General features: G+C 58.0%; 3 protein-coding genes, 1 long non-coding RNA gene and 1 other non-coding gene across 17 annotated transcripts; 3 read left to right on the top strand and 2 right to left on the bottom strand.

Moving 5' to 3' along the window:
- The first annotated feature begins 2,351 nt into the window (after positions 1-2,351).
- Positions 2,352-5,995, top strand: LOC138846108 (uncharacterized). 2 transcript variants are annotated; one of them, XR_016224179.1, is made up of 3 exons: positions 2,352-2,534; positions 3,249-3,576; positions 4,560-5,995. It is a non-coding gene; the product is annotated as an uncharacterized LOC138846108 (long non-coding RNA). The 2 variants fall into 2 exon arrangements; XR_016224180.1 differs by lacking the exon at positions 4,560-5,995 and adding an exon at positions 3,652-4,257.
- TRNAQ-UUG (transfer RNA glutamine (anticodon UUG)) lies at positions 4,260-4,331 on the top strand. The gene has a single exon. It is a non-coding gene; the product is annotated as a tRNA-Gln (tRNA).
- An 11,048-nt stretch (positions 5,996-17,043) lies between the features above and the next one.
- Positions 17,044-21,932, bottom strand: GNGT2 (G protein subunit gamma transducin 2). Of its 3 annotated transcripts, XM_070060828.2 has the most exons (4): positions 21,286-21,932; positions 20,087-20,175; positions 17,830-17,929; positions 17,044-17,518 (listed from the first exon to the last, which is right to left on the bottom strand). In XM_070060828.2, exons 3-4 carry the CDS (start codon positions 17,911-17,913, stop codon positions 17,393-17,395), a joined length of 210 nt encoding a protein of 69 aa, XP_069916929.1. In that variant the 5' UTR covers positions 17,914-17,929; positions 20,087-20,175; positions 21,286-21,932; the 3' UTR covers positions 17,044-17,392. The 3 variants fall into 3 exon arrangements, with proteins under 3 accessions (XP_069916929.1, XP_017204649.1, XP_089174247.1); XM_017349160.4 differs by lacking the exon at positions 20,087-20,175 and having other exon boundaries at positions 21,286-21,915; XM_089318121.1 differs by lacking the exon at positions 21,286-21,932 and having other exon boundaries at positions 20,087-20,210.
- Positions 21,933-22,048: 116 nt separating this feature from the next.
- ABI3 (ABI family member 3) lies at positions 22,049-30,708 on the top strand. Of its 3 annotated transcripts, none has more exons than XM_089318117.1 (8): positions 22,049-22,182; positions 26,306-26,473; positions 27,406-27,595; positions 28,578-28,663; positions 28,819-28,914; positions 29,095-29,255; positions 29,739-29,876; positions 30,233-30,708. In XM_089318117.1, exons 3-8 carry the CDS (start codon positions 27,419-27,421, stop codon positions 30,394-30,396), a joined length of 822 nt encoding a protein of 273 aa, XP_089174243.1. In that variant the 5' UTR covers positions 22,049-22,182; positions 26,306-26,473; positions 27,406-27,418; the 3' UTR covers positions 30,397-30,708. The 3 variants fall into 3 exon arrangements, with proteins under 3 accessions (XP_089174243.1, XP_002719352.3, XP_089174242.1); XM_002719306.6 differs by having other exon boundaries at positions 27,419-27,595; XM_089318116.1 differs by having other exon boundaries at positions 27,419-27,595; positions 30,172-30,676.
- Positions 30,709-30,950: 242 nt separating this feature from the next.
- PHOSPHO1 (phosphoethanolamine/phosphocholine phosphatase 1) lies at positions 30,951-37,293 on the bottom strand. 8 transcript variants are annotated; one of them, XM_051824885.3, is made up of 4 exons: positions 36,941-37,293; positions 35,891-35,987; positions 34,642-34,735; positions 30,951-32,658 (listed from the first exon to the last, which is right to left on the bottom strand). In XM_051824885.3, exon 4 carries the CDS (start codon positions 32,529-32,531, stop codon positions 31,782-31,784), a length of 750 nt encoding a protein of 249 aa, XP_051680845.1. In that variant the 5' UTR covers positions 32,532-32,658; positions 34,642-34,735; positions 35,891-35,987; positions 36,941-37,293; the 3' UTR covers positions 30,951-31,781. The 8 variants fall into 8 exon arrangements, with proteins under 8 accessions (XP_051680845.1, XP_008269552.1, XP_008269551.1 ...); XM_008271330.5 differs by having other exon boundaries at positions 34,642-34,701; positions 36,941-37,282; XM_008271329.5 differs by having other exon boundaries at positions 30,951-32,540; positions 36,941-37,251.
- Positions 37,294-61,075: the final 23,782 nt, after the last annotated feature.

Below are 61,075 nucleotides of genomic sequence, written 5' to 3' on the forward strand. Positions count from 1 at the left end.
ACTGGGCAGAAAGTTCAATAGGAATTCATGAGCTGGGAGAATGCACCTCTGTCTCTCGCAGCTCTGCACTGTGACCCCACCCCCTTGCGTGTCAATCCGCTACGGCCACTTTCCCGGGGTGCATTGCGGCTTACAGGACACCAGGAAGGAGGAGACGCATGATGAACACGTGGAAGCTAAGCTCCACTTGGAGGCGCCATGGAACTCCCAGAAAACCTCTCTCTCTCACACACTCAAAAAGAAACCTCGCCCAAACTCCACCCTGTCTGCATATTCAATCAGGGGACCACCCCTGCCACATATAGGGGACTGTCGCACGCGGCAGTGGTCCTTGTTGGTTTCTGGCCCTTCCTTTCAGTCCCACCCTTGTCTTCTCCCATGTGCTGTCCCCTTGAAGCAGCGCTGTGGTCCTTTCGTGGCAGGCGACTGCAGGCCGGGCTGCCCACACTCACGTGTATTCTCACTCTGTCTTTCAATAGGTCCTGCTCTCGGTTGTGCACCTTACTTACAAATTTACTTTTTCATTTTTCTATGAGCTGGTTGAAGTACCTGGTACCGCACAGAATCTCTCCTGTACATTGTCAAAGGACATAACCATGACCCTTTGGGATTTCCACAGTAGCTTTTGAGAAGGTAATTCAACGTACTCTCCCAGCATTCATTGAGTCCCTGTAAGAAACAGGAAGCCGAGGTGAGGAGACACAGAAGTCATTCAACCCTCAACCGCCTGCAGGTGCTTAACGGGAGACCAGTGTGTTCCTCAAGATGGAAATGTTTCTTTTTCTTTTGAAGCAACTGGGTTTGTCTCTCTCTTTGTCTCTCTTACTTTCTTTCAGATTTCTTTCTTTATTTGAAGGGCAGAGTTGGGGAGAGAGAGAGGGAGATTAAGATCTTCTGGGGCCAGTGCTGTGGTGCAGGTTAATCCTCGGCCTGCAGCGCCAGCATCCCATATGGGTGCCAGTTCAAGTTCTGGCTGCTCCATTTCCGATCCAGCTCCCTGCTGTGGCCTGGGAAAGCAGTGAAAGACAGCCCAAGTCCTTGGGGCCCTGTGCCCACGTGGGAGACCTGGAGGAAGCACCTGGCTCCTGGCTTCAGATCAGCCCAGCTCCGGCCACTGTGGCCATTTGGGGAGTGAACCAGCAGATGGAAGACCTTTCTATCTGTCTCTCCCTCTTACTGTCTGTGGCTCTACCTCTGAAATAAATCAGTAAGATCGAAAGAAAGAAAAGGAAGGAAGGAAGGAAGGAAGGAAGGAAGGAAGGAAGGAAGGAAGGAAGGAAGGAAGGGTTAGGTAGGAAGTTAGATCTGAGCTTATGTGTGTGTGACATAAAGGCCTAAAAGAAAAGACATCTATGTCCAGCATCTGCATCTGCATCTCAAAGTCATCCCAATAATGTTTCAGGGGCAGCCCAGTGTTCGCATCCTGCCCTGCCCCCTTCTACCGGATAACCTGCCAGGTGGGGGTCCCCGCCCCTTCTGCCTGGCAATCTTCCACAATCTCCCAGGTACAGCCCAGTATCTGCATTTCAGATACCCTGCTCCGGATCCCGATTCTCCAGGGGGTCTTGCTCACCCTTCCTCTAAACTGAGGATGGCACCAGCTAGCCTCCCTCCTGTCTGATGCCTTCAGGGGAAAACTCAGATAGAAGCTTCTTCATATTTACATCCATAAAATCCTTTGTTTCAGGAGGAGATGTGTGAAGACAAAGACCCATCTCCTTAAAACCCCCTGGCCTCAACCGGACTGTGTGCTCAGCCCTCTGCCTCTATGCTGAGCTGCCCTTCTGCCCGCCCAGGTGTAATCTCTCCACTCAACCATGTGACCTTGCTCCTCCCCCCAATCCAAGCGACTGAGCACTCTCTCAGGTCCTGTCTGGAGAGGTGCCCATCCGTTCTACAGATGTCCTTTTCCCTAATAAACTTTGTTACTTTACTTTCACTACTCTGTCTCATGCCTGAATTCTTTCTTGCGCGAAGACAAGAACCCTGCCATTCACCGGGAATAGAAGGAAGGAAGGGAGGGAGGAAGGGAGGAAGGGAGGAAGGGAAGAAAAGAAAAAGAAAGATCTTCCATCCACTGGTTCACTCCCTAAACAGCCACAAAGGCCAGGGCTGGACCAGGCTGAAGCCAGGTGTGGGGAGCAACTGAGACTAGACTGAGTTACTGGAATTAAGACTTATTCTATGCATCTGCTCTCCCACAATATGGCGCTGAGAGAGAGAGACCAAACAACCTCTACGCAGCTGCCTCATCAGTTTGACAAGCTGCAGGAGCTGATCCTGCTCCTGATTGGAGGAGAGCAGCGTGCTCAGCGTGTGGGTAGCAGAGTTGGGATTGGTGGAAGAGGACTATAAAGGAGGAGAGAGCCAACATGCACCAGGAACATCTGAAGGAACACCTGTGCAGCCCCCGAGAGAGCCGGCCGGCGGTGTGCCGCTCCCCCGCAGAAGTGGGGAAAGTGGCAGGGGGAACCGCCCCTCCACGGAGGTAGAGGGACGGCAGCCAACCCAGGAAGGACCAGCAGCAAACCCGGGTAGGGCCGAGCAGACAAAAGAACAGCGCAGGGTCCTGTGTCGTTCCTCCGCGAATGGGGGAGCGACAGCCAGGAACTTCATGGGGTTTTCCACATGGGTGGCAGGGAACCAGGGCCTTGGGCCATCTTCCTCTGCTTTGCCAGCACATTAGCAGGAGGCCGGATAGGAAGTGGAGCAGCTGGGATGCCCATGTCCCAGGCTGCAGCTTAACCTGCTTTGCCACAACTTGTCACCACCATCTTGAATATTAATTTTTTTCTGTCAATGTACAAGAGTTATAAAAATGCTTTTGAGTAATAGGGGAAACAGGCCCTTATGAAGGTGCTTCCTTGAAACAGCTGTCACCAATAGAGGTTTTCAGATCGGGTTAATGAGATTCTGGCCTGCACGCCACAGAAAAGGCCTTGGGGCCAGAGGCAGAAAGGGGACCTGTTGGCTCAGGACACGGGGGCTGAAGGCACAAACTTAGGGAAATGGGCAAGATGGGGGCTGGGGAGGGGCGGGGCTTTGGCACCCGATTGGGACGGCTGATTGAGATGCCTGACTCCCACCTCCGAGTGCCTGGGGTGGAGTGCCCCCTCTGCTTCCAGTCCCAGCTTCCTGTTCTGCCCCAGCCCGGATGTTGTAGGCATTTGGGAACAGATTCAGTGGACAGAACATCCATCTCTCTCTCTCTTCTCTCTCTGTCTCTCTCTGCGTGTCTCTGGCCTTAGGGAAGGATGCAGCCAGGAACCCAGCCAAAGTCAAGGTCCAGGGCGACTGGTTAGGGTGGTGGCCCTTCTGCTATGGGAGGATATGGCTTGGCTGTCCTTACTGTCCCCGGGGATGCGCAGCAAGTTCTGAACACCCCTACTTCTGGGCACGAGTCTCTCTGGATTTTAAGTCCAATGGTCAAGCGAGGGACACGCACGTTCGCCCTGGCTGCCGGACAATGCTGCATCGCTCCAGAATGGAGGGAGACGTCCTGTGACTCACGTCCATCAGCCCTGTGCAGAGCAGTTCTGTTTCATAGAGGTGGGATGCCACTGTGTACACCGATTGGTGAGTAGGTCTTGCTTCTGTTTAGGCCTGCAGAAGTTCCCAAGTCCACACCAACACTGATTCCTTATACACTAGCCCGGCATTGATTGCACGAACGGTTTCAGGATTTAAGCAGTCTTCACTCGCCAGCCTACGTGAGCACCACCCCTCGTACAGGCGAGGGCAAAGTAGCAGAAGTGGAATCGCCGGGACGAACGGCAAGCAAAACTTTGGCGAGGGTGCGCGCGGAGGCGGCGTTAACCCCAGGTGGTGGCTGGCGCTGGCGGGAGCGGCCCGGCGTGTGCGTGTGCGTGAGGCGCCGGAACTCGCGCCCCCCAGTTTGACCCGCCACACTCCCCGCGTGCGGGGCCCGCTTCCCTCCCGGCTTGGCCGGGACCTGCCGTTCGCGGGACCCTTTGTGGAGATGAACGCCCCGGCCGCGTGCCCCGAGCGGCTTGCTCCGGATCAGCAGCTGGCCTCGCATCGCCTGCCCGCCGCTCGCCCGACCTCCCGGGGCGCTATCCTAACCCGGAGGGCAGACGTCCCCCGGAACCCCGGAACGTCTGGAACGGCCGCTAGGCTTCTGCCGCCTGGCCGGCCCCGCAGGCCCCGGAGCGCGGGCTGCACACCCTGCGGCGGTGTCGGAGGCTGCCCAGCCCCGCACGTGGCTTGAGGAAGCTCCCGGCCGTTCGTAGCAGCCAGCAGGTCCCATGGTGTAATGGTTAGCACTCTGGACTTTGAATCCAGCGATCCGAGTTCAAATCTCGGTGGGACCTCTCTAAACCTTTTGGCCTTACAATTCCTGTTTTGGGGACCGCGGACAGTCGCCGCCACCGCGAGCTGAGCTGTGGCCCGCTGACCTCTCCAATCGCGGTTTGGGATCCCTCCGCCTCTCTCAAGAGGCTTTCGTTTCGGGGCACCCTGGGGCTTCAAGTGCGCACGCGCAAGGGTCGGGCGGGAAAGGAAACGTTGTGATGGGAGACTGAACCTGACTTTCTCCCTAGAGGAAAACGGCCGACAGCACCCGAGAGTTCCCGAGGCGGCTGCTGCTCCGGGCGCAACGCCACTTCACTCCGCGAGTCTCGGCGGTCCATCCTCCCCGAGAGTTGCCGGCACCCCTTCTCCTATTGGCTACAGAGTGGAGCGCGCTTTGTGACTGCTCTGTGAGCCGCGAATGAAGTGGCCCGGCGGGGCCGAGGGGGCGGGAAAACGGCGTCCGCGGGGCCCCTATTGGTCACAAACAATATCCGGCTGGGGTTCCACAGGGGAGGGTGCCGCCTTGCTGGGCCAGTGCCGGCCGGTGCGGTTGTCGGTGTTTTTCAGCCTGGGGCCGGGGCCGGGTGTCTCGGGCCTTTCTCCCGAGCGGAGGGGCGTCGGGCGGGCGGCTCGGTGCGGGCTCCGTGTTTAGGGTGCTGGCCCCGCGGCGTGTTGGAGACGTGGGTGCGGGCTTGTCTTCCCGGAACGGGGTCTGGGCTTTGGGACGCGTCTGTCCCTCCGGGCCGAGTGCCGGGGGAGCCCGCTGACGCATTTGCGACCTCCCCGCAGGGTGACCGGCCCTGGGGAGGACGCCCGGGAAACCCCAGGGGTCCGCGCTGTCCCTGGACGCCTGCATGGGCGCGTGGGTGGGAGCGACCCCGGCCTCCGAAGCACCCGGCGCGGCAGGTGGGAGGACTTGGCCCTGCTGCAGCCGCAAAGCGCGGGAGGCTGTGCTGTCCGTGTCAACCCAAAATCCTGCACTGATTTGGAAAAACCAGAGATCCTGCACCGATTGCGGCGGCGAAGGCCTCGGGCTCTGGAGACCTCAGTGCAAAGGGAAAGCGAAGATGAGCTTTTGGGAGACGACGCGGGGAGTATTTCTGTGTCCTCCGGGTAACGAAAGCTGCCCTAAAGGGGCTACAGAGGTTCTTAAAGCTGTGCATGCTTGGCCGTGTTAATCACTTACCCCGTGTTCTTAGGAAAGGATTCTGCTAAGTGGAGAGGGAAGCCGCAGCTTGTAGTCCAGCTCACAAAGAACTTGAATCCAGGTGATAATGCGCCTTTAGCAAGGAAAACGACGGACAACCTAACCGAAAAATCGACAGGGACCTGGACAGGGGCGGACGTTGTGGCTCGGTTGAGCCTGCCCTCTGGGGGACCCACGTCCCCTGTTGGAGTCCCTGGTTCCCTTCCAGCTGCCCTGTCTGCTCCACTTCCTGGCCTGCAGCTTCTTGCTAATACATCCTGGGAGGCGGCAGGTCGTGGCTCAAGTGCTTGGATCTCTGCCAGCCACATGGGAGGCACAGGTGGAACTGCTGGCTCCTGGCTTCAGCCTGGCCTGGCCCTGGCTCTGGCCAGCATTTGGGGAGTGAACTAATGGATGGACAATCTCTGTTTCTCCATGTTGCTTTACCTTTTGAGTAAAATGAAACATTTAAAAAATAAAAATATGTTCTATATAGTATATACACATGCGCAGAAAATTTGGAAAATGTGGCTTAAAACAGGCCTTCACTAAAAAAAGGAAACCCCAACTAAGCAATGTGTGTTTGAAAAATGCAAACCGTCATCAGTCCTGGTGACAATGCAAATTAAAAGCTCAGTGAGCACTCATCCGGTTGGCGATGCTCACTGAACAAGAGTATGCAATAAGCTCTCTGCTGTGGCCCGGGAGTGCAGTGGAGGATGGCTCAAGTCCTTGGGCCCTGCACCCGCACGGGAGACCAGGAGAAGCACCTGGCTCCTGGTTTCAGATCAGCACAGCGCGCCGGCCGCAGCGGCCATTGGGGGCTGAACCAACGGAAAAGGAAGACCTTTCTCTCTGTCTCTCTCTCTCACTGTCCACTCTGCCTGTCAAAAAAATAAAAATAAAAAAGATTATTTATTTATTTGAAAGTCAGAGTTACACACAGAGAGGAGAGGCAGAGAGAGAGAGAGAGGTCTTCCACCCGCTGGTTTACTCCCCAATTAGCCGCATGGCTGGAGCTGCGCTGATTCGAAGCCAGGAGCCAGGGGCTTCCTCCAGGCCTTCCATGCAGGTGCAGGGGCCCAAGGACTTGGTCTGTCTTTCACTGCTTTCCCAGGCCATAGCAGAGCTGGATAGGAAGTGGAGCAGCCAGGTCCTGAACCAATGCCCATATGGGATGCTGGCACTGCAGGCAGTGGCTTTAGCTGCTACGCCACAGCGCTGGCCCCCCAGAACATGATTTGAGACCTGGTTTCTGACCTACTTTTGCCCTTAAGGGATCCCTTAGGGACCAGGGAGCAAATTTGGACTTTATTTTATATATATATATATATATATATATATATATATATAATAAATTTATTTGAAAGGCAGAGAGAGCAAGGAAAAGATCTTCCTGGACCAAACTATAGCCAGGAGCCTGGAATTCTACCCAGGTCTCCCCCATGGGTGGCAGGGGTCCAGGTATCTGGGCCATCCTCTGCTGCTTTTCCCAGGGACACTAGCAGGCAGCTGGATCAGAAGCAGAGCACCTAAGGTCCAAATAGGAGCCCTGATGTGGGATGCCAGCATCACTTAACCCACTGTGCCACAGTGCCAGCCCCAAACTTGGGACTTTGAAACAATAAAAACATCAGGCCAACGCTGAGGTGCAGCAGGTTAGCGGCAGCACCAGCATCCCATGTGAGCACCAGTTCGAGTCCTGGATGTTCCACTTCCAATCCAGTTCCCTGCTAATGCACCTGGGAAGGCAGCAGAAGATGCCTCAAGTCCTTAAGCCCCTGCCACCACCCATGTGGGAGACCTGGGTGAATTCCAGGCTCCTGGCTTCAGCCTAGCCTAGCCCCTAGCTGTTGTGGCCATTTGGGGAGTGAACCAGCAGATCGAAGATCTCTCTGTCTCTCTCTCTTTCTCTGCCTCTTTCTCTCTGTAACCCTGCCTTTAAAATAATAAGTGAATCTTTAATTAAAGAAGCAATTAAGCTATCATTTGTTACTATAACACCTGCCAGATGGTTCCATGCCATTGTTTAGTGAATTGGGTAGTGCGTTGTACAGCCAGCAGCAGTGCCTTGAACAGAACTAATTGTCAGCCTAGGAATAGGCCTCGCTCCATTATTTGAAGAATTGGTAAAAATCGTGGAAGTTTTTTAATCTGACAATGGTTTCGATCTTTATCTTGTCTTCATTATAACAGCGTAATAATCAGTCCAACAGTTTTGAACATAATGATGCTTTTGCCCATGTACTCAATAAAGGGCCTTTTTTCTACCCAAAGAAAGAGCTTATAGATGAATTTATAGACAGATCAATTGTTATGGCCTTGTCTTATTTTGTGAGATCTGGGGACACCGGAGGAATGGTTTAGTCCCTCACAGCTCCCGTGGAGTTAGTCCAGTCACCAAATACAGTTGAGATTCTATTCAGGGGATCTGAATCAAAATGGTTCGTTGATTCACTTGTGCCCTGAAGTGCTCCCCGTTGTGCCATAAGGCCGGGCCTGCAGAATGGAGTCCACTCTTTTATTGTGAATAATAATGAGGACATATTTTTTTCATATGATGTTTTATTTCTTGGCGTCAAGTGTGAGGATGATAAAATGGCTCGGTAAAAGTAATAAAATCAGTACAGTCACACACAAAATAGTGTTGAGCAGAAGGAAACACACAAAAGAATAAATAATGTATGATTTCATTTCTGTAAAGTTCCTAAATAGGTGAAGTGAACTATTGTGTGTTATTTGGAGCTTCAGCTTACTTGGTAAAACTTTGAAGCGAAGCGAGGAAATAATTACTGTTATTAAAGAAAAGGTCGTTCTGTGCTGAAGTGCCATAAGGAAGGCTTGATTCAGGACCATGGAGAAGGTATAGGGACCTTGCTCAAGTGAGAGAGATCGGGCCCATCTCTGAATACAGCGTGGGTAACGGGGCACTTACAGCCAAGGAGGAGGGTGGGGGTCGGAGGGCGGGAATTCACAAAGAGGGAAACTCGGGGGTCAGGGGCACTTTGGCTAATGTGACCCAGCTGTATTCTCTCTGAAGACAGACGAGGGTGACCAGTGTGCCTGGGGGGACCTGGTCACACAGGAAGGGCTCTTGCTAAACTGATTTAGCAGGGCTCTCTGCTAAAGCTGATCTATAATAATAATAATAATAATAATAATAATAATAATAATAATAGAAGAGATGGAGAGAAAGAGATCTTTCAACTGCTGGTTCATGGCCTAAATGGTCACAAGGGCCAGGGCTGGGCCAGGCTGAAGCCAAGAGCTTGGAGCTTCATCCAGGTCTCCCATGTGGGTGGCAGGGGCCCAGACACTAGGGCCATCTTTCACTGCTCTCCTAAGTGCATGAAAGGGAAGCCAGTACCTGGCGTTACAGGTGGAGACCCAACCTGCTGTGGCCCACACTGGCCCCTGAAAGTGGTTGTTACAAGGAAGTGCACAGATGAGCTTAGAAGAAGGCTCAGAAACCTGACTAAAGTGCGCCTAAACAAAGAATCTGTGTCCGCATGTAAATCGAAACACCGGATATCTCAGAAGGGAACGGGCCATGGTAGGGACGGGGGCCAGCAGCAGTCCCCTAGGGGTACTGTGCTCTTCTGTTTCTGTCTTTAGTGCCGGCTGCATAGATGTTTGCTTTACAAAAATAAGTTAAAATGTGCACCTGCGGGACTGGCACTGTGGCATAGTGGTGGCTGCAGCTGTGCGTGCACCTGTGACTCCAGCATCCCATATGGGTACCGGTTCAAGTCCTGCCTGCTGCACTTCCAATCCAGCTCCCTGTTAATAGCCTGGGAAAGCAGTGGAGATGACCCAAGTGCTTGGGCCCCTGTCCCCACATAGGAGACCCAGATGAAGCTCTTGGCACTTATTTAGCCTGGCCGTTGCGACCATCTGGGGAATGAACCAGTGGATGTAAGATCGATCTCTCTCTGTAACTCTGACTTTGAAGTGAATAAATAAATCTTTACCCAAAAAATGTACACTTATGACTATGCATTACTCCGTATGGGAGTTGCGTTTCTTGGTTAAGAAGGTCACACGTAGTACCTATCTTGAGACGGGTTCTGCCCTGCTTCCGGTTGAGGAATCTGAGATAAAAAGTTTGTCTGCAAAGAGGGAGCCAGGAGAAAGATCCAGGATCTGAGCCATCAGAATCGCATCCCAGGGCCAGCTTCAGTTCTAGGTGTCCCACAGCGATGAATTCCACCCTCCCAGGACGGCTGGAGCATCTGGGTAAGCAGATCAGCTGTTCTGCAAAAGACAACAATAGCGCCTTTTGGACAGCAGTGTGGTGCGAATGAGTAAAACAGAAGCGGAAAGTCCTTACATCTCTTTCTGGTCCTTGGCACTTTAAATAAAAACAGGGCGCAAGACAGCGATCTTAATTTTTTTTAAGTTTACTTAGTTTTATTTCAGTGAGAGAGCGAGTGAGCGAGCAGGTTCACTCCTCAAATGCTCACGGTGGCTGGGACTGGGCCAGGCCAAAGCCAGGAGCCAGGAGCTCCATCAGAGTCTCCCACGTGGATGGTGGGGGCCCAAGCATGTGGCCCATCTTCGTTCCCTTCCCAGGAGCATTGGTAGGAGCTGGGTTAGGAACGGAGCAGCCAGGACTTGAACCAGTGCTCCAGGAAGGGATGCCAGCATCCCCCGCACCAGGCTAGCCTGCTGTGCCACACTCCACCCCATCTTCATTTTTTGCCTGCTTCATTTTTGTGCGAAGTCTGGAGAAGGAGACTTCTCAGGGGACAAGTTAGAGCCTTCTGAGGATCCCAGCAACAGCAGGCTTGAGAGAGGTGGGCTTCTGCTGCCCCCACGGCGTCCAGGGAGGCTCAGAGACCCTCGTTGGGGAGCCGGAACACTTCTGCTCTCAGATGGAGATGGGTCCCCTCTCAAGGTCCCCAGCCTCCACCCTGCGATTTGATTCCGCTGCAAACCCTCACTCCCAGCTCAGGACTTGACTCACTTGGGCTTTTCAGCATTTTGGCAGTGGCTTTTGCCATTTTCTGTTGATTCGTTTGTACCAAGGCCCTCAGTGAGGTATTTATTTTATATCCCAGATCAGTTTACACACATGTGCACACATACACACACACATGCAAAGATGTGACAAAAGTTGAACAGTGTTCACCCTTATACGTACAAAAGTACACTCTGATGTTTGCTATGTATTTTTATTTCATAAAAGTTGCTAACCACCCACAATTGTGGGCCCGGTTCCTGATGGGTTCCAAGAAAAGCAGTGGAAGGTGCTGTCACACACAGTCATTTATCATCAGGAAATAAGAGAGCGCGGGAAATCACCTCCACAGCCGGGAAGCCGTTTCCATAGCCGCGATTCCCCAGGCCCGGGGAAATGGGTGCCTTTCAGCTTAGAGGGAAATGAACTTGCAGGAGGGGACCTTCTTGTCCTTGCCTACAGGGCTGGTTCAAGTTCATGCAGGCCTGGTTCAGAGCATGCCCCAGCATAGCCCGCATGTTGTGGTCCTCCCGCCACAGAAATCTCAGCATTAAAACGAAGCAGCCGGTGAGCTTCAGACACTGACCCACCTGGGCTATGGGCAAGCTCAGGAGGGCCTGGCCAGGCGTGGGTGCCTGGTGATTGCTGCTCTCCCTGGAACCTGACTGAAAACCCGCAGGGCCCTGGAGAACATCAGGGGCTTCTAGGGCTTTGAAATAGAAATGAGTCACAATAAAGGGTTTTGTGCTGCTGGGGGCATTGGCTCTTGACAGTCACAGCCTACAAACTCGATCATAGCTCATGGCCCTCTCCAGTTGTTGTTCTCCTAATTCCAGCTTCTCGGATGCCTCCTTTCTCTCTCTGTCTCCAGCAGCTTAGAGGTGAACCTCTCCCTCTCCTCCCAACAATCCCAGCCATCCCTTCCCGCCAAAGGACCCTGGGCATGGCGTTTTCCAAGGGGAGCACCGACGGTGGGTTGTCCCTGACCAGCACCACCAGCAGAGGGCAGTGTGCTAGCATGCAGGATCCCCTGAGAAGCCAGGTCTGTATCTCCCCGGGCCTCTCCCATCTGCTGGCTTCCCAGCATTGTCCGCTCTTGATCTCTTTGTTTTTTCATTTGTGGGTAAGGTCATGTATTTATATAACGTGCCCAGTGCACGGTTGGCCTGTAAGGGATAAAACACAAGATCGTTTAACTTCCGGTCCTGGAGCAACAACCGAGTTCTGGGTATAGGAATCACACAGCAAAAAGAGGCTTGATCGCTTCCCTACTCTGGAGGAACTTGACATCGTGACGACAGAGGCTGACATGGCACAGGGTGTTAAGTTGCTTGCGACGCTGGCGTCCCACGTCACAGCGCTGATTCGAGTCCTAGCTGCTCTGCTTCCAATCCAGCTCCCTGCTAATGAGCCTGGGAAGGCAGTGGAAGATGGCCCAAGTGCTTGGGCCCCCTGCTACCACTTGGGAGACCAGGATGGAGTTCTATCCTCTGTATTTGGCCTGGACCAGTCCTGTGCTGGCTGTTGTGCCTTTGTGGCCATATGGGGAGTGAGCTGGTGGACAGATAGTATCTCTCTGTCTCTGTGTCTCTGCCTTTCAAATAAGTAAATAGAAGATTTTTAAAATGAGAACTATTGACGGTTAAACCAATGACCTATGTCAGTGTCAATGACAAGCAATTGGCTCAACACGTGGGCAGAAATACAAGTGAAATCCAGCCAGGGAAAATCAAAAAGACATCCCGACCGAAGATCCAAATAGCACGTGCGTTCCACCACTGGTGTGAGACAGGGAGAGGGTGGGAGAGGGTGGGAGGGCCCCTGAGAAACCGGAAGCATGGATTTCTCCCAGGATGGAACTAGGGGGAGAAGCAGAGACAGAACGGCAGGCTGCATTCCCTTCCACACCTCTTGAACGTCAACCCATCTGATTTTTAAGAAATTATTCATTTACCCCGTCACAAGGTCGCAGGGACTTCGGGAGCCAGAGGAAGCTTACATGATGCTTAACCTAGATGTGACTTACTAGGGGAATTAGCTAGATAATAAGGCTTTCCCGGCCCCACAGGAACCTCTCAAGGGATTAAAAGAAGCTCCACGTTAATATGGGGAGCGGGGGTGGGTGACCTCCAGGTAGGCAGGACCCTGAAGACGGCCTTGGTGCTTGGTGTCCCTGGTACCCCAGAGTCTTGTGTTGGTCTTTTTTTTTTTTTTTAAGATTTATTTATTTACTTGAAAGTCAGAGTTACACACACACACAGAGAAGGAGGCAGAGAGAGAGAGGTCTTCCATCCACTGGTCTACTCCTCTGTTGGCCACAATGACCGGAGCTGTGCCTCTCCGAAGCTAGGAGCCAGGAGTATCTTCCACGTGGGTGCAGGGTCCCAAGCACCTGGACCATCTTCCACTGCTTTCCCAGGCCATAGCAGAGAGCTGGATTGGAAGTGGATCAGCCAGGACTTGAACCGGTGCCCATATGGGTTGCTGGTGCTGCAAGTGGCAGCTTCAACCCTACACCACAGCGCCAGACCCTTGTGTTGGTCTTACAAGGAGTTGAGAGATGAGAAGCAGTTTGAGGGGCCAGTGTTTTGTGGGCTAAACAACCGCTTGCGACCCTGGCTGTTTCCAGTCCCAGCTACTCCGCTTCTGATCTAGCTTCCTGCTAACATGCAGGAGGCAACAGATGATACGGCTCAAGTGCTTGAGTCCCTTTTCTTACATGAGAGACTCAGATGGAGTTCCAAGCTCCCGGCTTCAGCCTGACCCAGCCCCAGCTGCTGTGGGCATTTGCGGAGTGAACCAGCAGATGGAAACGTTTGAAGAAGAGGAAGATGAGGAGGAGGAAGAAGGGCTTTAAGCAAGGGTGCCTCGGAGACCGGAGAATGCACAGGAGCCTGTGGGAAAGGCTCTGGGTCTTTGCCTAAGGCCATGGCCGAGGGAGTGAAGTGTCCACAGATGACGGAATGCTACAAGCAGCGGTTAAAAAAAAAATCCTGTCATTTGCAACAAAATAGATGCACCTGGAAACCATTATACTTAGTAAAATAAGCCAGTTCCCAGAAGACAAATACCAGATGTTCTGCCTGATATGTGGGAACTAACAGAGTCCCTAAAAGGTAATCTATAGAAATGATTGGCACTTTGAGATGCGATGATTTTGAACAGTCCTTGTCTACGACTGTTGAGGACCAGTTGTGTTTTTTTCATACTATGTATTGATCTCTTTACTTAGTGTAGGGTTAATCTTACGTGTATAAATTTAATTGAAAATAGATCTTTGTAAAAAATAAGAATGGGAATAGGAGAGGGAGGAAGAAGGATGGGAGTGCAGGCAAGAGGGAGGGTAGAATGGGAAGAAATGCTATGTTCCTAAATCTGTATATATGAAATGCATGGAATTTATATACCTTAAATAAAAGTTTTCTAGGTAAAAAAAAATCCACCAATGAATGTGTGGGTGCTTTAGAAGACAGCACTGTGGGCCAGTGCAGCAGGTGAACCCACTGCCTGCAGTGCCAGCGTCCCATATGGGCACTGGTTTGCCTGACTGCTCCACTTCTGATCCAGCTCTCTACTATGGCCTGGGAAAGCAGCAGAGGATGGCCCAAGTCCTTGGGCCCCTGCACCCATGTGGGAGACCCGGAAGAAGCTCCTGTCTTCAGATCTGCCCAGTTCTGGCGGTCATGACCATTTGGGGAGTGAACCAGCACATGGAATAGCTCTCGCTCTCGCTCGCTCGCTCTCTCCCTCTCCTTCTGCCCCTCTGTAACTCTGCCTTTCAAGTAAATAAGTTCAACCTTAAACAAACCAACAAAGGCAGCACTGACTGGGGTTGCCTGGTTAGGTCAGTGTGATGACACGGGACTGCGGACGCAGGCAGGCAGCAAACCCCCTGCAGCAGCTGCCTCTCACCGCAGCTCCCCTGGCTTCCTATTTCTGCTTCCTTGGCCTTGATGCCGCAGGCAATGAGTCACCCACGTCTCCCATTTCCCTGGGCTAATAAAGGGGCAGAGGCTGGGGTGGGGGAGGGGGCAAGGGGACATCCAGCAGCTGCTCCAGCGTGGCTCCCTGCTCCTCCGCCCCCAGTTTACAACCATCAGAGATGGGGAGGGGGCCGGCAGGAGGCTCTTGCTGGGGTTCAGCTGGATGCTCGCCTTCAGCCCTGTGCCTGGATCCCTGCCTCCTCCATCGGACCGCCTGCCTCCTCCATCGGACTGTCCCCCCTCCATGTCCTGACATCATCTGACCGCGTTCTGACGATCCCATTCGACCTCTCTGTCTCTGACCCTCCCCCTTGGTCCTCTTCACTGCCCTTCCTCCCCCACCCCGGCCTGAGTTGCTGGTGCCCCTCCAAGTTCTATTCCTGGCCCTCCTCTCCTGCTCCTCACAGCCCTCTTGAGCAATCTTGTCCACTTGCCTGGTATCAGCTCCCGCCTCTCGGTGACACTCAGCAGGGTACCGGGTGAGGTGCGTGGTCAGCTGGTGGGGATGGCCTTCCATCCACAGGCGACACCCGCGGTTACCCGGTCATCCAAGGACAAAGCTTGAAGTTACCTGTGAGAGTGGCCTCTCCTTCCACCCCAGATTCAGTTCATCTCTGGGTCCTGCAGACTTTGCCTTCTCCTCTCCATTTTCTCTATCACCTGCGCTCTGGTCCGGCCCCACCTCCCAGTTCAGTTCACAGTCCCATCTGGGGGGCTGGAGCGTGGGGGGTCCGCCCTGTCTGGGAACAGCCCTTCCCAGGTGGCCCTGACAGCCCGTAGAGGAAAGAACTTCCTGCTCTGTGACTCCTGGGAAGCCGAGAAGGCTCCACTCAGATGAGCAAGACTTGAAGCGTGATTGAAGGACTGATAACAGAGATTGCGGGGGGGCTTTGGGGTTGGAATACTTAGGGTGAGTCCAGAGACGGATGTGCAAGGGCCATGGGCATGTTTATCAAAGGCCTCTTTCTCTCTCTCTGTATTTCTGCCTTTCAAATAAATAAATAAATATCTTAAAAAGAAGGAGGAGGAGGAGGAGGAGGGGCTGGCACTGTAGTATAGTAGGTTAAGGTTCGTGTCCCAGCTGCTACATTTCTGATCCAGCTCTCTGCTAATGCGCCTGGGAAAGCAGTGAAAGACAGCCCAAGTGCTTGGGCCCCTGCACCCATGTCAGGCACATGGAAGAAGCTCCTGGCTCCTGGCTTCAGCCTGGCCCAGCCCTGGCTGTTGGGCCAGGAGTGAACCAGTGGAAGGAAGACCTCTCTCTCTCTGTCTCTCCCTCTCTCTGGCTATAACTCTGCCTCTCAAATAAATAAACAAATCTTAAAAAAAAAAAAAAAAAGAGAGAGAGAACATTCTCATCATCTTTTTTAAAAAATTATTTATTTATGTACTTACTTTTTTTTCTTTTTTATTCTTTTTCTTTTTTTCTTACTTTTACGAAAGGCAGAGTGAGAGATATGAGAGAGAGAGAGAGAGAGAGAGAGAGAGACTTTTTCCTGTTGATTTACTCCCCAGATGGCTGAATGGCTGGGGCTGGGCCATCTTCTGCTATCCATGACCTCACCCGCCACGTGCCTGTGGGCTGTGGGCTGTGGCCTGCTGGGAAGGGAGCCGAGTTTGCGGCTATGGGCAGCAGCGCCGTTACCTGCTGCGTATCCAGTCCTGTCTGTGAATGCCCCCAGCCAGAAACTCTCATGACTTCCTGGACAGCACCTTGTCCCCCACCCATCACTCATCTTACCTCCCCAAGACCTCCTCCAGCTCTCCTCTCCCTCCTCCTCACTCCCCCCCCCCCCCGACCTTTGCCTCCTTAATGGCTTCTCTGCCTCCCCTCTTTCCCCTGTAACTTTATTGTCAGGAGCAAGTTTCCCTGTGGGCAGATAAGGCTGCACAGTTCCGGGAGGGAGGGAGGCCCGGCTCCAGCAGCGGATCCTCTGATCCTCCCATCCTCTTAGAGGCTCTAAGCCTCTCTCCCGCCTTTCCAAGCGCTGCCTGATTGGCTCTCCCTCTACCCCGCCTCCATCTGTGCCTCTGTTCTTGCTGCCTCTGCAGCCACCATTGGCAAGGCAGTCGACAGGACTCCCCTGACGGTTCACTCCCCCCACCCCGCACTCCCCGCCTCCCCCCAGGCTGCACAGGACACAGCGGTATCGGTATCGGTATTGTGAGCGTCTGTCCAAGTTCCTTCTGATGCAGCCTAGCATCCTTCTGGTCCCTCCCTGCGTCCCCAGCCCTGGGGCTGGGGGCAGCTGGTGCCCTAGCTGCTGCAACCCCTTCCCAGGCTCCCTGTTGCACGGGGGGTGGGGGTGTATGAAGCAAATGTCCTTAACCAAGCTCGCGGAAGGAGCCACCGAGACTCGACCCCTCTCCAGCCTCATGCTCGCCACTCTGGGTGCTGCACCCTCCCCACTCCGGCACTCGCCTCTGCTCTGAAGCTCAGCGAGCCCTGTGCCCCTGCACCACCCTGACCCTCCCCACGGAAGCACGTGTTGACTGAATCGGGCATCGTTCCCGTCTTCGGGTGAGGAACACGACGTGAGCCGCGCTCATTGTGCCCAGCCTTCTATCCCAGGTGCCCAGCGCGTAATAAACACTCGACAACGTTGGCGAAGACCTGAAACAGGACTTTATGAACTCTGTCATTAGGCCGTCGCGGTGATCCAAGCGACTAGGAAGAGGATCGCAGGCTGGGAGATGGGGAGGGGGAGGAGTCCCCCACCCCAAAGGACACTAATGTGCAGAGTGCATGGGGAGGTGGAGGGGCACTTCCAAGGCCCTCTTGAGCTCAGGGTACCCGGCAGCTCGGCAGCTCTACCGCCCAGGGCCCCGGCTTGGGGAGAGATGCACAGCCTTCTGGGACCGACAGAGGGAGCAAATTCACGGGTCCCCTGGGTGTCCCAGGACACTTGGGCCTGGCTGAGGAGGGACACTAGGCTTAGGGCGCCCAGCCTGTCAGCTTATCCGACAGGTGCCTTTCTCCTTGAAGGGATTCCTGTCCTCAGGGATGCCTTTGAGAAGGGGGTCGTTTCCAGCTTGGGCCTCCACGTATTCCCTGATGTCCTTGCCTGTCTTGGAAATCTGTGAAACACAAAACAGGGTCACAGTCCTTGTTGATTTCTCAGGATGCGGGACTTGTTCAGTCCAGGCAGACGGGGTTTCTAGACGTGGGGGGTGTGGGAGGGGATGGAGGAGGGGCAGGCAGGTGGGAGCCCCTGACTCGCACCTGTGTGGGCTGCTTGGCCAGGCCCAGGCCGGGCATGGGAAGGGTCTCTCCCGGGCTGGGGAGGTTCAGCAGCTCCACGGGGTCTCCCCCCAGCATCCCCCCACATCCTGCCCCGTGCCCTCAGCACCCGCGGCCCGGGAGAAGCCCCGGCAGGGAGGAGGCTCACCGGAGCTCTGGGGTTCTGCACCTCCTTCCGCAGCTGCTCCACCTCCATCTTCAGCAGCTCCTTCTCGCTGAGGTCCTGGGCCATCCTGCCCAGGAGACACCTGAGCCCAGAAGGGCAGTCAGCAACCAGGGCCCTAAATCACATCCGCGCTTCCGGCTCCCTCCACACCTCGACTCCTACTCTAGCCCTGCGGGGTCCTTCAGGTTCGAAGCCTCCTCGGCATCCCACACATCTTCACTGCCTCCCTCCACTCCTGCGCCACGGCGAGCCTGCTCCCAGTCTGGTGGGGGGTGAGCCTGCTCCCAGTCTGGTGGGGGGCGAGCCTGCTCCCAGTCTGGTGGGGGGTGAGCCTACTCCCAGTCTGGTGGGGGACGAGCCTGCTCCCAGTCTGGTGGGGGGTGAGCCTGCTCCCAGTCTGGTGGGGGACGAGCCTGCTCCCAGTCTGGTGGGGGGGTGAGCCTGCTCCCAGTCTGGTGGGGGGTGAGCCTACTCCCAGTCTGGTGGGGGGCGAGCCTGCTCCCAGTCTGGTGGGGGGCGAGCCTGCTCCCAGTCTGGTGGGGGGCGAGCCTGCTCCCAGTCTGGTGGGGGGCGAGCCTGCTCCCAGTCTGGTGGGGGACGAGCCTGCTCCCAGTCTGGTCGGGGGTGAGCCTGCTCCCAGTCTGGTGGGGGACGAGCCTGCTCCCAATCTGGTGGGGGGTGAGCCTGCTCCCAGTCTGGTGGGGGGTGAGCCTACTCCCAGTCTGGTGGGGGACGAGCCTGCTCCCAGTCTGGTGGGGGGTGAGCCTGCTCCCAGTCTGGTGGGGGGCAAGCCTGCTCCCAGTCTGGTGGGGGGCGAGCCTGCTCCCAGTCTGGTGGGGGGGTGAGCCTGCTCCCAGTCTGGTGGGGGGCGAGCCTGCTCCCAGTCTGGTGGGGGACGAGCCTGCTCCCAGTCTGGTGGGGGACGAGCCTCCTCCCAGTCTGGTGGGGGGCAAGCCTGCTCCCAGTCTGATGGAGGGCAAGCCTCCTCCCAGTCTGGTGGGGGAGGCGCGATCTTCGCCCTGGAATAAGCATCTGTTTAAGAAGGGAACAGAGAAGCGACACAAAGGAGCTTCCCGTAGCGCGGATGACTCGCGGAGCTCAGTTATTATTCCTCAGGGAGAAGCTTGCTTTTTCGTCTCTAAGTCCCTCTCGGCAGAGAAGGGGCTCTGGAGCCTGCTGGACCCCAGCTCCGACCCCAGCTCTGCCGCCTCCTTGCTGGGTGGCTTTGGCCAACTCACTCCACCTCCCTGAGGCTGTCTTACTCTCCCCACCTGCAAAAGGAGTGTAATCATAGTACCTAGCTCATAGGGCGATTGTGAGTGCTAAGAATGTAATGTGTATCAAATATTTTTTAAAGATTTATTTATTTGAAAGGCATAGTTACAGAGAGGCAGAGGCACACACACACACAGAGACAGAGACAGAGAGAGAGAGGGAGGGAGGGAGAAGTCTTCCATCTGCCAGTTCACTACCCAGCCACAACAGCTGGAGCTACACTGATCCGAAGCCAGGAGCAAGGAGATTTTTCTGGATCTCCCACATGGGTGCAGGGGCCCTTTTACTGCTTTCCCAGGCCACAGCAGAGAGCTAGATTGGAAGTGGAGGAGCTGGGACTTGAACCGGTGCTCATGTGGGTAGCCGGCACTGCAGGCGGCAGCTTTGCCCGCTACGCCACAGCGCCGGCCCCATCAGATATTTTAATACTCTGTGTGCCCCATCATGTATGATTAATGCCTGGATTACTATTGTCACTGATAATGAGATTATCATCACTGCAGGATGACAGGAAGGCCTGCCTGGTGCTCTCGCTGCAATAGTACTAAGACTGGGGCCAGGCATTGTGGCTTAGCAGGCTAGGCCACCACTTGGGATGCCTGCGTTCCACATCAGAGCGCCCAGTTCCGTCCCGGCTCCTCTGCTTCCGATCCAGCTTCCTGCTAATGTGCCCTGGAAGGCAGCAGATAATGGCTCGAGTACTTGAGTTCCTGCCAACCCATGGGAGAGACCCACTTGGAGGGCCTGACTCCAAGCTTCTGCCTGGCCAAGCCCTGGTTGTTGCGGGCATTTGGGGACTGAGCCAGTGGATGAAAGATCTCTATCTGTCGGTCTGTCTCTCTCTCTCTCTTTCTCTCTCTCTCTCTCTCTTTCTGTCACTCTGCCTTTGAAATAAATAAATCTTACAAACAAAACAAGACACCAATCCTGAGTCCCGGACCAGTACAACACCAGCCCCTCTCACCTGCCAGTGGGGAGCGCGCAGTCCACACCACCTCTCAGGACCCAGAAGCGCTGGTGTGTGAACCTCCCAGCTCCTCATCAGCTGAGAATCTTTGGATAAAGCAGATGGCCCGGACACCAAGGTCTCTGCCGCCTAAGCTGATCATAGGCTAAGGTTCTAAGCCCATGCATCCTCCTGAGCTCCTGAGCCCTCCTCGCCACTGGAGCAGAGACACTGACGCTCTCCCCATCAGAGCACACCAGGGACCAGACGCCAAATCCACCTGCCTCGGAGCCCCCCTCCTCCCCTCTCCCTGGCTTCATTCATCAGCCCCAGAGGCCTCCCTGGCTCCCACTCTAAGCCTCACAGTTGCCCCCTCCCCTGCTTTCTCCCAACCTCGGAGCCCGCACCGAGACTGTTCCTCCTGCTGACGCAAGTCCTGGACGAGCTCCTAACTTCCCTTATCCGGGAAGCCCTTGTGTCCCCACCGTGGGAGTCCCTGCGATTTGAGCCTGCAAGGGTGTCCTGGCTCACCCCTTGTTCACATAGTCCATAGCACTGTGCTCCTGGCTTACAATGCCGTGCTAGTTAGTCCCGGGCGCCACGGAGGCCACAATCGCCTGGGCCCACGCTGGTTGACCCCCACGCCCCCTGAGCCCTGAGTGTGGCTCTCATGTGCAGTCTCTGAGCCCTTGGTCTTTCTCGTGCTCTCCTCCCAGCATCAATCAAGGACTGTGTCATTTAACAGATGCTAAGCCTGGATCTGCCTGACACCTGTCAAATGGCAAGGGACCCCCTGCAGGAGGAGACACTAAGGGACCCCCGTGGTCAGTGAGGGTTCCTCTTATTTCCCGGCCTCTAGGCCAGGGCTGGGGAACCTCCTGCTCAGGGCCATTTGGATCGTTACAGCATCATGCAGGGGCCATATGAAATTGTCAGCTTGGAAATGAGCCTTCTGTAGAGGTACTGAATTTTGAGTCCTGCCTATGGAAGACTCAGCAGAGCCAGACCAGAGGATTTTGTGGGCCTTGCACCACCTGCAGGCCAGACATTCCCCTTCCCCCAGCTCCTGCCCTGGCCTAGGAGGGCAGAAACAGCGGGAGGAACAGGAGGATGTCCATTTTTCATCCTAATGTTCCCCGCGCCAGGACCCCAGGCCCACGTGCAGCTAGCAGTGAGCGCTAAGAACAGGAGACGGGGGACAGGACCTGAGCCCATACCTCCTGAGCTCCGCCGCTGCTTCCTGAACCTGGGAGGTCAACGTGGAATCTGCACCCGGTGCGTCTCAAGTCCAAGTCCTTCCTGTTGCTCAATCGGAGTCCCTCCCGCTACAGCTGCCCGGTTTCATCTTTGCCTGGTCTCCGGCAGGCGCAGGCCATGCCTAGCGGAGCCTTCTCGCTGGCCGCCCTGCAGGGACACCTTCCTGGTGTCCAGTCCTCTTGCTGTTTCCTATTGTTGCTGTGCCGCCACCGTCATCCGCTGTCCCCAAGCCGGACTGCTCTCCATGTCCCATCCACCCTCCACTCCCCCGTCCCGCGGTGACTCATCCCAGAGCTTCCCAAGGAAGCCCCCACCCTCTGCCCTTTCCTCCTCTCTTCCATGAGTGGAAAATCTACCCTCCCACCCCAATGCAGGCCAGCCCCCTTCCTCTCAGTCTCCCCTCCCAGCCCCCAGTCAGCCAGTTTCCTCTCTGGGACCAGGGAGCCATCACAGCCGCCCCGACCTTGGCTTCCTCTGCTGGGTGGAACTGGGGGCTGGGCCCCTGGCTTCCCCCTTCCTCGGGCAGGGGACAGAGGCACAGGCCCAGCCAGGGAGCAGGGACTGACTTCCTCTTGTCCCGGAATGAGCATGCCTGCCCTTCACAGGCAGGTTTGGGGCTCTCACGCAGAGGAAACCAAGAGGGCGGTGAGAGGGAGGGCAGGCAGAGCGACCAATCAAGGAAGGGCTGGGTGAGGCACAGAAGCTGCGGCTCCCGGGGGAGCCAGACGGAGGCCGGGGTGATGGCGGAGCTGCAGCAGCTGCAGAACCTGGACATCCCCACGGGCCGGGAGGCTCTGCGTGGCAACCACAGCGCCCTGCTGCGGGTGGCCGACTACTGCGAGGACAACTACGTGCAGGTAGGTGGAGGGGGGCCCCTCGCCCCCCAACCAAGGGTCCCCAGAGCCTAGCCCAGGCGGAGCCATGGAAACCATCCCAGCAGGTGCTCATCCCCCAGGCCTGGGCTGCAAATCATCAACTTCATCCGCGTCCTCCGAACTTCACCCAAGGTGGGGGACGGACAATTTGGGGTCAGGCAAGGCTAGTCCATTCTGGTCTCAGGCCTCACCCCGACTTCAGCTCCCCCAGCGCCCCAATATACAAACGCTGGCGCATCATCCGGTTTTCAGCAAGGCTCTAGGAGAGACTTTAGAAGAACTTCCCAAGGACAAAAGTGAGCTTGAGACAGAGGAGAGAAGGGAGTTAGCTCCTTGACAGTTGCAGAAGGCGGGGTAGGCTTAGTCAGGGAAGGGGTCCTGACACAGAGGCAGGGGGCTGGACAGCATGACTGCTGGCGACAGGCTACAGGCTACAGCAAGACAACGAGGGTAGCATTTTTTTTTTTTAATTTATTCGACAGGTAGAGTTACAGAATGAGAGAGAGAGACAGAGAGAAAGCTCTTCTGTCCGTTGGTTCACTTCCCAAATGGCCGCCACGGCCGGAGCTACGCCGATCCGAAGCCAGGAGCCAGGAGCTTCTTTCCTGGTCTCCCATGTGGGGGCAGGGCCCAAGCACTTGGGCCATCCTCCACTGCCCTCCCGGGCCACAGCAGAGAGTTGGCCTGGAAGAGGAGCAACTGGGACTAGAACCCAGCGCCCATATGGGATGCCGGCGCCACAGGCGGGAGATTAACCTAGTGTGCCACTGCGCAGGCCCCAAGGGTGGCATTTGTAGCATAGTTTTAAACATGGTGTGATTGTCCCAGGACCAAGAACGTGGATTTCTGGAAGGAGAGAATTTGAGGATGACCGAAACGCCTGGCTCCTTTGTTAGTCCTAACAAGTACCCTGGAGACCAAGGATCATAATGTCTATTTTAGGGGTTTGGAAATGGCGGCTCAGGGAGGTACAGGGACTTCTCTTTTTATTATTTTTTTCTGAAGATTTATTTATTTATTTGAGATGCAGAGTTACAGAGAGAGAGAGAGAGAGAGAGAGAGAGAGGTCTTCCATCCTCTGGTTCACTCTCCAAATGGCCTTAACGGCTGGAGCTGAGCTGGCCAGGAGTTTCTTCTGGGTCTCCCACATGGGTGCAGGGGCCCAAGGATTTGGGCCATCCTCCGCTGCTTTCCCAGGCCATAGCAGAGCTGGATCAGAAGTGGAGCAGCCGGGATCGAACCAGTGCGCATATGGGATGTTGGCACCACAAGCAGAGGCTTAGCCTGTTCTGCCACAGCGCCTGGCCCCAGGCTTTGAGCTCCACTCTCACCACCTTTCTGCCTCCTTGATAAGCTGCAGGCCAGACTCGTTACCCCCTGTGCAAAACTTGGTTTCCCTAATTGGTGCTGAGCAGGCCATGAGAAGCAGCGCAGGGACTTCCCAGCATCGTGAGAATGTGGCAAAGAAAGAAAAGAAAGCCCAAGGGAGCAGGTGCTCATGGGAAAGTGGCAGGTGAAAGAGTGGCGGTGACGGCACCAGAGAAAGGCCCCACGCCCTGACTTCGGGACAAGCGTATTCCCTGAGGGGCCTCCTCGTCTTCACCCCAGCAAGGAAGCTGAGCCTTGGAAAGGTTAAGTCATTTCCCAAAGGCCTGAGTGCTAGTGGCAGAGCCCGCTTCACACCCAGTTCACACCCTGCAGAGCACACTCCCTGACTCCCCAGCTCAAAGCTCTGTGCCGGGTGTGATCTGAGTCCCCGTGAGCAGCGAGTGGCCAGCCTGTAGAGGAGGGGGACCTTGGATTGCAAAGCGGCCACTTCGTCCCAGCGTGGAAAGGCACAATCCCACCACAGCCGAGGATAGAAGTAGCTACTTCCACACCTTTGGGTGCTCGTGTACCTCTTAGGGGCTTGCGGACGGTGTGCACCTGAGTCCAGGGTCCAGGCCTGCCACAAACTTAGGACGACGGCCAGCTTCCCCTGATCCGATCCTCAGAGCTTCCTTCGGGGGTGGTTACGCGGGCTCCACGTGAGAATGCGTGAAAGCCTTTAGCCGGGTGCCTGCCCCTTAAGAAAGGCCACATACATATCAGCCACTGGTATTATTATTGTTAAGGAATACACACGTGTATAATACAACCCAAACGCTCTGGGCATCAGAAGCCCTCACCCACACTGGACGTGCTGGGAGCCTGCTTTCTCTAGACAGAACGCTAACCACTAAACCACACCGCCGGTTACCTTTCCTAGTCTCTGAGGCTGCGTGGGGAAGCAAGTGCCTAAGATGACTTCCCAGATTGGCTTTAAGTGAGGCCTCCATCACCATTCCCAGAGGCCTGGCTCCCACGCCCTCCATGGCCATCCCTAGTCTCTCTGGCCACCCCAGCCAGGCGGCAGAAAACCTGTGGGGAGTGGGAGTGGGCCGGCTAGGTGGCAGCTGCAGGGTTCTCAGTCAAGGTTGATGGAGCCTGCGCACAGGGTGATTTGCATGGTGAGCCAGCGAGCAGCCAGCCACAGAGAGGGATTCTGCACCTCTGTCCCTCCAGGCCTGCTTCTGCGCCAAGACAAAGCCTAGGGGCCCTTGGCGTCCAGGCTTGAGGCATCCAGGCAGCGCCCATGACACCACTCCTGCCCGGGCTGATGAATGACACAAGGGATGGCGCTGTTCAGGAGGAGAGGGGCCAGCTCAGAAACCTGGGGGAGACCACCAGGGCAGTCCCTGCTCCGTGCTGGGCCTGTTTCTTCGCTTACTAAAGGCTGGCCTTGAACTAGAACACGGACACACTGTCCTTTCTGGTTTGAACATCTGAGTCTGACTGCTTTGTCTACTCAAGGCCCTCGGTGACAAGGGTCTCATGAGATGGAAATTTGGTTACGGATGCTGATGAGATGTAAATTGACAGGCAAGGGAGCATCTCTTTCCTGATGTTAGAAGAGAAAGGGGGGGCCAAAAAGTGGGGCTTCCCAGAAGGCTCTGGCTCAGGCTGGACCCTGCAGGCATCCTGGTCTTGCTCAGGACCTTGCCCCTGTAGTGTCTAGGCCTGCTCTCCACTGACAGGCACCTGCAGGCCTGGGCTAGAAGACCCCAGTGTGCAGCCTTGCCTGTGAGTCCTCTGGGTACCCCGGCTTCACCCTGCATCTGCTCCCCGCTCCCTAAGACACAGGCCAGGATACAGCAACTCCATGACCTGAGTGGAGATGAGGAAGCTGCCTGGGGAACCAACAGACTGGAGAAGCTTTGCCCCAGCTGGCCATGGGCTGATCCGGGACCAAAAAAAATAACCCTCCTTTGTCCTCAGCCACACGCTGCCCGCCCCTCCCCCCTCCACAGCCTGACAGTGTGACCCAGGGGCCTGGCCCACACCAGGAGGGTGGCTTGGGCCCCCATGCGATCATTAATGAACTCACAGAAACACATTTATGAAGTGTCCTCTTGTGCCAGAACAGAACAGCAAGCTCCCTGCTCTCATTACACATTTTAGTGGGAGGATAGACAATAAAGACAAGTGCAAAGGTCCTGAGGTGGATGCAACCTACTCGTTCAGCAATGGATATCCAGTAGCCAACGTGGCTGGAGGGGAGTGAGTGGGGAGGCGTGGTGGGGATGACGGGGGAAGAGAAAGCAGGAATCAGACCCAGAGAGGTGTGCACCAGCCCGGATTAGAACTTCAGAGTTTATTCTTGGTATATTGGGAACCCGTGATAGGGAATGGATGAGGAAGGAAGTCACCACACTCAGTTTCCCTATCCGAGTTCCCGAACACTGACCTGATGGTACACACCTGGTGAGCGTTTAAAGGCATGGATTCATTGGCCTCATGCTGAGGATTTCAGTTGGAAGGCCTGGGGTGGGGGGGGACTTAGTTTGCCTCTTCCAGCCAGTATCACCTTTCGCTTCTTCACTGCTCCCTGATCACCGAGAACAGCTCGGAACCGACGTCTTCAGGAAGGCGATCGGGTCATCCCCATGGCCGCCACCGCAGACACTTATGGGGGCTGCTGCCTTCTCCCAGCTCAGCCCTTGTCTGTGTGCTCTCCCGCCCTTCTCAGCCAGGGGCCTGGCAGAAGGGGCTGGCCTCAGGCCAGGGCCGTGTGTGTGTATTTCAGGCCACAGACAAGCGGAAGGCGCTAGAGGAGACCATGGCCTTCACGACTCAGGCTTTGGCCAGCGTGGCCTACCAGGTGGGCAACCTGGCAGGGAACACACTGCGCATGCTGGACCTGCAGGGGGCTGCCCTGCGCCAGGTGGAAGCCCGCGTGAGCACCCTGGGCCAGGTAAGGGACTGACAAGGGCGTCTCACACCAGCCCCATCCTGACAGTCCCCGCAGCTCGGGTCCCCTCCTGCAGAACTGCACCCTACCCGTGCATCTGAGGCCTCTTTGTCTCTATGGCTGTGTTTCAGGCATGGGCTGGGCTGTCTACCCCAGGTACCCTCTGCTGTCTGCCCCAGGGCATTAGAAAGTGGTCTACCAAGCATGGGGGCTGCAAGGGACAGGAAGGAAGCAGATGAGCCCTGTTTGCCTCTGCATGCCAACAGACAGCTGTGGCTTTAAATTGGTGGCCTGCACCCAGGGCCACCACCCAGCCTGTCCCCTCTCCATCCCCCCGCCCTTCTGGCCCACACCCCCTCCTCCTTCCTTCCTGGGGCCCTGCCCGAGGCCTGGCCCCACCAAGTACACGCACAGATCCCTTGGCACGTGCAGCATGCACGCAGTCAGCGCACGCACCGGGCGTGTCCTTCCTCTCACCCCAGCAGACCCGGGTTCCCACCCTCAGTGCTGATTCCTCTGCAGAGCGTCCCAAGAAGAAGTGACCGGACTTGTTTGTCCCCCAGAAGGCAGAGTGGCTCCAGCCACCGTTCCCTGTCCCCTCCCCCGTGACCGCCTCTGCCCCGGAGCCGGCCTGGCCTCTAGTCTCTTCCCAGCTTCCCTGGGGATGTTGGATTTTCTCTTTTCCTCCTGTTCCTGCTCGGCTAATAATAACCCTCATTCTCTTCCTCCAGGAAGTTGCTCTAAAGTGGCTCTGTCCTCTCCCCCACCTTTCTCAATTGCTGTGTGGCCTTGGGGACAAAACTCACTCTTTCTCTGGGCCTCGCTGTCTCCCATGGTCCCCATCTCCACCCTAATATCTCTACCCCATTCCTTAGTGAGAAGGGGGCTGGAATCAGACAGCACCCCCCTCCCCGCCACACCACTGTCACCTCCAGCCCTGTCGCGCAGATGGTGAACATGCATTTGGAGAAGGTGGCCCGACGGGAGATTGGCACCTTAGCCACTGTCCAGCAGCTGCCCCCTGGCCAGAAGGTCATCGCCCCCGAGAGCCTGCCCCCCCTCACGCCCTACTACAGGAAACCCCTCAACTTCGGCTGCCTGGATGACGTTGGCCACGGGATCAAGGTAGTGATGGGGGCCCCGTCTCCCCACAGTACAGTCTCTCCTAGACCCTGGCCCTCATCTCAACCTGAGACCCCTTTCCCCAAAGCCATCCTGCCCCCTCTTTTCCAGCCTCTGCAAGCCCCCAGCCCATGATCTGCTGAGACTGGGGTCCTGGCACCCTCCCCCACACTGTGGCTGCTGGGTGTGGGTGTCGCATGAGAACAGAACAGAACTTCCTCTGTCTGGGGGTTTGAGGTACCGCGCTGAGCAGCCTTCCCGCTCACTCGCTCTCAGCCCATGACCTTCTTGGCAGTGAGAGATGGCTCACGCACACGGCGACATCACTCCTTTGCCACCCTATCACAGCGGCCCCCACAAGAGGGGCACAACACTCCTCCAGTTACCTCCCTTCCCAAAACTCCTTCCCAGGGTCCCACTTAGAGTCCCCTCTGTCACGGCCCTGGGGAGCCTCAGCAAACAGAATCGCACCTCCCTGCCGGCGCCTTGGGGAAGCCGGTGGCTAACAGAAGCGCCATCTTGCACGGGGCTTTGCACCTGTCCGCTGAGCACTCAGCGCTAAGTGGCCTGGGCCCTGCCCAGGTGGGACCAGCCTTCCCCAGCCCCTCCCTCCGCCCTTCAAAGCTGGGGACCACCGAGCCAGGGCTGTGCTCTGAGATGGCTTTGGGGAGGGGCTGGGATGAACACCCCCCCCCCCACCACCACCAACCCTCGCCCCAGCCCGCTGCGGCCACACACAGGAAGCGGCCCTCAGACTGCGTCTGCGCTCCGAGGTTTCTTTCGGTCGCTTGGGTTTCGGCAGAGACAGAGGGGGTGGGGACGGCGTAGGGCGGCAGAGGGGCCTGGGAAGTGGAAGTGGGAACTTGTGGTGCGCGCGCTCTCCCTCCTGGGTCTCGGCCGCCCATCCCCCACTTCCTCCCTGGGATGGGTGGAGCGCGCACCACCCCCACCCCAGGTGTCAGCCCCGCGCCCTACTCCCGCACAGGACCTGAGCACGCAGCTGTCGCGGACCGGGACCCTGTCTCGCAAGAATATCAAGACACCCGCCGCCCCTGCCTCCGCCACACTGGGGTGAGGCTTCGCCGCGACCCCAACCAGCCTGGCCCTGCCCCACCCACGCCCACAGTACCTGGCGCCTTGACCTTTATGGTGACAGGCCTGAGGCTGGCGCCTCGCCCCCGCCCCTTCGCACCCGGAAACCTTTTGCCTCCCTCCCCCCCGCCCAGGAGACCACCCCGGATCCCCGAGCCGGTGCAGCCTCCCACAGTACCGGACGGCAGACTCTCCGCCGCCTCATCCGCCTCTTCCTTGGCCTCAGCAGGGTGAGTCCTTCAAGACCAAGTGGGTGATGCTGGGGGTGTGTGGTTTTGTCACCGTGATTCTGGGGGTTCAGGATCTCCGGGACCCAGCACTGGGCAGTGAAGGGGCGGGACCAGCCGGGCATACCGGATTACGGAACGTGTGCCCTAAGCGAGCCGGGCCCTGCTCTCTTCCGTCTACAGCAGCGCCGACGGTGGCGGTGGGGTCTCCGCGCCCAAGGGACAGGAGGCACCCCCACCGCCACCGCCACCGCCACTTAGCTCTTTGGCCCTGCCACCTCCTCCTGCCAACGAGGTCTTCCTGCCCCCGCCTCCCCCGGAGGAGCTGTCCCCGCCCCCTCCAGGTAAGGACCCCGCCCCCCTGCAGGGTCTCTGTCGCTTCCGGACGCTGCCCCGACCCCACCCTTCTGGGATCTAACCCGGACGCCCCAGGAAACGCTTCGCCCAGGCGAGGGAAACGGAGGGAGAGGAAGAGCAGGAATCGAATTAATCGTTCAACGCCTGCTGCGCATGGGGCCCCGGGCTCCCAGCTTCTCAGCCATAATTGAAACTTCACAACCCCGAGCCTCGGCTCTGCCCACACGCATTCAACAGATGAGACTGAGAGTTTAGTGGCCTGCCCGAGTCCCTCGGCTCACGAGTGGTGCTGTCCGACCGCCCTTTCGGCGTGGACCGGGAGCACCTGCCAGAGGCACCGTGCGGGCACCAGGCCGCTGAGGGTAGCAGAGAGCTTGTACCAAGCCGGGAGACTCGACAGCGAAAGGCCCTTGGCGGAGGGAGGGTTCCCGGCGCCGCGCTTTGCAGCCTGCTTTCTCTCCTACTCCCAGCCGAAGAGCTGCCCCCGCCCCTGGACCTGCCCCCTCCTCCGCCCCTAGACGTGGACGAGCTGGAGCTGCTGCCTCCGCCCCCGCCAGGCTTTGGGCCGGAAGAACCCAGCTGGGTCCCTGCAGCCTACTTGGAGAAAGGTACCTGACGCTGGGCACTGGAGGGCACCTCGTCCCAGGTCCCGGGTCTGGCCTCTGCTGCTGCCCTGTCCCAACTTTACTTCCCTCTAGACACCTACCCCACTCCGGCAAAGGGGTTCTTCCCTTAACCTCCCGCCACATACCCACACGCACATGCGCACGCGCGCCTCACATATGCTTTCCAATGAGCCGAGCTCAGAACCAAGCTGGGTGGACAGCAGCCACCCGGTGCTGGATATTAACGGATCCTGAAGGTTTGGGAGCCCCGCAACCTTCTCCCCTAAATGCTCCCCAGGGTCCAGTATTCCCCGGGGGCCTCCCCGCACACCTCAGCCACCCTCTCCCCCGGCCTGCAGTGGTGACTCTGCACCCGTACACCGCGCAGAAGGACAATGAGCTCTCCTTCTCCGAGGGCACGGTCATGTACGTCACGCGCCGCTACTCTGACGGCTGGTGCGAGGGCGTCAGCTCTGAGGGCGCTGGATTCTTCCCCGGGAACTATGTGGAGCCCAGCTGCTGACCGCCCAGGGCTCTCCCTGTGCCCACCCAGGCTCCGAGCCGAGCCAGCCCGCTGGACTGGGCTGCCCGCATTTTGCGATGTGAGCTGTGCAGTCTGTCCCTTCCCCCTCCCCCCAAAGTGGGGGCCCTGGGGAGAGAAGGTACTCGGAGGTCTGCTGCAGACTGGACAGAACCGGAGGCCGAGGAGTGTGGGGATGACCCTGGCCACAGAGGATCCCTCCCACGTGCTGGGTGGGGTCTCCAGCTTCAAGTGCCAACTCTGAATAAAGCGGATGACCTGACAGCTGCCCCGCGGGACTAGGGGGCCAAAAGACACCCAGTTCTGCTAATGACCGCACCTCTCCTGGGCCTGCCACACCCCAGAGGCCCCTCTGCAGTGGGGGGACTGCACCCGGCTCTTTTGACCCTCGCTTGCTGTGCGTGTTGTGTTGGGTCGTGGCTCCTCAACTTGAGGAGTGGGGACAGTCTCCCCCAGTTAAGTGGGGGCTGTCAGGAAGCAACAGCGCGCCTCCCCCTGCCCTCGTGGACCACGGCACCACAAATCTCAGACACAGGTTCCCCTTCGCCTGCTTTATAGTTCTGACACCAGAAGGGAGGAGGACATGGGGTTCCCTGGTTCTGCTTAAAAACATCATGGCTTTCTGTTCCGTACAGGTGGGTGGAGGGGGAAGGCGCAGAGGGCGGCTTTGGTGCGTTCTCCCGTCTCTTGCGGCATAGGCGAGGCTGCGGGGCGAGGGTCCCGGGAGCGCCGGACCTGAGTTGGGCTGGATGCTACCTCGTTCCACCGGCAGGGGGCGACTGTTCGCTCTGGCTTTTCTCTTCCACGCTGGGGTGCTGAAGGGATGGGCCAAGGTGTAGTAGCGAGTACACGAACTGTGTAGGGGCGTGGCGAGATGGAAAAGGCTTGGAGCTGTCGGCGGAACGGAGAGCGTCAACTTTCTCCGCGGGGAGTCCGAGTGGCCATGCGGACTTCGGGTGCCTGGGTCCCTTTGATAGAAGACTGGAGAGGGGTCGTTAGGAGGCCGAGGCGGCAGTGAGAGCGGTGGAGGAGGTGCCCTCTGTCACCATCCAGGGTCCCCTGCCGCCCAGGGTCTTGGAAGGGTCCCCACTGCCTTCCAGGGTGGGCGCAGGACCCCGCATGCGCTGCACTCCAGAGCTTAACTGCGGTGAAGGGGGTGGGCGGGGAGAAGGGGGGAGGCAGCTGGGCGGGGCTCACTGCATAGACGGGAACGGCTTGGGGGGCCACCCCTCCCTGGGAGACGCCGGGAGGGTCAGCGCCAAGCGCAAGAGCAAGGAAACAGCCAACTCGCGGGTCTTCCCCGACGGCCCCCGCCCCGCGCCCTCAGCCGCTCGCCGGCCCAGGGCGCCCCCTGCAGGCGAGCGTCTTCAGCACGTCTTGAGCACCTGCTGCAGGTGGAGGCGCACGTCGGCGGCTGTCTCCCAGGGCACCACGCTGGCGCGGAAGGAGCTGGGCTCGGCTTTCTGCGCCTCTTGGATGAGGCGGTGCATGGGGTAGCCGCGGCGCGGGAAGGCCACGTCGCCGCCCGCCAGCAGCCCCATGGGGCAGAAGTCGTTGGCGCCATCGCCCACGTAAAAGAGGCGCTCGAAGTGCACCCCGTCGTGGGCCCTCTCGCGCAGGTAGTCGCTGAGCACCTTGTGTTTGCACATGTTGGCGGGGCAGCGCGCGCAGCTGTGCGTGTGGAAGGGCCGCAGCGCCAGCAGCCCCCGTGCGTCGGGCCCCGACGGGTTGCTGAGGATGCGGCGGAACAAGCCGTGGTGGCCAGCAGCGCGCAGCGCACTCTCCACGCCGAAGGTGTTGGCATCCGAGATGAGAATGACCTCGAAGCAGGTGCCCTGCTTAGACACAAACTGCAGCAGGTCGCCCATGCCCGGCGTCAGGGGGATGGCCTCGTAGACGGCGCGCAGGTCCCGCGGCCGCACGCCCTGCTCGCCCAGGTACTTGAACACGCGCTGCATGTACTCGTTGTAGAAGCCCTCGCGGTAGGTGGCTCGCAGGCTCTCGGGCAGCCGCTGGCCCGGCGCGGCGCGCACGATCGAGTCGTCGCTGTTTTCGTCCACGATGGTCTCGTCGAAGTCGAAGGTCAGGAGGAAGCGCGGGGCGCTCTGGGCAGCCATCCCGCCGTCCTGGGAGCAGGGGGGGAGGGAGCAGCAGGAGGAGGAGGAGGCAAGCGAGAGGGGGCGCGGCGGGAGCCGGCCAGGAAGAGGCTGGTTAGCAGGCCAGAGGCGCTGGCACGTCCAGGACCTGAGGAGGACCCGAGGCTGGTTAAGCTGGGAGCAGCACCCAACACCCCACCACCCCCCATCCGCGCCCTCTACCAGCCTAACCCCTAGACCCGGAAGGACTTCTTTGGCCCCTGTTCTCTGTCCCCCTGAGCCAGGACCACGGAGGCTTGGCAAGGGCCAGCTTCCAAGGGCCCCCTCCCCTTGGAAGACTTCTGTTGGGGAGACTTCCGGTGGCCCTTGAAGCTGGTGTAAGCCACAAGGGGGGGACAGAAGGAGGAACTTTCCACTCCCTCCCCAACACAAAGGCAGGCAAAGAGACCACCCATGCACCCTCCTCCTCCTCCCCTGGGTCCTTGTGAAACCCAACCAGGAGCCAGGTCCCAGGGACGACTTTGGGGCAGCAACCAAGGCACATGGGGTGCCAGGTCCCAGGGTCTGGATGGAGTGTCAGCCCCAGGCCTGGAGACTTGGGTACGTAGGTCTCTCTGGCCAGAGAAGTGGATTTTAGGCCTTAGAGTAAAAAACCAGCTGTGTACACTGACCAGCTAAGACCCAGGAAGGCTCTGCGAGCTGCTGCCAGCCCCAGGGCGCTGGGCAGGGGTCCGGGGCCTGGACACAGCTTTGCCAGGAATGGTTAGGGCCCTGGCTGCCAGCTCATCACTAGTCACTTGCCAGTTCCCCAGGAGGGACGTGTCAGCGGGTGGGGTTTCTGCCAGAGTCCGAAGCAAGCGGGCAGCAGGAGAAGCAGTGGGGCTGGGGGAGGTTGGAGCCTCCCGGGCAAGGCCACGACACACCTGGGAGACAGGTAAGGGAGAGGAAAGAGAGCAGCAGAGGCTGACAAGGCAGAGGGGGAGGAGCAGGCAGCAGGACCAGGGGAGCTAAGAGGAAGTTGTGCTAAGGCAGCCTGGAAACAGACAGCCAGAGACAGGAAGATGGTGAGGGTGGGAGCTCCGGGAAGTGGAGACCTTGGACCAGGGAGGATGGGGGACATGGGGGACAGCAGCGGAGGGGTCAGGGCACAAAGCGAGGCAAGCAAATGGAGACGCAGGAGCCCCCAGCGGCGCGGCCCTGCCGCCTTTGCCCGAGAGAGCATGTGCGACCTCCCAGCACCCTTTCCTGCACTGCCTTTCCCCTCCCCTCTCATCCCGGGCAGGGGGGATGCACCCAGTGCTCTTTCCGTTTCTTCCTCCCCCTCTGCGAATGCCGCCCTGTGCATGCCCTAGCACAGTTTGTGAAATGTTAGTCCCAGCTCTACATTTCACAAGAGGTATGTGGGGGCTGGCACTGTGGCATAGTGGGTAAAGCCGCCGCCTGCAGTGCCGGCATCCCATATGGGCACTGGTTCTATCCTGGCTGCTCCACTTCTGATCCAGCTCTCTGCTATGGCCTGGAAAAAGCAGTGGAAAATGGCCCAAGTGTTTGGGCCCCTGCACCCATGTGGGAGACCCAGATGAAGCTCCTGGCTCCTGGCTTCAGATCGGCTTAGCTTCAGCCGTTGCAGCCATTTTGGGAGTGAACCAGCAAATGGAAGATCTCTCTCTCTCTCTCTCTCTGCCTCTCTGAAACTCTACTTTTCAAATAAGTAAATAAATCTATATTTTAAAAAACTCTTGCAAAGAGGCATGTGAACAGAACTGTCCCTTGCCCTCAGCCTTAGAGCCACCCTCTGGTCTCAGCAACTTCCCTTCAGGGGGTCTCAGTGCCAGGCTGAGCTGAAGGGGGGACTGGAGAGGGCCCCTCCCACCCCTCGATGGAAAGTGGGGGCTGAGATGGCTGGAGAGGGCCCCTCCCACCCCTCGATGGAAGGTGGGGGCTGAGATGGCTGGAGAGGGCCCCTCCCACCCCTCGATGGAAAGTGGGGGCTGAGATGGCTGGAGAGGGCCCCTCCCACCCCTCGATGGAAAGTGGGGGCTGAGATGGCTGGAGAGGGCCCCCCCCACCCCTCGATGGAAGGTGGGGGCTGAGATGGCATCCCAAGAGATCCCTGGAGGGCCCCACTTACCCTAGACAGGCATCGGAGGCCAGCAACTGGAAAACACCCGCTCATTGTCAGCACATCACCCTGGGCAGCACGAGAAGGGGATCTGTTGGAGCGCCTGACAAACGCAGAATCCATCAGGTGCTAAGCCGCTGGCTTAGCTTTCACCGCTAGTGCCCGTCTGCTGAGCCCCCAGGGTCTCACTACAAGCGACCCCTGAAACAGACCCGGCCCGCGGAGCACCTCATTAAGCTCAGCAAGGGAGAAGGCTCGGCAATGTTGGCTAACTTGCTGAGGCCATGCTGTGTCCTACTCGGGCCAGTTCCTGGCTCCAGCACCCCAGCTTTGGTCAAATAAGCCCTGGACCTCTGTAGGGAAGGCAAAGCTGTGGACCCGGCAGCCTTGTACCGGGAGAGGAGCACAGATCTGGCTGGCTGCTGCCCTCTGGTGGTGCCAGTGTGCTACTTAAACCCCTCTGACAGTCAAGAGAAGCTCCCCTGGCCGTTCCAGGCAGGGCAGCAGGGCAAAACAGGTATCCTACAGGACAGGGACTGGGACATTCCAGGATGAAGGTCCAGGCTCCAGCACCTTCCATCTTGAGAGCCCCCTTCTCCCTCAACTCCCCGAACACACATGCATTGAACCCTTCCGGTAAGAATGGGATGTGGGTCTTAGCTTTGATGAACTTTTAATCTGGGAATTGGGAAAGTTGGCCCAAGCTGACCTGGGACATGAGCAAAGGCAGGGGGGTGGAGGAGAGACACGGGCTAGAGAGAAGAGAGAGAAGAGGGACAACAAAGGGGAGGAACTCATGCTGGGGAGGGGGACAAGGGCCACCCCAGACAGAATCCTGGCTGCTAGTGAGTGTCCAGGCGGCCCAGGGGAGTCAGAGGAGAAAGGTCAGACAGTCAACACGGGCAGGCACGTGTCGGGCACGGGGAGCAGCAAGAGGTGAATACACAGAATGCAGAGGTCACCGCACCACCCAGACGCCCATTGTCACCCCCAGATAAGGGTCTCCTTGCCTTGCTCTGGTTTTTCCCCCCCTTTTTTGGGGGGGGGATATTCTATTGATATTTCTCATAGGGAAAAGATGCATTTTCTTAAATCTGATGGCAGGATTTAGGGAAATCTCTGATGCATGTGTTGTCTTAATCTTCAAGGGAGAAAGGCCTCTGGCCTCCTAGGTGCCTTCCCCCCTGGGGGGAAACTGAGGTCAAGCCCCGGGACCTGTTCCCCACTGGCCTCCAAAACATTCCAAAAGGCCGCTTACCTCTGGCAGCTGTGTCCCTAGTGATGGAAGGCTTCCGTGGCCACCAAGAAGAGTTCCCAGCAGGAAGGGGCTGTGGCTCTGAGCTTCTCTGTCCCGGCTGGAGGCAGAGCGAGAAGGGAGCTTCAGGAGGTGCCAGGGAGTTCCCTGCTAGTCCAATCAAGAAATCCTCCCGGCCTTTCATGCAAATGCGCTTAGGGTCAGAGGGGGAGGGGGTGGGAGGTGCCAAGGGGTGGGGGGGGGGCACCCCTCCCTACAGAAGCCCTGAGTTCCCGCTTTCCCTCTTCAGGGGTGGGGTGAGCTCCGGGGAAGCTTTGGGACAGTGAGGACCCAGAAATCCCAATCAGAGCCCGCGCTGCCTCCTCCATCACAATCACTACAAATCAAACCCTGCCACTCAGCTGGAATTCACTCCCTCAGACAGTGCCCATCACCACCAAGAAGCAAAGAGGGAGGAAAAGGCCCAGAGAGGCCAGGCTAGCATCCCGGGGTCACACAGCATTTGAATCACTAGAACTCTAGATCCTCCGGAGCCTTTTGGGAGACTCCCAGCTAGGGACCCCCTTAGGCTGTCCCAACCAGCGGAAGGTGAGAGACCCACGCCCTGGTGCCAGTGAGGAGCTGGGACCAGCAGTTACCCAGGGCTCTCCCTACCAGGGCGGATACGCCCAGAGGGGATCCCCACCGGGTAGGGACAGGAGGTGGCAGCCGCCCGTGGGGGAGGGGGGAGAGATATTTTTAGAGGTGACTGGAAAGCAGGCACTCTGGCACATCCCCAGCTGGCGGGCTCCCCGCTCCACTGCGGGCGGGGGGCGCGCGGCTCGGGGACAGGAGGGCTTGTGGGTGGCCGGCGGCAAGGGACACCGACTCCTTGGCTCGGCGGAGCCGCGGAACGAAGGGGTGCCCGGGCGCCGCGTTCCCGGGGCAGGAGAGGGAAGGGGAGTCATTCCTCTCCTCCAGGGACTCCTCCACCGCCCCGCGCGGGAGGAGCGTCCTCAAAGTGTACACAGTGCCCACCCCACGCCGGGACCCCAGCCCTTCCCCAGGACTCACGTGGGAGCGGGGGCGGCGGCGGCAGCAGAGTCTGTCCTGGCTGAGTTTGCAGAGTACCGAGTGGGCAAGGGGGCTGGCTAAGGCAATGGGGCGCAGAATGGAGCAAGGGGTGCTTACGGGGATTGGAGGGGACGTGGTGTCTTATCCACCCCCAGATTGCTGGGCTCCAGCTCACGAGTCCCTCTAGTCCCGAGGGACCGTGGATGATGTGCGTCTGGGCCGTCCCCTCCACCTGCCCCCCATCCCCCCGGGCCGCCGCCGCCGCCGCCGCCGCCGCCGCGTCCCCTTTAAATGCCGGGGAGCCGGAGCCCGAGCCGCGGCCGGCGCTGCGGCTGCTGCAGCACCCGGGCCCACCGCAGTCCCCGCACGTCACAAGCGGCCGGCCAATCGCGGCGGCGCCGGCGCACATCAAAGGGGCGGGCCGCCGGCGGGCCACGCCTCCAGGCTGCCCCAGGGGCTCCGGGAGCGCGGAGCCAAGGTGGGATTGGGCGCCGCGGAGAGGGGTGGGAGGGCTCGCGTCCCTCCCAAGGAGCGGGGGTGGGGGGCACCTCGTCCCCGCGCCTGGGGACAGCTGCGGAGCGCCCCTGCGCGCACACCTGGAAATGCTGGGGCAGTGCACTTGTTCAACCTCCGCCTGCCGGGCCCCGATCCCGAGCGTTCGCAGAAAGACCCTCCACCCCGAGCCGGTCCCAAGCTTCGTTCCTCCAGCCGGGCGGCAGGCACGGGCTGACCCGGCCCGGGACAGCAGTGCCTCTTCCACGTGTGCGGAGCCAGGTGCCCTCTGCCCTCCAGGCAGAGTCCCAGCGACCCGAGATGGCCGGGAGGAGGGGTTCTCCCGCTCCCCTAAGTCGCAGACGCCGGCTGGGGTCCCCGCTTGGGTCGTCCCTGCCTAGACGGTGTTGTCTATAAAACCCGCTTCCTCCTCCGCGTCCGTTCCCGGCCGCAGTCGGCCTTTCCCCCCGTTCCGCGCCCCTCCCTCGCCGCACGCAGGTGAGGTTGTGCTTGTGGGGGGGAGGTGAAACTCGGCTTGGCTGGGGACACTACGAAGCGGGCGTTGGGCGCCACTGCCACCTTCGCGGCGCGGTGTTTACCACCCGCAGGAGAAAGGATTTGCCCAGGGTTCACAGCCAGGGTCGTGGGTGGAGGTGGGGGTGGTGTCTGACTCCGGCCCTTCCTGAGACTGCCCCGGGCGCTGTCCGGGGAGGGAGCCAGACCCGGGGCTGGAAGAGAGGGACCCGGATCTGCGAGGAATTCACCTGATTTCTATGCCTGGGGCTGGGGACGGACCGGCTGTAGTTCCCACCCGTGCCACGGGGCCCAAGCACTAAGAGCTGCAGTACCCTTCCTGAAACCCAGCGCCTTCCGCCTCCTCTCTCCTCACGCGGTCCTGGAACCAGCCCACCCTGATTTCCTCTCCCTAAGACCACCTCCTTCACAACGCCTTTCCCCATCCCAGACCCTCCCTGCTGTGGGGGGCGCCCGCCTCATCCCTGCTCTGCCGCCCTGCAAGTCCTGAGCACTGACGAGGAGCTGAAGTAATCTTGCAGGTGCAGCTCCTGGCAGCCGCCACCCTGCGATGTACCAGGTGCCGCGTGCCTGCCGGCCCGGGCTCATTTTCCTGCTGGGTAATCCAGGCTCCAGGGCTGGAGCTTGCTGGGGTCACCCTGCTGGTGGGTGGTAACGCTGGAATTCCACCTGTCACCTCACACCGTCTCATTTGGTGTCACAAACGCCCCTCCCTTCCCTGGTACCCAACATGGGGGCAGGATGGAGTTTGAGTGTCTCCCAGTAGGACTTAGATGCTTGTTGAGTGGAACAAGTTCCCTGCTGTGCTCAGCCACTGCTGTGAAAGCCTTCCGTTTGTATTCCCTCAGGGAGTGCAGTGGAGGATGGCCCAAGTCCTTGGGCCCTGCACCCCATGGGAGACCAGGATAAGCACCTGGCTCCTGCCTTCGGATCAGCGCGGTGCACTGGTCGCAGCACGCCGGCCACAGCGGCCATTGGAGGGTGAACCAATGGCAAAGGAAGACCTTTCTCTCTGTCTCTCTCTCTCACTGTCCACTCTGCCTGTCAAAAAAATTTTTTTGATTATGTATATATTTTAAAGGAGGGGGGGAGAGGAAGATAGAAATCTTCCATTTTCTGTTTCATTCCCCAAATGCCCACAACAGCTGGGGCTAGGCCAGTTGGAAGCCAGGGGCTGGAACTCCACCCGGGTGGGTCTCTCCTGTGAGGGTGCAGGGACCTAACTAAGCACTTGAGCCATCATCTGCTACCTCGCAGGTGCATTAGCAGGAAACAGGCTCAGAGGGGGGCAGTTGGGATTTGAACCAGGCAGCACTGATGGTTCAAGCTTCACAATAACAGGTAGAAGCTCCTGAAAAACCTCAGGACACAATCCTTTTCTCTTTCAGCTTGCTTTACTCCTCTCTCTCTCACTGTGCCAACGGGTGAGGCATGGCGGGAGCAGCCATCGCCTTAGGAGGGGGCAGAAGTGGACTGGGAAATGGGCCCCCAGCTCGTGGGGACCTCTGGGCGGCCTGGGGGGCTGCGTCTCTTCCCCTTTGCTGAGTGTCACCCCGGGGCCCGTGTGAGAATGGAGTCACGCGAGGTGACAGTGCTCTCTCTCTGGTGACTTCCTGGTGAACCCTGATCAGACAGCCAGCGAGCAGCTCTCCACCTGGTCTCACAAAGAGGGTGAGTCACTTGCCCATGGTTTCAGCGGGAGAGCCAAGGAGGCCGGAATCCAAGGCCTCGACCTTCTGCTCTCCAACTGGCCTGGAGGTGGGGGCGCCATGGAGGGCCCAGCAAGAGCCCCAGCCACTCACTCCACCTGCCCCGGAACCCACGGGGTACCCTGACAGATGGGTCCTTGTGCTCCTGGCTTCCCAGGTGAAACAGCAGAAGCTCCGGGAGCCAGCGCCCTGCCCTAGGACACTGCGAGGCAGGGGCCACCAGGGTGCAGTGTGCACTGCCGGGTCTGCCCTGGTGATTCGGGGACGGGCGAGGTGGAGGAGGCCATGGAGAGTGTCCCCAGGCATCGGGCCGGCAGTTAGGGGCCTTGGCTCTCCAGGCCCCACAGTCTTCCCCCAGGACAGCCACGCATGGCTTCAAAGGCTCAGGTCTTCCTTCTGCAGCACAGGGGAAATGAAGCAAAGGGCAGCCTGTGGCCCCAGGTCACAGAGCTAGGCAGTGACAGATGACCCCAGGCACTCAGCTGCAGAGCAGCCTGCCCTAAAGGAAGTGTCCCTGGTCCAGCAGAAAGGTGCCTGACAGTTTGGGGTGGGATGGGAGGTGGCAGGGCTGGGGTGAGGGTTGGGAGGGGGAGTGGGTATTTTAGGGCGTGAGAGGCTTCTGTTCCTAGGCTGTCTGGCCTATCAGTTTCTGCCCATTAGCTTAGGAAGTTGAGAGTTCTTTGAACATTGGCTTATACAACAGTTTGACTTGGAAACAGGCTACCTGGCCTTGAACTTGCAGGCCTTTGTGGCTCCCTTTGGACTTCATTTTCCAACTTAGGTGGAAGGCGGTGAAGGTCTCATGGGTTCTAAGAATCTTGGGGGTAGGAGGTAGGTATTATGGTGCCGTGGGTTAAGCCCCTGCTGGGGACACCCGAATCCCATACTGGAGTGCCTGGTTCAGGTCCTGCCCACTCTGCTTCTGATCCGCCTGCCTGCTCATGCCCCTAAGGCAGCAGGTGATGGCTCAAGTGCTTAGGCTCCTGCCACACGCATGGTAGACCTAGATGAGCTCCAGGCTTCGGGCCTCTGCCTGGCCCAGCCCCAGCTATTGCAGGCATTTGGGGAGTGAACCAGCAGATAGAAGATCTATTTTCCTCTCTGTCTCTCCCTCTATGACACCCTGCCCTTCACATAGATAAATAAAATCATAAAAAAAGAAAAATAAAGCCCCCTCTGTTATTTAGTGGAGAGAAGGCATCTCGGAATCTCTTTCTCCGATACCTCAGCAGCCAGAGCTCCAGGGTGCGGGCCCCCAGGGCAGGGCAGGGCTGAGAGCCCGAGGGCCCTCGGCACCTCCTGCTCCCTCGTGTGCAGGCAGCAGCCTGCCTGCTCAGTGGGCCGGCAGCCCCAGGAGGACATGGCGATAAGCATTTTTCAAATATTCTGGCCCGAGTCCCTGGACTCACCCAAACACGCAGAAACCTGTTTGCTTAGCCTGTAACACTCAGGGCATTCCCAAAATCTGCCCCCCGACCCCCTGCTCCTATCGGGAAGGGCCCTTGATTTTCATCTTTGACCCTGCATTGTGAATTGCCCCTCGGGGCTGTAGCTCTGGCACCCGTCCTGGGTGGCGCTGGCAGCCTGCTGAACCTGTCTCAGTGTTGCAGTGAGCTCCTGTGGATCCGGGCAGGCTGCCTCACCCCTGCCCTGGTTCTGGGAAGGCTCTGGCAATCCCAGAGACCAAGGCTCCCATCGCGAGCTGTGGGCAGCCTGCGTCATCCTGCGCTGCCGGGCAGCCACTGGTAACTGCCTTTGCCACTGAGACGTGTGCTCTTGAACGAGGCGTCGGCCCTGCCCGTGGGGCGCTTACAGTCCAGAGCACAGACCTCCCCCACAGAGTGTCCAGACAGAGCACCTGGCAGATCGGCCCACTTGTGCCCACCGGGGGAATTCGGTCTTGTGCTTAAGCAATGAAGCAGCTGGCACGTGAGTGCCTCGGGCTAAGGAGGGACCCATGATCCAAGGGCTGGATCCTTCCAGACACCCCGCCCGGACCATTCTCTGCCGGCTAAAACCATCCCTGGCCCTTGGCTGCTGGTGGCTGTCCCCTCCCTCCACCCCCCCCCCCCAAGCTCAGAGACACACCTGCTGCGTGTCTCCCTGGCTTCCCCAGTCCTAGGCCCCTCTGCCTACCACTCGCTCCTCTGATTGGGCTGTCCACTGTCCTTCCTCGTGGTGGGTAGCCACCACGGAGGTTGGGGCAGGCGTTTGGCGCAGTGGTTAAGTGCCTGGGTTTTATTCCTAGCTCCATATCTGATCCAGTCTCCTGCTCATGCGCACCCCGGGAGCCAGCAGATGACGGCTGGAGCACCTGGGTGCCTGCCACTCATGTGGGAGACCCTGAATGAGTTTCTGGCTCCTGGCTTCAGCCCGGCCCAATCACAGCAGTTGTGGGAATTTGGGGAGTGAACCAGCAGGTGGAAGATCTCTCTCTCTCTCTCTGCCTATTAAAAAATAAACAAAAATAAAGATAAATAAATATTTAAAAGCTAATGGGGGTGATGTTGTAGAGGTGGCGGGATAGAGAAGTGAATGAATAAGCACACGGACGCCCTTTGTGCCATCAGGCCAGGCTCACTGCAGGTGGAAACAGTTCCCTGAGGGGCCGCCCAGCCAGGAAGTCCTCCCTACCTGACTCAGATCCCACTGGCTGAGGGATTTCCTCTCCCTCAGCTTCTGAGGCACCCTCATTCTGCATAGCACCACCAGAGACTTGGAATCTGCCACGCCAGTGCCTGAGTCTTTGCCAATGTCCCAGGAAAGAGAGCGTGGCCGCTGAGACCCTGCACGCCTCCTGCCCCTGCTTGGTTCTCCAGCTGCGGCTCGTGTCCCTGTCCCCCTCGCTCTGTGTACGCTCACCATGCTGGCCCTCTTGCAGGTTTTCAAATGTGCGGCCGCTGACCCTCTGCACATGCTGCACCCGCTGCCCGGAGGGCTTCCCGCTGCAGCCAGGGCTGCTCATTGAGCTCAGGGCTCAGCCTGTAGGTCACTTCTGCAGGGAAGCTTGTCCTGCTCCCCTCCACCCCTCCCTGAGATCAACAGCTCCCGCTACAGGGACCAGAGGGGGCGAAAAAAAAAAAAAAAAAGGCTTTGTGGTGCACTGGGTTAAGCCACCACTTGGAACACCAGCATCCCGTATCAGAGTGCAGGTGCCAGTCTCTGCTGCTTCACTTCTGGTCCAGCTTCCTGCTCATGCGCCTGGGAAGGCATCAGAAGACAGCCCAATGTGGGAGACCACCTGGCTTCAACCTGGCCCAGACCTGGCCGATGTGGCCATTGGGTGAGTGAACCAGTGGATGCAAGATCTCTCCCACCCCACCTCCTTCCCCTCTTTCTTTTCTTTTCTTTTCCTTTTTTTTTTTTTTTTTGGTTAAGATTTACTTATTTATTTTGAATATCAGAGTTGCAGAGCCAGAGGGAGAGACAGAGTTTTCATTTGCTGCTTCTTCACTCCCTAAATGATCGCAACAGCCGGGGTTGGGCCAGGCCAAAGCCAGGAGCCAAGAGCCAGGAGCCAAGAGCCAGGAGCTTCGTCTGGGTCTCCCACATGGGTGCAGGAAGCCAAGGACTTGGGCCAACTTTTGCTGCTTTCCCAGGAACATTAGCAGGGAGCTGGATCGGAAGTGGGGCAGCTGGGACGTGAGATGGGGCTATATGGGATGCCAGCACTGCAGGCGGTGGCTTAACCTGTTATGCCACAATGCCGGCCCCATCTCTCTCTTTCTGTAACTCTGGTTGTCGAAAATATAAATAAATATTTTAAAAATAATTCAATAAAAAGCTCTCCCATGGGACCGGTGCCATGACACAGTGGGTTAATTCTCCGCCTGTAGCACCGGCATCACATATGGGTGCCAGTTCGAGTCCCGGTTGCTCCTCTTCCAATCCAGCTCTCTGCTGTGGCCTGGGAAGGCAGTGGAGGATGGCCCAAGTGCTTGGGCCCCTGCACCCATGTGGGAGACCAGGAAGAAGCTCCTGGCTCCTGGCTTCGGATCAGCTCAGCTGTGGCCATTGTGGCCAACTGGGGAGTGAACCAACAGAAGGAAGGAAGACCTTTCTCTCTGTTTCTCCTTCTCTCTGTCTGTAACTCTGCCTCTCAAATAAATAAATAAAAATCTTTAAAGGAAAAAAAAAGCTCTCCCAGTCCACATCTGCACAGCACCATGTGCTTCTCCTGGGTCGTTGCTGTCTGCCTTCCGCTGGTCCGTCTGCTCCAGGGGAACAGGGCCAGAGTGGGTGTTGATGGGAGCTGGCGGCCGTGGAACAGGTGGTCTGAACGCTCAATTCCTCTCACTCACCTCCGGGTACACCTACGAGAATGAGACTACCGCCGACAGCAGAGTCCCTCATGTGCCCTTCATGCCCTGTAGCCCATGGTGCACATCAACTTCCTGGCGAGGGAAACGGGGCTGCGGGAGGCTGGGTGACGAGTCCAGGGCGACACACGTAGTGAGGCGGCGAAAGCACAGTTCAAGTGCAGTATTTTGAAGTCAGCCAATGTGCTGGAGGCAGCTCTACAAGGGAATCGCGACTCCAGGATTCTCACCTTCCCTTTGGGGGGCAGTTGTTAGAATCTTTTGTTCTGTTCATTCATTCATTCATTTCTTCAGGAGACACAAGCTCCAGCTGTTGCCTTCCAAGAGGCCACAATCTCACGCTGGCGTTTTGGACCTACGGTCTGAGAAAGACCTGAGCTACACGTACCTAGTAGAGGGTGCGGACATACGGGCACTGTTCTTATGAGCTTTGCACCCTGCAAAAAGGTTAAGAACCACTGGAGAGGGGACAGGTGTTGTGGCACAGTGGGTCAGGCCTGCACCTGGGATGCACACGTCCTGCACGGGAGTCCCTGGGGTCGAGTCCTGCCTCTCTTCTGATCCAGCTTCCTGCTAATGCACAGCCTGGGGACAGCACACAATGGCTCAAGTACTTTGGCTCCTGCTATGCATGTGGGACACCTGGGTGGAGTTCTAGACTCCTGGTTTTGGCCTGGCCCAGAACCAGGGGATGATCCCCCCCCCCCTTTCAAATAAGTAAGAATAAATGAATAAACTTTAAAAAATAAAAACCCCTGGTGCAACACGTGTGTTAGGTGGGGTAGACAGATGGCTGCCTGTGTGCTCGCCAGTGTCCCCTGCCTGCTTGGGTGATGAAGGCCCCAGTGTGCGACTGTGTCTGGCCCAAGTGATAAGCCTGGGTGCCTGGGCCCCCTGAGCTGTCAAGTCATTGCAACCAAGGACAGCTCCTCTGGGGCAATGGAGCAATAGAGATACACAGCTCACACTCACGCTCACGCTCACGCTCACGCCAACAGCCCAGCTCCAGCACTGCTGCTGATCCATGGAGACACTCTGATCATCCCTCCAGGATGGGAAATCACAGTAGTGACCATGACAGCCACATGTGGAGGGCTCCTCTGTGTCTGCCACTGGGAAAAATCCACCTGCATGTCTGTCTTTTTTTTTAACATTTATTTTTTTAAAATAATTTTATTTATTTATTTGAAAGTCAGAGTTACACAGAGAGAGGAGAGGCAGAGAGAGAGTCTTCTATCCGCTGGTTCACTCCCCAGTTGACCACAACAGCTGGAGCTGTGCCGATCTGAAGCCAGGAGCCAGGAGCCTCTTCCAAGTCTCCTGCGTGGGTGCTGGGGTCCAAGGACTTGGGCCATCTTCCACTGCTTTCCCAGGCCATAGCAGAGAGCCGCATCGGAAGAGGAGCAGCCAGGACTAGAACTGGTGCCCATATGGGCAGAGGATTAACCTGCTGTGTCACAGTGCCGGCCACCACTTCCTGTCTTAGTTCCCGTAGCAGGCCTCTGAGATACGGAAATTGCCATGGTCACACACCACTGCAAAAAAGTGGAGGTGAATGCTCAGAGGCCACTGCGGGGTGTGGGTGGTTGGAAGAATGCGTTTCAGAGCCCTCAGGGTTGAGGCCACGGTCAAGGCCATGAGCTCCCTATGAGAATGAAGGCCAGGTGTGCGCTGTGCTAGAATCATGCCTGCCGCCATCCCCTCCTTCCACAAGGGAGCCCCTGCATGCCACGCGTGTGCTGGGGGTTGTGGTACCAGCCGACAAGAAGGCCCTGGTGCCGTCCACTTCCTGGTGTCCACAGCCTAGGGTGGTCCCCTCCTACACTAGACCAAGGAGCAAAGCAGTGTCACTTCCAAACTGGGCTGTGCCTTCTGTCTTGGGTGCTGTCTCACTCTTCTGCCCTCCTGCAGGTTCGGGTCACTCCCTTTGGGGATCCCAAGGCGCCTTGTGTGTGGCCCCATGGAGAGGCCCCCAGGGAAAGGGACTGACGCCTCAGGCCCATGAGGCCTGGAGGGTGCCAGCCACAGTGCATGGGCTTGGACTCCTGGCTTGCAGAACCATGGGAGGTGACAGGTGCTGGCTGCCTAAGGGGGTGATTGGTTACACAGTGACAGAAAACCAGATCAGGGCTGCATCAGGAAGTGCAGTTGGCAGCTGGCGGGGCTCTTAGAGTCCGAGCAAGAGAGGCAGACTGGAAACACAATAGACAGGTAAACAGCTGGGTGTCAGCAGTGAGTGCTATGGAGAAAAGAAAGCAGGGAAGGGGGCGGGGCGGGGCGGGGCGGGGGCGGGGCCCAATTTAAATGCAGGCGGCCGAGGGCACGGCCCAGGAGGGAGCCTGGCTGGATCCCGTGATCATTTGCACCTTGCTGTGAGAGACAGAAGAGGAGTAGAGAGCACGTGCAAGCTCCCATCCATGGACTCTCCCCTCCTCCCACAAAGGGCTGCACTGGAGTCCAGGCATCCTTCATGGGAGGCAGGACCACAGTGACTGAAGCCACCACTAGTGCCTCCCAGGGTCTGCACGGGCAGGAAGCTGCACTCAGAAGCAGAACTGGGGACTGAATCCAAGCATTCCGGAATCCTTACCGCTAGGCCGAAGGCCTGCCCCGAACTTTGTGCGCTTTGCCAGCAGATTCTGGTTTGTCCACGTCATCACGCACCTGCAGGTGCGGGGAGGGGGATAGTCAGCCCCCACTGCCCTCATGTTCTCAGAAAGGCCTGGGTCCCAGTCGCCGGTCCGCTGGCTCAGCCCTGACAGTGGGTCTCAGGCTCTCACGATATGAAAGCAGCTGCAGTGTCTGTATTTTGCCAGGCCCCAGCTGGGGCTGGTCTGGGACAAGTTCAAGTGCAACTGCAGGATGGGCGAAATCGTGGAGGAGATGCAATTTGGATGCAAAAATGATATCATTTCAGAGGTCATTAGACTGGGGATAATGGTGGCACCGTCTGACTCCAGCCTAGTGGCTGTAGGTATAGGTTATCTTTCACAATTACCCTGTTTGGGGGAAGCAACATACAAAGTGTGTCTCTTGGGGCTGGTGCCGCGGCATAGAGGGTTGAGCCTGCAGCACTTGGCTTTTCCACTTCCCATCCAGCTCCCTGCTAATACGCCTTGGAATGCAGTGGAAGACGGCCCAAGGCCCCTGTACCCGCATGGAAGACCCAGATGAAGCTCCTGGCTCCTGGCTTTGGCCTGGTGCAGCTCTGGCTGTTGCAGCCATTTGGGGAGTGAACCAGCAGATGGAAGATCTCTCTCTCCCTCTCTCCCTCTCTCTCTGTAACTCTGCCTTTCAAATAAATAAATCTTTAAACAACAACAACAACGAAAGCCTGACTTGTCCCTGGGCATGCACACATGTCTTCCTCCATGGGCATATTCGCTGCTGGTAGGTTCCTCACAGCCTGAGGACACCCCCTCCCTCCCATCACCCCACTCCTCCCTGGCCGCTGCTCTTGCACCCTCAGCCCTGCGGCAGGACTGGCCACCTTGACCTTATTTTCCAGAGCAGGGTGGACCATGGGGCCAGTGGCCAGTGTGCCGAAGCCACGCCTCTCCCAGACAATGGAGGGCCCGCCCACCCAGGAGGGGCAGAGGAGTCATTCACTCACTTGTACCTTCTATCAACAGATATCTCCTGAATACCTACTGTGTGCCAGGACTGGGCTAGGTGCTGGGGAAACAATAGTGAGAAAGGCAGGTATGGGGGCCGGCGCTGTGGCGCCACAGGTGAAGCCCCCACCTGCAAGGCCAGCATCACATATGGGCACCGGTTCGAGTCCTGGTGGCTCCACTTCCGATCCAGCTCCCTGCTAATGCACTTGGGAAGGCAGCGGAAGATGGCCCGAGTGCTTGGGCCCCTGAGAGACATGGATGCCACCCCAAGGAGCGACCCTGGTGGGGGTGGTGCCTGTGTGTGATGTCAGGGGAGGGTCCCACAAGAAGTGACTTTTTTTTTTTTTGACAGGCAGAGTGGACAGTGAGAGAGAGAGACAGAGAGAAAGGTCTTCCTTTGCCATTGGTTCACCCTCCAATGGCCGCTGCGGCCAGCGCACTGCGGCCGGTGCACCGCGCTGATCCTGGTCTTCCATGGGGTGCAGGGCCCATCCTCCACTGCACTCCCTGGCCACAGCAGAGAGCTGACCTGGAAGAGGGGCAACTGGGACAGAATCCAGCGCCCTGACTGGGACTAGAACCCGGTGTGCCGGTGCCACAAGGCGGAGGATTAGCCTAGTGAGCCTCGGTGCCGGCCAAGAAGTGACTTCTAAGGTGGGGCCTGCAGGAGGAGTCAGAGTGGAAGAGAACAGTGTGTGTGTGTGTGTGTGTGTGTGTAGCAGGGGAGCTTATGCAAAGGTCCTGAGGTGAGAGAAGTGATAGGAAGGGCAGAGCATGGGTCCTTCAAGCCTCCTCCGGGGGGGCAGTGGGGAACCCCTGAGGGTGGGAACGAAGACATATGCAATTGCACTTGCCCTTTGTTTTAGTCTTAAAGATCTATTTATTTATTTCAAAGGCAGAGTTACATAGAGAAAGAGAGTTACAGGGAGAGATCGTCTATCCATGGGTTTACTTCCTGAGTGGCTGAAATGGCCAGGGCAGGGCCAGGCCAAAGCCAGGAGCCTGGAGCTCCATCTGGGTCTCCCACATGAGTGCAGGCGTCTAAGCACTTGAGCCATCATCTGCTGCTTTCCCAGGTACGTTAGCAAGGAGCTGGATTTGAAGTGATGCAGCCGGGACTCAGATTGGTGTGCCTGTGGGATGCCCCGGCCACAGCGGCAGCTTTACCCGCTGCGCCGCCACACCAGACCTGCGTTTTAGAAACATCACTTTCGCTGCTGTTACTGATTCCCCAACATACGTGTGAGCATGACATACACACGCACACACGCACACTTCACAGCCGTGTGGCTGAGCACATCTGGCTGAGGCAGGAACCTCAGGGGAGCCGGCAGCCTCAGCTGACCCAGCCCCAGGGACACTGGGGACAATGACGGGCTGTCTTCATCCCTGCACCCCTTCCCAGGCCGTGGCCTGCCCCGGGCTGCTATATTAGGCCCTCGTGGGTGAGGCTCTGTCCCACCTCTGCCCACACTGGCCGGCCTCCCCCTGGGATGCAGTGGTCATTTGAATCTCCAGGGTGGCAAGGCCTCCTGCTCAGAGTCCCGGCGCCCAAGATAACAGGGCAACCAGGGAGCTGTTTATGCGAAGTCAGCTGAGCGGGGAGTGGGCAGGGCCCGCGGGAGCCGTGACTGCTGCCACAGATAGCCGTTGGGGTGGGGAAGACTGTCTAAATTACAGCTCCCAGAATACAGGGGCCTGGGGGGAGGGGCGTGGCGGGCCGGCTGGCCGAGGGAGCCCTGGCAGCTCACCAGGCACGTCCGGGCTCTAGGCCCTGCTGCGGGTGCGGGCGGGGCCGCAGGGGATGCCAGTCACCTCGGGCCGAGGCAGCTGGGCAGCTTTGAGGTGGGGCCAGACAGTGGCAGGGAGGCTCCTGGGGGTTGGGCGGAACCAGCCTAGTGTGACCTTCTAGAATGAGGGCAGCGGCAGGGGTGGGGGTCGGGGGCAGTGAGAGGCTGATGGAGCAGCGACAGCTTCTTGCCTGCCCCTGGAAGAGGCTCCCTCGTGCTGTCCTGTGGATGGATATTTCCTATAAGAAGTGTGAGATTCTCTAAAAATAACACGAATGACAGCATTCTAATAGCAGCCCCGCGGCAGACGCGGCTCCCAGGATATGAGTGTTATTGTCTCCGTTTCATGGAAATGGAGGTGAGGCCCCATGAGGTCAAGTGCCAAGGCAAGCTGGTGCGTGGGAAACCTAGGACATGAACCCAGTGGGGCTTCCTTTTTTTTTTTTTTTTTAACATTTATTTTATTTAGTTGGAAGGAAGAGTGAGAGAGAGAACGCAATCTTCTCTCTGCCAGTTCACTCCCCAAATGACTGCAAACCAGCTGGGGCCAAGCCAGACCAAAGCCAAGAGCCAGGAACTACATCTGGGTCTCGCACATGGGTGCAGGGACCCAAGCACGTGGGCCATCCTCTGCTGCTTCCCCACGGGCATCGGCAGGGAGCCGGACCGGAAGCAGAGCAGCCGGGATCGAAGCTGTACTCCCGTGTGGGATGCCGGCAGAGCAAGTGGTAGCTTCATCCGCTGTGCCTCCTGCCGGTTCCTGGGACGGCACAGCCTGGGCTCTGACGCTGGGATGCCTGTGGGGCCCTTCCCCTCTCCAGGTCTTGTCTGCCACCTGCTGTCCTGGCCTCCGGCTCTGTCTCAGCCTCTAGCACTCTGGTCAAAACTACACGGGGCACTGTGGGGTGGGCTGGCGGCGCCTGGCCAGGCGGCGGGATGCTTCCCCTTGGGATCAGATACCCCCACTGCTGTAAAAGGGTTCCAGGTTCTTCACAGGGTCCCCTGCGATCTCCTGAGACCGTGCATGGGTGAGCGGACTCGTGTCTTTGCGGGAGTTAACAGACCAGGAAGTGTTGCATTAAGTTATGTGCCAGGTGGATATTTATAAAGAAGGCAGTGATTTCCACTTCGCTGGGGGAACTCTCCCGCGTCCCCACGAAGCATCCCTCTTTAAAAGAGGAACTTCGGCTTCTGCTCCCTCGGCTTCTGCAGGCTGGGAGCTGGTTGTCCTGTCCGTGGGGGCTGGAAGCGAGGTGCACCTGTACTTTTCCTGCTGTCTTTTTCAGCTGCTGAGAGCCAGGCTGCTGACCTTCAGCTGGGGCTGGGGAACCCTCCCCCCGCCCCCCGCATTCCCAGGAGCAGGTGTTTCTCGGGCTGGGGGGCTCCACACAGAGACACAGGCTCAGCCCGGGTTGACCCTTGTCCCCAGGCTACTGGTCTCCCCAGGGATTACTTAACGCCAAGCAAGATCCTCTCCCCGGCCCCTGGGGAGTGCCGCAATGAACCCCAGAGGCTGCAACTTGCTGACTCATCTGCGGAGCCAAGGCCAAGGGCAGGTTAAGGGCACTGAAGAGGAAGGGACACCCGGCTGGCAGTCTCACTTGCGTTCCCATCCTGATGACTGCTTCCCACCCCCCACCCCCACTCCATCTCTCTGTCTCACTCTCTCTCTCTCTCTGTCCCTGGCTCCGTGTCTGCAGTGACTAAGCACCACACAGGGAGCAGGAGCAGAGAACGGCTCCTTCCACCTGCTCCTCCCAAGCCCTGGGATGCTCCCTCCCCAAGGCAAAGGCCAGGTCTTCCTTTCTCCTTCCAGGTCCCTCATCATTATCGTCATTATCATCATCATCATCATCACCACCACCACCATCATCAACTTGGCACCTGTCAGAGATTTATTGGCTGTGTGTTTGCAACTGCTGCTGGCAAGGCAAAATCACTCACCTCCCCTGTCTGTGAGATCAAAGCTTGGGAGCAATGCGAACCTCCCACCCCTCCAATTCTGGGGAAGATCAAGAGGGAATCACGCACATTCACTCAACAAACACCTCTGGTGTGCCTACTCTGTGCCTGGAGTCATCACAGGCCCCCGGGGCACGCAGAAGTGTTGCTGTGTTGCAGCTCACATGCAGTGGGGGAGGCAGCTGACAGGAGGGCCCAGGAGGGCCCAGGAGAGGAGAGTGCAGGGAGGGGGATGAGCAGAGGGCAGTGAGGCACAGCTCATGGGTGAGGGGTGGCCTCGGGATTCCAGATACCAGGGGAGCAGCGAGTGCTCAGGGGCCTGTGCCCTTGGGGTGCTCAAAGAGCAGCCAGGAGCTGGGGTGTGGCTGGAAGAGCACGTTTGACACAGGGACGTTTCGGCTATGAAGATTTTTTTTTTAAAGATTTGTTTATTTGAAAGACAGAGTGGCAGAGAGACAGAAAGATCTTCCACCAGATGGTTCATTCCCCTAAATGGCCACAAGGCCGGGGTTGGACCAGGCCAAAGCCAGGAGCCTGGACTTCTATCCAGGTCTCCTATGGGGTGGTGGGGGCTCAAACATTGGGGCCGTCTTCTGCTCCTCTCAGATGCGTTAGGAGGACTCTTGATCGGCAGCCCGGACTCAAACCGGCCGAGTCTGACGCAGGCAGAGTCCCAGGCAGCGGCTGCACCTGCTGCCCCACGACGCCCGTCCCTGAAGATCTTCTTAAACTCTCGTCTAAGTCCCTTAGGCCTGTTAGTGGGGATTAAGCTGAGGATAAGAGTTCAGGCCCGAAGTTGCTGCTCTGTTAACTGTGACCACATCTCCAGGGCAAGAGGCCGGGCCTCCCTCGCAGGCAGTGTCTCCTCCAACCCTCCTCCTCCTCCCCTGCACCTGCAGCCAGAGACCACTTAGCTGCCCTCCCACCTGCCTCTCCCCCTGGTTGGCAGTCACCTGCCTGAAGCCGTCACTTCCTTTCAGAGCTGCTCTCTCCAGCTAACCCGAGAGCCCCGGGAGAGCAGGGACCAGTGTTAAACTTCTCCATCGCACTGGCTCTCGGTAAATTGGCTTGAACTCACCAGCAGTGTAGGTGCTCCAAGCAGGCTACTGCTCCAGGCAGCTTCTCCCTGCCATGGCTGCCGTGGGTTCAAGAGATGCCAGGGAGGACCGCTGGAGTGTGACGGGCACTGGGGACCTCCAGGGAGCCTGAGGGAGAGTTAAGCTGGAACTCTGGGTCCCTCTCCTCCTGCCTTGCATTTTGGCCACCTGAATACCAAATTCCTGTCACCTCCAAGATGCCACCTAAGAGGAGGCTGTCGTCTTTCCAACCTTGGGCTCCAAGGAGGTGACACAGGGGCTGGGATAAGGCAGGAGAAGCTTAGCAAGGGCCCCTGCCCCACTCTCACTCCCAGTTCAACCCGGAAGTGCGTTAAAAAACGATTTATTTGAAAGCCAGAGACCTGGAGATCATCCCTCCACCACTCACTCCCCCAAATGCCTGAACCAGCCAGGACTGGGCCAGGCTGAAGCCAGGAGCCTGGAGCTCCATCCTGGTTTCCCACATGGGTGAGAGGGACTCAAGTACTTGAGCCATCGCCTGCTGCTTCTCTGGGTGTGCACTAGCAGGGAGCAGGGACAGAGCCAGGACCCAAATCCAGGCTCTCTGATATGGGACACCAGCATCTTCACCAGCGCACCAAGTGTCCACCAAGGAGTGAGATTTTATTTATTTACTTATTTATTTATTTGAAAGGCAGTGAGAGAGAGAGAGAGAGAGGGGTCTTCCATCCACTGGTTCACTCCTCAGATGGCTGCAACAGCTGGAGCTGGACTGATCCAAAGCCAGGAGCCAGGAGCTTCTTCTGGGTCGCCCATATGGGTGGCAGGGACCCAAGGACTTGGGCCATCTTCTACTGCTTTCCCATATCAGAGCTGTTCTGCTTCTGATCCAGCTCCCTGCTAATGCACCTGGGAAAGCAGTGGAGGATGGCCCGAGTCCTTGGGCCCCTGCACCCATGTGGGCGATCCAGATGGAGTTCTAGACTTTTTGAAATCAGTATCACAGGCCCCTAAGTATTTGACCCACGTGTGTATATAAATTAATAAACTTTTTTTTTTGGACAGGCAGAGAGAGTGGACAGTGAGAGAGAGAGACAGAGAGAAAGGTCTTCCTTTGCCGTTGGTTCACCCTCCAATGGCCGCTGCGGCCTGCGCGCCACGCTGATCCGAAGGCAGGAGCCAAGTACTTATCCTGGTCTCCCATGGGGTGCAGGGCCCAAGGACTTGGGCCATCCTCCACTGCACTCCCGGGCCATAGCAGAGAGCTGGCCTGGAAGAGGGGCAAGCGGGACAGAATCCGGCGCCCCGACCGGGACTAGAACCCGGTGTGCCGGCGCCGCAAGGCGGAGGATTAGCCTACTGAGCCGCGGCGCCGGCCAATAAACAAACTTCTAACAAAAATAAAACCTCGAACACCTAGAGCATCCGTGAAAGACAAGGGGAGAACCCAGACACCCCCAAACGACCACTTGCTGTGCTCTTGGGCACAGAGGGACGCTGAAGTGGGGGAGCAGCAAGCTTGTCTGAGGCCTCCGGCACCGCACCCCCAGCTGCATGTTTACATCATGCAGAGTCACCCAGAGACCCGAGGAGACAGGGTCAGGGCTTTGCCCAGCGAACACTGCCCCCAGGGGAGACACCTAAGCTGGGTAAAGGGAGACGGGGCCCTGAGCTGCCTGTGTCTCCCTTAGGGGAGCTGCCACGGAAGGCAAAGAGATGAAAACCAACCAACCAGCCAACCAAAAGTGCAAGCAACCTCCATGCAGCCAGGCAGCTGCCTGAGAGCCACAGCCCACAGCGCTGGCCGGACACGGGAGCATGGCCGCCTGGGGGCTGTGCCAGTCCGTGTGCTCACCTGCCTCTCCCCAGAGCGCCAGTCCTCCTAGGCTCAGTGTCCCGTGCCTCCGTGTGCCCAGCCCTGTTTATGACCCGGATGCTAACGTGAAAGAAAGCGAGGTTCTCCGGGCTCCACTCGCTCTGCCCCCGGCCGCCAGCAGGCACAGCTTCCCAACAGCTCCCCCTCAGGTGGCAGCTGAGCGGCCTCCAAGGGGCACAGCAGACACTGTCAGGGGTCGCAGCTGCAGTGAGCGCAAGAGGAAAGGCCTTGCCACGGCCGTTGCGTATTTTGGGACAATCTCTTGGCCAGGTCACTTCACTTCCTTGGTTTTTGTCCATCTGTGAAATGGGTTTCTGACACAGCCATAAACCAGAGGACACAGACGCATTGAGGGTTTGAAGAGGCCGGCATCCCCTGTGAGCAGCTGCTCCACTTCCGATCCAGCTCCCTGCTAAAGCGCCTGGGAGAGCGGCAGAGGATGACCCGAGGGCTTGGGCCCCTGCACCCACATGGGAGACCCGGATGGAGTTCCTGGCTCCTTGGTTTGGCCTGGTGCAGCCCCTGCGTGGTGGCCGTCTGGGAAGCTAACCAGTAGATGGAAGATCTCTCTGTCTCTCTCTCCCCTTCTCCCCTCTCTCTAGTAACTCCACCTTTCAAATAAATAAATCTCTAAAAAAAGTTTAAAAAGAGTTCAGTGAGGCCATGTGGGCAGACACAGCGGGCTGCAGTGTTTCTGCGGCCGCCCCTCAACCTCATGAAGAGGGGGTCAGTGCCACCGGCTGCAGAGATACTGTTTCTCCCTTCTTGCTTTTGGTCACCATTCAGAATTTATTGGCAGAGAAGGGATGGGCAAAGGTGCCTTCATACTTTATCAATAGCCTTTTATTGAGTACCCAAAATGAGCATGGTGCTGGGGTGGGAAGTATGGGTGTGGCACAGCAAAAGGAAAACAATGACCCCCTTTCGTAGGCTCCCACTGCTGGAGAAGGTATGCAAAGAATGCCAGGACAGTGCTGGGAGCTTTTTAGGGGTGAACCTCGTTTCTCTCCCGTGGATGGGAAACCGGGCCTGGAGTCAGGGAGGAGGCTTGATCAAGTCCCACCAACTGAACACTCAGGGGCTTTCGCATTCCCTTTGTAAATCAGAAACCTAGAGTGTTGGTCCTTAGCCTCCAGCCCTTGGGAGTGAAAGGATGTGGCACGGTGGGTAAAGCCGCTGCCTGCCAGGCAGGCAGCCCACATGAGCTCTGGTTGAGTCCTGGCTGCTCCACTTCCCATCTAGCTCCCTGCTGATACACCTGGGAGAGCAGTGAAGGGTGGCCCAAGTGCTTGGGCCCCTGCACCCATGTGGGAGACCTGGATGGAGTTCCACGTGCCTGCTGTTGTAGTCATTTGGGGAGTGAACCAGTGGATGACAGATCTGTCTTTCCGTAACTCTTTCAAATAAACTACTTAATTTATTATGATACGGCCAGAACTCGAACCCACATTCTTGTCACCCAGCCCTGTGCCCTGAGAGGGTAAGAAGAAGGAAGCCAGGGGCCCCAGAGCGGGATCTAAGACCTGGTCCTCCCTCCCACCACCCCTCTCCCAAGGCTGCAGTCAGAAACAGAGGAGGGTGGGGCTGCCAGCGAACGGGAGGGTGGGAATTCTCTCCTTTCTCCTGGCTGTGTCGCCCCTCAGTTTTGCAATCTGTAAAATGGGGGCATGGTCCCAGTCCCAGGCTCAGGCCAGGATGGTGGGAGGGGATGAGGGGAGAGCCGGGCCAGGTTCTTGGTGCCTGCCTCTTCCTGAAAACAGACTTCTCCCCGCCGCCAGGCCCAGAGAGGAGTCTGGAAATTCACAGAGCCAGCCAGTCTGGAGCGACACAATCAGCAGCCCCGACGCGCGTCTCGGCGGGGCCACGCAGAGGGCGGGGACGGGGGGGGGGGGCGGCCGCCGTGGAGTCCCCTCCGCCCCCGCCCGGCTTCCTTATTTGTGGTCGAGCGAGCGCCGAGCTGCTCCGCACCGGTGACCGGGTCTCTGTCCCGCGGGCAGCGGCCCCGCCCAGCCCCGGCCGCGCCTCCGCAGGCGCCACGTCCTGGGCCGGGCGCGCCCATGGGACCCGTCGCGCAGGCAGGCGCGCCCCCTCCCCGCCACACACTGCGCTGGGCCGAGCGCGCAGGGCGCATTGGCTCGCGCTGACCTCTGGGGTCGGCTGTTGGCCCTTGGTACGGCCCAAGCGCCACCCGGGGTAGGGGCTCCAACAACCTCTGGGGTCCCCGCGTCGGCGGCCTCAGGGCCTCAGGCCGGATCGGAGAGCGTTTCTCCTGCGCTTCCCTTGTCTCTACAGAGCCTGTCGGAGAGCCCCAGGGTCTGGGGGTCGGCCTGAAGGGCCGGGGGTCAGTCCCCCGCGGCTTCCCAATGAGGAACCTGAACGCAGCGAGGGGACAGTGCACCCTTGTCTTTCATCCACCACGCCACTCCCCTACCTCGGATCACAAGGAGTCCACCCTGGGGCTAAGGACATCCACTTCTTCTTCTTCTTTTTTTTTTTCAACAGTGGTTTGGCTAAATTAGGGAAATGTCAAATAAATGGAAGGTTTCTAATAAAAGCTGCCCCCGTGGCCACGAGTGGCCGCCGCTCACCAGGCTGGCTCCCCAGATCCCCCGGGGCGGACACCTGGCTGGGCGGCTCCCCTCTCCCCGCCACACCGCGCAGGCACACGCCCAGAGCCCTGATCTGACCCCTCTGCCTCTAGAATCGCTTCCCTTCCATCCCTAGGGCGGCTGTGGTGGTCTCCCCCAGGGTTAGTCCTGAAGATCCCCCAGCCGTGCACCTTGAGTTCCACAACAAACGGCACCCTTTTCTGTAATCACAGAGAGAGCGCAGTTGTCTCAAGCTGTGCTTTCTAATTCACTGTCTCCTCCTTTTTAAGATCGATTGATGTATTTGAAAGGCTGAGTGACAGAGAGGGAGGGTGGGCCTCCAGCTGCTGGTTCACTCCCCACGTGGCCGCAACAGTGAGGGCTGGGCCACAGGCTGAAGCCAGGAGCCAGGAGCTCCATGCTGGCCTCCCACATGAATGTCAGGGACCCAAGTGCTTGGACCGTCTTTTGCTGCCCCGCCAGGTGCATTAGCAGGAAGCTGGATCAGAAGTGGAGTAGCCAGACTCAAACGGCTTCTCCGATAGGGAGTGGCAGCGTTGCTTCACCCGCCGTGCCAGGACGCCAGCCCCGCATCTCGGTCTCATGTAGGTGAGAGGCGGGACTGGAAGAGACTGTTGTTTCCACTGTGGGAGAGGAGACAGCTGTCTGCCACTCGCCAGCTGTGAGCGGGATTGTCTCCTTGCAGGGTGGGGTAGGGGTGCCTGGGATGGAGAGGGGATGTTTCCAGCCCCCAGCTCACAGAAGCCGGCACCCCAAAGTCTGTAACTTCTTCCTTGACAGAGTGTTAGCTGGAGCCTGAAGCTCCTCTGTACCACACCAGTCAGAGCAGGACCACCCAACCTAGTGCCCCTGCGTTTTGTCTCTGGCTTTAAAAGTATGCTGAGCTGGAAGGCGGGGGTGCGGGAGGCTTTGACTTTTCTCCTCTCTTGTCTGCTCCATGGGAGTCCTCTCCCCTAGCCACTGGCAGAGCTCCGACGAGGTCCTAGCAGTATATTTAGACCTCGCTTCATGCCCACTCTCCACGGAGGGCCAATTTAGCCATTATCCAAACACACCTTGGCAACGTTTCAAACCACACCAAGGAGGCTCCTTTGCTAAAAGTCCCCACATCCAAAGCAGTCTTGGGCGGGCACTGTGGCTCTGCAGGTTAAGGCTGCTGCAGCCCATAGCAGAGTGCAGGTTCAAGTCCACTTCCTGCTGCTGCATCCTGGGAGGCAGAAAAGTCCTTGGGCCCCTGCCACCCACACGGGAGACCCCGACGGAGCTCCAGGCTCCTGGCTTTGACCTGGCCCAGCCCTGGCTGTTGCGGTCATTTGGGGAGAGGACCAGCGGATGGAAGATCTCTCCCTCTCTGTTTCTGGCTCTGCTCTTCAATGAGAGGAAACGCAATAAGTAAACAGTAGAAAGACCAAGTAGCTCTCCCTTGATCCCTGCCCCACCACCAAATAGGGCAGAGAGAAAACAGCTGGTTGCCCTGATTTCGTAGACTGCAATCCAGAGGGGTCGGAGAACACCCACGGCGAGCTCCGGGGCTGTGAGCACTTGCTCAGCCCTCCACACGCTTTTCCCCCAGGCCCTTGGGAAACCACTCACTCCATCTTCTACCAGAGAGACAGCAGCTCGCCTAACAGCGTGATGACCTCAGCTGCCCGCAGATGGGTGACCAGGCTCATGGAAGGAAGAGAGGTGCACCGACCGAAGCTCCACGCCATTCCCCACGGTGGCTCACATGGCTCTGTACAGAGTGTGAGTGCGGAGTCACTGTCTGGAGGCCAGGTGGGCTGGGACACCTGAGTCAAGCCCGCGTGGTTTGAGGGTTTAGGAGTCCTGGGTCTTGTGCCTCTCTGTGTGCCTCCAGGCATTAGCGTCCAATCCTGGCAGTGAGGTCGCGGTCACTGCAGTCTTTTTTTTTTTTTTTTTTTTAAGATTTCAGAGAAAGAGGTCCTCCATCCACTCGTTCACTCCCCAAATGGCCACAACAGCCAGGGCTGGGCTAGGCTGAAGCCGGGTCTCCCACAAGCGTGCAGGGGCCCAAGCACTTGGACCAATCTCTGCTGCTTTCCCAGGCGCATTAGCAGGGAGCTGGATCAGAAGTGGAGAGTTGGGGGACCAGCGCTGTGGTGTAGTGGGTAAAGCCGCTGCCTGCAGTGCCAGCATCCCATATGGGCACTGGTTCAAGTCCTGGCTGCTCCACTTCCTATCCAGCTCTCTGCTGTGGCCTGGGAAAGCAGTAGAAGATGGCCCAAGTCCTTGGGGCCCTGCACCCACGTGGGAGACACAGAAGAAGCTCCTGGCTCCTGGCTTTGGATTGGCTCAGTTCTGCTCCAGCCAAGTGGCCATCTAGGGAGTGAACCAGCAGATGGAAGACCTCTCTCTCTCTCTGCCTTTCCTTCTCTGTGTAACTCTGACTTTCATATAAATAAATAAATAATTAAAAAAAAAAGAAGTGGAGAGTTGAGACTTGAACTGGCACCCATATGGGATGTAGGTGGCTGATTAATCTGCTACGTCATTGTATTCTTAAGTAAGGAAGTGACCTTCCTGGTCACCCTGTCATTTTGGAGATGTTCCATAATTATTTGTTTGTGTATTGACCTCCTGTGCTGTCCTATAGGTAAAGATGAGATGACCAAGGCTGTTCTCTTCTCTTGTGGAGCTCAAGGAACCAGGCGACAAGTCTGCCACCAAGTCTGAACAGTGGGATAAGAACTGAGACAGGCCAGCGCCACGGCTCACTAAGCTAATCCTCCGCCTTGCGGCGCCGGCACACGGGGTTCTAGTCCCGGTCGGGGCGCCGGATTCTGTCCTGGTTGCCCCTCTTCCAGGCCAGCTCTCTGCTGTGACCAGGGAGTGCAGTGGAGGATGGCCCAAGTGCTTGGGCCCTGCACTCCATGGGAGACCAGGAGAAGCACCTGGCTCCTGCCATCGGATCAGCGTGGTGAAGTCTGAGCTGGGCGCTGGGGATGGAGGCAGAGTTAGGGCATGGACCCTGTTTCCTAGGTTCGTGCTCTTTCCCTACGTGGTCACTAGTTCGTCACCTTGAGATGACCTTGTGGGAAGCTGGAGACCAGAATTCCCAGCTGCCTGAAGCAGGGAGGGCTGGACATCCATGCAGCAGCCTGGGAAAGACCATTGTTTCCTTATTATTTACAAAGTTGTATTTATTTGAGAGGCAGAGAGGGAAGGAGGGAGGGAAAGAGTGAGCCAGCAAGTGCTCCCATCTGCTGGTTCACTCCCCAGATGCCACCATGGATGGGACTGGGCCAGGGCTGAAGCCAAGCGCTGTGAGCTCAATCCTGGGCCCCACGTGGTGGGCAGGAACCTGCTCGCTGCTGCCCCACAGGGTCTGGTTAGCAGGAAGTTGGTTGGAGTCAGAAGCAGAGCCAAGCGTCACCAACACGGGCACTTGGAGGTGGGACGTGGGCTTCTTAACTGTTGTCTTTTGTCTTTTTTTTTTTTTTTTTTTTTTTTTTTTTACAGGCAGAGTGGACAGTGAGAGAGAGAGACAGAGAGAAAGGTCTTCCTTTTTGCCGTTGATTCACCCTCCAATGGCCACCGCGGCCGGCGCACCGCGCTGATCCGATGGCAGGAGCCAAGTGCTTCTCCTGGTCTTCCATGGGGTGCAGGGCCCTAGTACTTGGGCCATCCTCCACTGCACTCCCTGGCCACAGCAGAGAGCTGGCCTGGAAGAGGGGCAACCGGGACAGAACCAGGTGTGCCGGCGCCGCAAGGTGGAGGATTAGCCTAGTGAGCCGCGGCGCCGGCCTTAACTGTTGTCTTAACCACGAGACCAAACGCCCACCCCAGAGAGGCCCATTCCTAGGTTCCGCTCTGACCCCAGCGTCCATCAGCGGGACCAGACCCGTCTGGGCAGTGGAGGGACGGAATGAAAGCTTGTGGCCGTAAACCCTTCCAAGCCTGGCGTGGCCTCGAGGGAAACCAGGGTCTGGTCGTTCCCTTTAGCCTGGCCCAGCAGAAGCGAGGTGGTTTGCGCTTCTGTCTCTGGCTGTGGGCACCGGCAGTGGAGCCTGGCCAGCGGGAACATTCGCTTCTCTCTGTGTGTGGCCTCCCCACGAGTGAGGAGACTGCTTCCCAGACTTCCTGGTGCCTGCCATCTGGCATGGCGTGCTCGGAGGAAGCCGGTGTCTTAGCATGAGACACACCCAGCT

Source organism: Oryctolagus cuniculus, chromosome 17 (genome assembly GCF_051225735.1).
Source record: "Oryctolagus cuniculus isolate XC-2025 breed Fujian yellow rabbit chromosome 17, ASM5122573v1, whole genome shotgun sequence".
In the NCBI taxonomy this organism is placed as follows: domain Eukaryota; kingdom Metazoa; phylum Chordata; class Mammalia; order Lagomorpha; family Leporidae; genus Oryctolagus; species Oryctolagus cuniculus.

Excerpts from the sequence above, each read along its gene's own strand:
- ABI3 (XM_002719306.6), top strand. The coding sequence starts at position 22,066 with ATGGCGGAGCTGCAGCAGCTGCAGAACCTGGACATCCCCACGGGCCGG. Across the intron at positions 26,474-27,418 it reads GCGTGAGCACCCTGGGCCAG|ATGGTGAACATGCATTTGGA; the intron begins GTAAGGGACTGA and ends CCTGTCGCGCAG. Across the intron at positions 28,915-29,094 it reads TCTTCCTTGGCCTCAGCAGG|CAGCGCCGACGGTGGCGGTG; the intron begins GTGAGTCCTTCA and ends TTCCGTCTACAG.
- GNGT2 (XM_070060828.2), bottom strand. The coding sequence starts at position 17,913 with ATGGCCCAGGACCTCAGCGAGAAGGAGCTGCTGAAGATGGAGGTGGAG. Across the intron at positions 17,519-17,829 it reads TGCAGAACCCCAGAGCTCCG|ATTTCCAAGACAGGCAAGGA; the intron begins GTGAGCCTCCTC and ends TGTGTTTCACAG.
- PHOSPHO1 (XM_008271329.5), bottom strand. The coding sequence starts at position 34,686 with ATGAGCGGGTGTTTTCCAGTTGCTGGCCTCCGATGCCTGTCTAGG. Across the intron at positions 32,541-34,641 it reads GCCTCCGATGCCTGTCTAGG|GACGGCGGGATGGCTGCCCA; the intron begins GTAAGTGGGGCC and ends CCCTGCTCCCAG.